The following is a 60948-nucleotide window of genomic DNA, read 5'->3' as shown; positions in this document are numbered from 1 at the left end:
TCTACCCTGCAGATATCACCCTGACCTGGCGGCAGGAAAGGGAGGACCAGATCCAGCACATAGAGCTTGTGGAGACCAGGCCTGCAGGGGATGGGACCTTCCAGAAGTGGGTGGTGGTGGTGGTGTCCCCTGGAGAGGAACAGAGATATATGTGCCATGTGCAGCATGGGGGACTTCCCGAGCTCCTGACCCTGAGATAGGGTGAGGAAGAGAATTGGACACAGAGTCTCTTCTCAGGGAGGCAGGGCCTCTCTAGGACTTCACCAGGGTCGAGCCTGGGACCTGGGGGTCAGGGCCCTCACCTTCCATTCCCTTTCCAGAGCTGCCTCCTCAGACCACTACCATCATCATGGGCATTGTTGTTGACCTGGTCCTGCTTGGAGCTCTGGCGGCTGGAGCTGTGATGTAGGGAAGGAGGTGCTCAGGTAGGGGAGGGGTAGGGTCTGAGTTTTCTTGTCCCATAGGGGAGTTTCAAGCTATAGGAAAAAAATTTTCCAATCTCTTGCCTTTATGCTTAGAGGCACCATCCATACATTTGTGCATGAGGTCCTTTTTGCCAACACTCCTTTGAAAAGCACATATGAAAGAGAAAAATTTATCACCTTGATTAATCTGGTGATTCATCATCCTGTGAATCCCAGCAGGTCAGAGTGGGAGGTCCCTGCTGAGTACAGACCCCCAGGAGGGCAGTTGGTCTGGTCCCCGCACGTGTACTTTTCTCAGGTTTCCTGATCCTGCCCTGGGTCTGTAGTCCGAGTTCTGGAAACTTCTTCTCTGGGGCCCAGCACTAGGGCTTCCTTCAGGACCTCATGGCCCTGCCCCCTTCCTTGTCTCTTACAGGATGCTTTCTTCCTGGAGGTGGAAAGGAGGGAGCTATGCTCAGGCTGCCAGTGAGTATGGAGAGGGGACCCCTGAGACCCTGTGTCAGTGCAAACCCATGGGGGACCTCACCCCTCACAGTTCCTTCTTTAGTCTCCTCTCCTGGGCCTCGACCATGTCCTGTTTTGTGCCACCCCAGGCAGTGACAGTGCCCAGGGCTTTGATGTGTCTCCTCTCAGAGCTTGTAAAGGTGAGATGCTGACACTGGGAGGGGTTGGGGTGGAGGTGACAGGACTGGGCAATGAGGATTCTCTGGGTTTGGATATTTGGAGTTACTGAAGGGTTGCTCAGAATGTCACCACTTACAGTGACTGACCTGAATTTGTTCTTGATTATTTTCTTTCCCACTGTGAGACAGTTGCCTTATATGGGACTGATACAAGGTTTGTTCATGCCCCCAATTTGTGACTTCAGGATCTCCTGATTTCCCTTCTTCAAAGAGCATCTCATGTCTGGGTTCCTATCAGCATAACGTGAGGACTGTGGGAGACTGGGCCCCCACTGCCCGCCATGACCTGCCCCTGACCCCCATACCATCATACACATTATACATATTAAATACATGCAGTTTTTTTGTATATCAGTGATACCTCAATAAAGTTGTTTAAAAATAGTTTTATTTTAAAAAATATGTTTTGAAAGTTGCTAACTGGTTCCTAATTTAAGCGTTACCATTTGAGATCATAAATAAATGGACAAAATCCTTGTAATTTTTATGTATTTTATTTTTTAAAGTAAGCAATTCACTCTACTTTCTGATAAAATATCATGTTAAAATGTTAGTGTGAGCAGTTCAACACTCAATTAATTATGTGCAACTCTGTCTGACAGAAGCCGTGTGTGTACAATGAATCTTAGAGAGTATCAAGAAAAAGTAAATGTCAATCATGGGTTCCTAAATAACAAACTAAAAGGAAATTGTATAAACCATAAAAATCTTCTAGTCCTTTTATGCTAAACTAGCTTGTGGTAGAATGAATGACATCTGTGTGCAAATTTGTGTGAAAGTTAAGTTTTCTACTCCCCTGGGCAAATAGCAAGGAGCAAAACAGCTGGATGGAAAGGTAGGAGTGTGCTTCGTTCTTCGAGAAACTACTATGCCGTCCTCCATGGTGGCTGCACCACTTTGCACTCCCCCCAGCAGTGACTGAGAGTGAGAGTGCCTGCTGCTCCACATCCTCCTGGCACTCAGTGTTTCAGTGTTCTGGGTTTTGGCCACTCTGATAGGTGTGCAGTGGCATTAAAATAACATTTCATTGTTATTTTAATTTGCATTTCTCTGATGACATTATGAGGTGGAGTATCTTGTTTGCCATCTGTATATCATCTTTGGTGAGGTGTCTCTTAAGGTTTTTGGCCCATTTTAAATCACTTTTTCTCTTATTGTTGAGTTTTTAAATTCTATGTTTATTTTGGATAACAATCCTTTATCAGTTTTGTGTTTTGCAAATATTTTCTCTCAGTCTATGTCTTACCTTTTTATCTGCTTGAGCATTGCTAGATTTAAAATTTTAGATTATGTAAATAATTTTTAAAATATAGTAGCCTAAAAAGCTATTTATAAAATAACTCTTTAATAGAAAACTATATGTAGAATAAGTTTGCCACTTTTTTTATAGCAAATCTGTAAATGGAAAAGGACTTTGTTTCACATACAAATAAAAATTTGGTACTCTTTTTCTGTACCCAAGAGAAGAGTGATAAATAGTGTCCTTTGTATAGTTCAGATATTTGATTAGCTGATGAATTTAAGAAAATCTTACTTCTCAAGTATGTTTAAGTTACATTTTTTTTTCATTGAAATGGGGTATGTTCCAAAGGTAGTAACAAAGCTATTATTGGGTGGATGGACTGCATTTTTAAAACACTATAGCAGACACTTTATTTCATTTTTCTAATGCTGCCCTGTCACATGCGACCATTTAAGTTTAAAGCAATAAAATAAAATTTGACATTCAGTCTTTCCATTATACTAGCTGTATTTAAAGTGCTGCAAAGTTACAGTGACAGAGGCTGCCATGATGTGCAGATACAGAACATTCTGTCATAGTGGGAGGGACTTTGGGCAGCGGTATTCCAGTGGATTCCTCTGTCATAGACAGAATTGATGATAACCCAGAGTTTCAGTTCTTATTCATGATCTCTTCTGATGGGTGAAGTTGTCCATCTCTTTCGTGAGAAAAGTTTGGTTATTCCAATTAGACATAAAGAGTTAATATTACTGTTAATACTTTTATACCATAAACCACAATCATTAAGAGGTGCATGAATTGTTTGCATTTTAACAAAAGTGTGTAAAGGTAAATCCATGTGACGAGTCAGGGAAAAAATTTATAACCGAGAAATTTCCTTACCATATTCCATAGCAGTAACAATCCCTTTGGTCATATTTAGGCTTTTCTTTAGAGTTTCCACTCCCATGTATGTATTTTATTTTATTTTATTTTATTTTATTTTATTTTATTTTCTAAAAGATTTTATTTATTCATTTCTAGAGGGAGGGGAAGGGAGGGTGAAAGAGAGGGAGAGAAACATCAATCAGTCGCCTCTCGTACATCCCCAACCAGGGACCTGGCCCATAACCCAGGCAGATGCCCTGACCAGGAATTGAAGTGACAATCTTTCAGTTCACAGGCTGGTACTCAACCCACCACCCACACCAGCCAGGGCCTACATATGCATCTTTAAACACTATGGATTATTTTGAACTTTAGAATTTTCATACAAATAAAATTGTGCTATTTGTTTTCTTTTGAGACCTCATTTTATTTCCTTTAAATAATTTTTAAAAGTTTTTATTGATTATACTATTACAGTTTTCCCAATTTTTCTCCCTTTATCCCCCTTCCACCCTGCACCCTCCAACCCTTTAGCATTCCCCACCTCCCCACTTAGTTCATGTCCAGGGTTGTACATATAAATTCTTTGAGTTCTTTGTTTCCTATATCATTTTTGGGCTCTCCCCATATGCCTACCAATTTTGCTTCTTCTTCCCTGTACCTCCCCCCCATTCCTGCCTTCTCCCACTGAAATTTCTCCATGTGATATATGTTTCCCTGATTCTGTTCCTGTTCTGGTTGTTTGCTTAGTTTTTGTTTTTGTTGTTTTTCTTTTCTTTTCAGTTCATTTGTTGCTAGTTGTGGGTTTTTTGTCATTTTATTGTTCATATTTTTAATCTTCTTTTTCCCAGATAAGTGCCTTTAACATTTCATATAATAAGAGCTTGGTGATGATGAACTCCTTCAATTTCACCTTATCTGAGAAGCACTTTATCTGCCCTTCCATTCTAAATGAAAGCTTTGCTAGATAGAGCAGTCTTGGATGTAGGTCCTTGCCTTTCATGACTTCAAGTACTTCTTTCTAGCCCCTTCTTGCCTGTAAGGTCTCTTTTGAGAAATCATCTGATAGTCTAATGGGAACTCCCTTGTACGTAACTGTCTCTTTTTCTCTTGCTGCTTTTAGGATTCTCTCTGTATCTTTACTCTTGGGTAACTTAATGATGATGTGCCTTGGTGTGTTCCTATTTGGGTCCAACTTCTTTAGGACACTCTGGGCTTCTTGGAAGTCTATTTTCTTCACCAGATTGGGGAAGTTTTCCTTCATTATTTGTTCAAATAAGTTTTCAATTTCTTGCTGTTGTTCTTCTCCTTCTGGGACCCCTATGATTCAGGTATTGGAATGTTTCAGGCTGTCCCAGAGATTCATTAGTCTCTCTTCACTTTTTTGAATTCTAATTTTTTCATTCTGTTCAGGCTGGATGTTTATTTTTCCCTTTTGTTCCAAATTGTTGCTGTGAGTCCTGTTTTTTTTCCTGTTACTGTTGGTTCCCTGAATATTTTCTTTATTTCATTTTGGATATCTTTCATTTGTTTTTTCATTTTTTGACCAAGCTAAATCAGTTCTGTGAACATTTTGATTACCAGGGCTTCAAATTCTGGAGAACACCAGATAGGTTGGCTATCTGCTCATTGCTTAGCTCTCTTTCTGAAATTTTGCTGTGTTCTTTCATTTGGGCCATATACATTTTTCTTGTTATAACAGTCTGGTTGTTCTGGTTGACTTTTTCTTTAATTTCTTGGTTGTTGGAGTTCATGCAGTTTGATTTTCTGGCACTTCTGGTTGTTATTGATTTTAGATTGGTTGTTATCCTGCTTTTGGGTATGCAAGGAAGTGAAGGGTTTCTATTTATGCCTCCATCTTGGGCAGAACCTCAATCAATTTTAAATAAAACATAGTTTTCAATAGCAGGTAGCATGAAACATAGCATCACTCCTCATTTGAATCAAAATCTCAAACTTTTGGATTATTTATTTCTTCAAGCTTTAGGTTGTTTATTGTCAAATTCATAATCCTGTGATGTTTATAAAACAGATGAAATTTGCTTCCTTCCTCTAGGGAAATGCCAGACTAGTGATATCTAAGAAGTATGACTCAATTAGTTTAATTACTTCATGTCAACTTGATAAGTCACTGCTCTTTAATGCAAAAACTGCCACTTGTAATTAATGCCTATTTATATTGTGTGATCAAATGTCTAATACATATAAAACATTGAAAGAAGTTCTGTATATCTTACAGCATTCGGTGGAGAAGTCTTGTCCCAGGGGTATGTAAATCTGAAGTACAAGAAACCTCTGGATCAGTCCAAGGATCTGCTTATTCTCCTTTGGTAACTGAATTTTGTTTGTTTGACTGCTGCCAGGACAAACACAAAACTTTTAACTTCTTTATCAAGTTCTTTCGAAATCACAGATGTACTGCCAAGAATCTTCCATTTCGCTCCAGGATTTTCCCCCTGAGCACTAAAGATTTCAACAAATGCACCCCCTTGGTACTCATTTTTGAACATTCCCGCAGGGGGGCCAGGGCTTGGGAGGCACAAAGTTCTGGGCTTCCAGCAAGTAAGATGGCTGGAAAACGACGGGTGGGAACCCCACAACCCTCAACCACTTGGTGGTTGGCCCTGACTCGCTCAGGCTCTTCTCAGCCTCTGGTGAGCTCCACCTTGGGCCCCAACAGGCACCAGCGCTGTCACCTCCGCAGGAGTGCCCGGGTGAGCGAGGGTGCAGCTGCCAAGGTGGACCCTGGAGAGGGATTGTGTGCGTAACCTGCATGATGGGGCACCCAGCCATGGAGCTACCTCATTTTATTTCAATAGCCTATTTGCTAAGTTGTTACAGATGTCTGTAAGAGTGTTTACTTTTCCTGTTTGTTTATGGCGTTCCAGTGAATAAGTAAATCACAGTTTAAGTTAAGTGTTCTGTTTGTAAGATTTGATTTCTTTTTTGTTTTTTTTTTTCAAAATAATGAACAATGTTGCTATATATCTTGTATGTGTATGCTGGCACTCCTGAGCAGATATTGCTCAAAATTATATGCTTAGGAGTGAAATTATTAATGTATATGTGTGATATCCAAATGAAATAGTTGACAGACTAAGCAAACAAGAAGAGCAGAGACAGAATCATGGATACAAAGAACATTTTGATGGTTGCCAGATAGGAGGGGTGTGTAGGAGAATGGGTGAAGAGGTGAGGTGTAGGAGTCTCTGTTGGGCAGAGTCCCCCCCAGCCGTCTTGGATGAAATGAGACTTCTAAGACAAGATGTGGTTGGGGAGAAAAGGCTGGCTAATCTCTCAGAGGAGAAGAGCCTTGAGCACCCTTTGCCTGGGTATTTATTTGCCTGCATACTATGTATCCCTGTGTTCAGCTCACATGGAGATACATAGTATGCACATAAAGCTCATCAATCAATGTCTAAAAAGTTATAGTCATGAAAAACTGACATCATCTACAGATAATAATTGAAGAAATACAGGGATTGTCTCTGGTCAGGGTCAGTGAGATATGCTGAACCCAAAGGTTGTTGAAGTATGTATGGTGAAGTAGGGAGTTTTACTCCCTATGCTTTGAGCTCAAACATCAGGTTCATACCAACAGGGTTATTGCTAGGCAGAGCAAGCCTCGGCGGCAACAGTGTACATTCTTTATCAGGCCTGATTACCCTTGGGAGCCATCAGTTCCAGTACAAGGCTGCAGCTGCCTCTGGCATTGTTTTCAGAGTGAGTAAGGTGAGGGGAAGAAAGCAGTCAAGAAATTAGGAGACTTCTTACAGATAGAATGAGGACTCAGGCTAGGATAAAGGGTGAAGGTCTTACTGCCCCTTCTCTATAGTAGTCCCATAAATCCTTCCCTGATGGACCTTTTGTGGCTGTGCCTAGCTTAGGTTGTCCCTCCCTCAAGGGATCTTACCTGTCATTGACTAACCGGCCATCTTTTGGGGCCAAGCAGGGTGAAGTGAGGGAAGCAGAGGGAGGATAGGTTCTGTCTCCTTAGTGGCTCATGGCCCCAAGGCCTTTTCACTCAGTCCTTGTTGTGGGACTCTTGTCTGTTAATGAAGCTACAGTCCCTGAAACCAGGCAGGATGGCTCCCAACAGTGAGGGGATTCATAAGTACAAATACCCCTGGCTGGTGTACTTCACTGGATTGGGCGCGGGCTTTGAACCAAAGTGTCACCAGTTCCATTCCCTGTCAGGGCACATGCCTGGGTTGCAGGCCAGGTCCCCAGTAGGGGGTGAGTGAGAGGCAACCACACATTGATAACTCTATCTCCTTCCCTTCCCTGTTCTCTAAAAAGGAATAAATAAAATATTTTTTTTAAAAAAGAAGTACAAACAGGGATGTAAAGTACAGTGTAGTGCATGGAGTAGCAAAGAACTTAAACACATACCCATGGACATGAATAATGGTGGGGGGATTGTCTGAGGGGTAAGGTGCTGGGTGGAGTGGGTAAAGGGGGGAAAATTGGGACAACTGTAATAGCATAATCAATAAAATATAATTTTAAAAAGAAATAATTGACAGACACACTGCTTTACCAATGGGGCTGTCCCAGTTTATACTACGGTGAGCAGTGTATGGCAGATCCTGACACTCCATATCCTCACCAATATTTATCATAGTCAATCGTTTTTTCATTTCCCTTTTTTCTGTTCTTAAAATTTTTACTTTTGTAAAATATACATAACATAAAATTTATAATTTAGCCATTTTAAGTGCTTAGTTAGTGGCATTATGTACATTTACATTTTTGCGCAGCCATCAATGCCATCCATCCTCAGAACTTATTTTGCAAAACTGAAACTCTGTATCCTTCAAACAATAACTCTCTTGTACATCCCTCCCCCAGCTCTCGGCAACCACTATTCCACTCTGTCCCTGTGTATTTGAATACTGTCAGTACCTGATATGAGTAGAATCATGCAATATTTATCTTTTTGTGTCTGGCTTATTTCACTTAGCATAATTGGCTTCCAGGTTTATCCATGTCACGGCATGTGTTGGCATTTCCACCCTTTTTAAAGGCTGAACGGTATTTCATTATAGGTATATTCTATATTTACTTATCTGTTCATCTGGTGATGGACAATTGTGGCTTTTTTCCTTTTTTAAAAAATTTTATTTATTTATGTTTGGAGAGGGAAGGGAGGGAGATAGAGAGAGAGAGAGAAACATCAATGTGCGGTTGCTGGGGGTTATGGCCTGCAACCCAGGAATGTACCGTGGCTGGGAATCGAACCTGCAACACTTTGGTTCGCAAGCCCGCGCTCAATCCACTGAGCTACGCCAGCCAGGGCCTTTTTCCTTTTATTGGCTATTGTGAATAATGCTGCAGTGAACATAGGTTTATACACATCTATTCTTATCCCTGCTTTCAATTATTTTGGATATATTCCCACAGATAAAATTGCTGGATCATATGGTTACTCTACGTTTAACTTTTTGAGAAAGTGCCAAATTATTTTCCATAATTGCTGCACCATTTTTCATGTCCACCAATAGTGTACAAGGTTGCCTACCAAAGGTAACACTTTTTAATTTCTCTTTGTTTTTTATTTTGTAATAGTTATCCTAATGGGTGTGAAATAGTATCTCCTTATGGCTTTGATTTGCATTTCCCTAATGATTAGTGATGTTGAGCATCTTTTCATATGCTTATTGGCCACTGTATAACTTCTTTGGAGAAATATCTATTCAAGTCCTCTGCCCATTTTAAAATCAGGTTGTTTGTGTTTTGTTGTTGAGTTTAGTTGACTATGTGTTCTGGATTTTAATCTCTTATCAGATACATGGTTTGAAAATATTTTCTCCCATTCACTGGCTTGCCTTTTCACTATTTTGACAGTGCCTTTTGGTATACAATTTGTCCATTTTTTTCTTTTGTTGCTTGTGCTTTTGGTGTCCAGTGAGCCAAGAAACCATTGTTAAATTTAACGTCATGAAGCTTTCCCTCTAAGTTTTCTCCTAAGAGCTTTATGGTTTTAGTTCCTTTTACCCATTTTAAGTTTATATTTTTGTATATGGTGTTAGGCAAGGGCCCAGCTGCATTCTTTTGCATGTGGATATCAGTTTTCTCAGCACAGTTTGTTGAAAAAACAGTTCTTTCTCCATTGAATGAATGGTCTTATCACATTTGTCGAAAAAACCATTTGACCATGTACAAAAAGGTTTATTTCTAGGCTGGAATTGTTGGGTCATAAGGCAATTCCATTTTTAATTTTTTGAGGATCCTCCATACTGTTTTCCATAGTGGCTGCACCAATTTGCATTCCCAGTGCACCAACAGTGCAATAGGGTCCCCTTTTCTCTACATCCTTGTCAGCACTTGTTTTTGTTGATTTATTGATGCTAGCCATATCTCATTGTGGTTTTAATTTGTATTTCTCTGATGATTAGTAACACTGAGCACCTATTCATATGTCTATCAGCCACCTGTATGTCCTCTTTGGAGAAGTGTCTATCTAGATCTCTGCCCATTTTTTAATTGGATTTTTTGTGTTTATTTTGGTGTTGAGTTATATGTGCTCTTTTTTTTTTAAAGATTTTATTTATTTATTTTTAGACAGAGGGGAAGGGAAGGAGAAAAAGAGGGAGAGAACCATCACTGTATGGTTGCCTCTTCCATGCCCTCTACTGAGAGCCTGGCCTGCAACCCAGGTGTGTGCCCTGACTGGGATTTGGAACCAGTGACCCACTGATTTGCAGGTGGGCACTCAACCACTGACCCACAGCAGCCAGGGCTTTTTTTTTTAATTAAAATTTTTTTTTTTATTATTGTTCAGTTACAGCTGTCTCCATTTTCCTCCCATTCCTCTCCCCTGCCCTGTCCACACACCACGCACATTCAATCCTCCCCCATGTTGTCCTTGTCCATGGGTTCTTTGTACATATTCATTGACTTGACCCTTCCTCCCCTTTTTTCCCCTGTTATCTCCTTCCCATTCCCCTCTGGTCACTGTCAGTTTGTTCTTCATTTCTCTGTCTCTGGTTCTATTTTGTTTGCTTGTTTGTGTTGTTGATTAGGCTCCACTTATAGGTGAAACCATATAGTATTTGCCCTTCACCGCCTGGCTTATTTCACTTAGCTAATACTCTCTAGTTCCATCCATGCTGTCATGAAGGGTAGGAGCTCCTTTTTTTCTTTCTGCTGTGTAGTATTCCTTTGTGTAAATGTACTACAGTTTTTTGATACACTCATTTACTGATGGGCACTTAGGCTGTTTCCAGCACTTGTCTGTCATAAATAATGTTGCCATGAACATTGAGGTACCTAGGTTCTTTTGAATCAATGTTTCAGGATTCTTAGGGTATAATCCCAGCAGTGGAATTGCTGGGTCAAATGGCAGTTCCAACTTTAGTTTTTTGAGGAAACTCCACACTGTTTTCCCAGTGGCTGCACCAGTCTGTGTTCCCACCAACAGTGTACTATGGTTCAGCTTTCTCTACATCCTGACCAGCACTGCTTGTTGATAAGTTTATGATTGCTGTTCTGACCCATGTGAAGGGGTATCTCATTGTGGTTTTAATTTGCATCTCTCTGATAGCTAGTGATGTTGAGCATCATTTCATGTCTCTGGGCCCTCTGTATGTCCTCCTTGGAGAAGTGTCTGTTTAGGTCCTTTGCCCATTTTTTAATTGGATTGTTTGTCTTCCTGGAGTGGAGTTGTGTGAGTTCTTTATATATTTTGAAGATCAAACCTTTTCTGAGGTATCATTGGCAAATATGTATTCCCATATGGTTGGTTCTGTTTTCATTTTGCTGATTTTTTAAGCTATGCAGAAGCTTTTTAATTTGATGAGATCCCATTTGTTTATTCTTTCCTTTATGTCCCTTGCTCTATGGGACATATTGGTGAAAATATTGCTGCGTGAAATATCTGAAATTTTCCTGCCTATGTTTTCCTCTAGGACTTTTATTGTGTCATGACTTATATTTAAGATTTTTTCATCCATCTTGAGTTTATTTTTGTGTATGATGTAAGTTGGTGATTGAATTCATTTTTTTGCATGTAGCTGTCTAGATCTCCCAACACCATTTTTTGAAGAGGCTATTTTTACTTTATTTTATGTTTCTGCCCCCTTTGTTGAATATTAGTTGACCATAAAGACATGCATTTATTTCTGGGCTCTCTATTCTGTTCCATTGGTGTATGTGTCTGTTCTTATGCCAGTACCAGACTGTTTTGATTACAGTGCCCTTGTAATATAGTTTGATATCAGGTATTGTGATCCCTCCTACTTTGTTCCTCTTTCTCAAAATTGCTGCAGCTATTCGGGGTTGTTTATGGTTCTGTATACATTTTTGAAATGTTTGTTTTATAGCTGTGAATTATGTCATTGGTATTTTGATAGGAATCACATTGAATCTATAAATTGCTTTGGGTAGTATGGACGTTTTGATGATGTTAATTCTTACAATCCATGAACATGGTATATGCTTCCATTTATTTGGTCTTCCTTAGTTTCTTTCTTTAGCCACATGTAGTTTTCTGAGTACAGGTCTTTTACCTCCTTGATTAGGTTTATTCCTAGGTACTTTATTTTTTTGTTGTTGTTGTTGCCATAGCAAATGGGAATTTTTCCTAATTGCTGTCTCTGATATTTCATTTTTGATGTAGAAACATGTCTTCAATTTCTGAAAATCCCACTTTGTATCCCACTGCTTTGCCAAATTCATTTATTAGCTCAAGTAGTTTTTTGGTGGAGTCTATAGGGTTTTCTATGTACACTGTCATGTCATCTGCAAACAATGACAGTTTTAATTCCTCCTTTCCAGTTTGGGTGTCTTTTATTTCTTTTTCTTGTCTGATCACTGTAGCTAGGACTTTCAATACTATGTTGAATGGAAGTGTTGAAAGCAGACACTTGTCTTGTTCCTGATCTTAGTGGGAAGGCTATTTTAGTTTTTGCCTGTTGAGTATGATGTTGGCTGTCAATTTCTCATAGGTGGCCTTTATCATGTTGAGGTATGCTCCATCTACTCCCATTTTGCTGAGTGTTTTTGTCATAAATGGGTGCTGTGCCTTATCAAATGCTTTTTGTGCATCTGTGGATATGATTATGTGATCTTTGTCTTCCCTGTTATTTATGTGATGTCTTATGTTTATTGATTTGCAAATATTGTACCATCCTTGCATCCTTGGGATGAATCCCACTTGATCATGGTGTATGATCATTTTAATGTGTTGTTGGATGCAGTTTGCCAGTATTTTGTTGAGGATTATAGCATCTATGTTCATCAGTGATATTGGCTTTCTCTTTCTTTGTTTTGTCTTTATCTGGTTCGGGGATAAGTATGATAGTGGCCTCATAAAAAGAGGTTGGGAGTCTTCCATCTTCTTGGAACTTTTGGAATAGTTTGAAATCATATCAAGCAGAAATGAGTGTCTTGTTTCTGATCTTAGAGCTCTCCAGAAATGCTTGATATGGTTTCAATTTTCTTGAACTTTTTGAGGCTTGTTTTGTGTCCTATCATGTGGTCTATCTTTGAAAATGTTCCATGTGCATTTGAAAAGCTCATGTAGTTTGCTTCTTTGGCATGAAACAGTCTATATTTATTAATGAAGTCCATTTGATCTAGCGTGTCATTCAATGCCATGATATTCTTGTTGATTCTTTGTTTGTAAGACCTATCCGTTATTGACAGTGGGGTTTAAAAATCCCCTACTATAAGTTTATTGTTGTCTATATTTTTCTTGAAGTCCCCCAGGATTTTCCTTATATATTTGAGTGCTCCTACATTGGGTGCATATATGTTTACAATGGTTATGTCTTCTTGATGGATTATATCCTTGAGTATTATGAAATGTCCATCTTTGTCTCTTTTTATGGCATTTGTTTTGAAATCTATTTTGTCTGGTATGTATTGCTACCTTGGCTTTTTTTTCCCTGTCCATTTCCTTGGAATATTTTTTTTTCCAATTCTTTACTTTCAGGCTGTGTAGGTCTTTTGTTCTGAGGTGGGTTTCTTGTAGACAGCATATGTGCAGGTCATGTTTTCTTATCCATTCAGCTACCCTATGTCTTTTGATTGGAGCATTTAATCCATTTATATTTAAGGTTATTATTAGTAGCTACTTATTCATTGCCACTTCTCCTCTTTGTACCTGTGTTCCTCTTTCTGTTACTCTGTTTCTTCATGTTCTTAAAGCAGTCCCTTTAGCATCTCTTACACAGCTGGTTTGGTGGAGGTGTATTCTTTGAGGCTTCTTGTCTGGGAAACTCCTTATTTCACCTTCCATTTTAATTGAGAGCCTTTCTGGGTAGAGTAGTCTTGGTTGCAGACCTTTGTTTTTCATTACTTAGAATATGTCTTGCCATTTCCTGGCATGTAGTGTTTCTGTTGAGAAATCAGTTGCTAGCCTTATCAGAGCTCTCATGTATGTTACTTTCTGTTTCTGCCTTTAAGATTCTCTTTGTCTTTGAATTTTGCCATTTTAATTATGATGTGTTTTGGAGTGGGCCTCTTTGGACTCCTCTAACTGGGACCGTCTGTGCTTCCTGTTTTTGTGTGACTTTTTCTCTCATCAAATTAGATAATTTTTCCATCATTACTTTTTCAAACAGGTTTCCCATCCCTTGCCTCTCTTCTTCTCCTTCTGGTATCCTTATTATACAGATATTATCATGTTTTATGTTATCCTTCAGCCCTCTAACCCATCTCCATTCTCTTTGACTCTTGTTTTCTTTTCTTGCTCCTTCTGGGATTTTTTTTCTAGCTTGTCCTCCAGCTTGCTGATTCGATCCTCTGCTTCATCTAGCCTGCTTTTAATTCCTCCTCCTGTGCTCTTCAATTCAGAAATTGTGTTCTTCATTTCCTCCTGGCTCTTATTGATATTTTCTATGTCTTTTTTTCATGCCGATGTAGTTCACAGTACGTTCCTTGTGGCTTCTCTGTAGTTCTTTGTAATTCTCACTGAGCTCATTGGGCTTCCTTAAAATCATTTTGAACACGGTGTCTGATAGTTTCATTAACACTCTTTTGGTGGATTCCTCCTTTCCTTTTGATTCAGGGTTGTTTCTTTGTCTCCCCATTTTAGAGGAGACTCTTCTTGTTCCTTTCTGCTTCTTAAATTGATCTGCTTTGACTCTCTGTCTTTGTGGTGTAAACTTCTATGGTAGGAGACCTGTGAGATTCAGTAGGGCATCCTCCTTGATCTCCTGAACTTGATGTTCTTGTGATGTGCTTTATGGCCTTTATCTTGGCTCTCTGGATGCAATTGGGTTTTGATTGTTGTTGGGTTGTTCTTTGGTTGGTCCTTCCCTCCAGCTGGCTGACTGAGGGTCACTTCACCTACCTTGTCTTATATGCTGTTGTGCAGATGCTGCCAGAACAAAACCACACAGCCCAAGAAACAAACCCACACCTGCAAAAATAACTTCCTCCCACAATCTCACTATCAACAGTAAATGAACCAGTGTTAATAAGGGCATAAAGAGATTAAGACTATTATAAGAAAGGAGAAATGAGTATGAGATGACTAACTGAAGGAAAAATGATTTTGAGAAGGTAGAGGTAGGAGCACTAGTAAGAGTAGGGAATTGGAGCAATGCAAGAGAGAAAGTAAAATTTACATCATAAATAAAAAAAGGAATGAGGAAGGCAGAATGAAGTAGAAGATGAGAAGTGTATAGTATTATGTTCAAACAGAAATTTAAGAAAATATTACTTTGTTCTAATATATTTTAAAAAGACAAATATTTATAATGTTTCAGTACCATAAATCCTATTTGATTTTGAAAACGTTTTGAATTCCTTCTTTAATTAGGCGAATATCATCTGAAGACTAATTTTACATATATTTTATTGATTATGCTAAAAAAGAAATTAAAAAATAAAGTGAGAGAGAGAAATAAAAAGGAAAATAAAAGTAAATAAATGATGATTTTGAGATGATAGAGGGAGAAGGAATACTAAGAGTGAGGAACAAAAACCAGGCTAAGACAGGGAAAAATTAAAATCTGAGATGAAAAAAAGAAAGGGCAGGATGAAAGAAAAAAATAGAAAAGAGGAAAAAACAGGCTAAGATGGAAAATTTAAAATTGAGACAAGAAAAGGACAGACAGCATGAAGACAGAATGGAGGAGGAGAGGGGAAGGGTAAAATTTGAGATTTGAAATAGAAGAATAGTGTAGATCTAGAGATAAAATTGAAATAAAAAAGCAACAAAAACTACCCTATCCACAACCAATGAGCAAAGATTGCTAAAAGTGAAGAGAGAATGTGGGTATTTAGAGAGCAGGAAAAGGAATGTGAGATGACCATTGACAAGAAACTTGATTTTGAGAGGCTGGACAGGGGAGAAATAGTAAGAGTGTGGAATGGAAACAAGTTGTAGCAAGAAAGAAAACAAAATTTACAATGATTATAAGAGGAAAGTAGGTACAATGGGGTAAGAGAAGGGAGGAGCAAAGTATAAGAATTGAAATAAACTATAATATAAACTCTAGTGACTTAATATGCACAAACTTGAAAGACAAGAAATGAATGTTAAAAAGAACTATGCAGGAAAGAAAACATCACAAATCATGGAGAAGACCATGGTGGATTTCATCTCAGTAGCATCTAGTATTTGCCATTGTTTTTTCTTTCTGGATCCACCTTTGGTGATGTCAGATGGTGACCCTTAAGATGTCAGATGTCTGACCTTAGACAGCCTGTTCGAGACTAGTGGAGATCAGCTGTCTGTGGCTGATTCCTTCTGTTGTTAATCTAGTCACTCTGCACTCAGCAGTTGGCTTGAGTAGGGCAGAGTTACTCCTGGTGGCAGGGCTATTGTTTCCCCTTAGGCTGATGCCACTAGAAGTGAGGTGGTCAGCCTGAGCAAGACGACTCCTGCAGTATGGGGCATGACTCAGCACCAGGATCCTGGTGGTTGCTCTCTCAGTTTTCTCACCAAAGACACTGTCCCCAGTCTCTTCTCAAGTGTCTCTAGTCCACTCTGCCCTCCCACTTTGCCAGAGCCCAGGGTAAGTGGCCATGTATGAAAATTTATGCATTGGCTTTTTACACACCTCTCTGCATCTCCAGCCTTCTGTCTCTGGCAGAGAGAAACCCTGCCACTTTTCACAGCTAGATGTTATCTGTGTACTTTTCAGGCTCTGGTGCTGTAGGCTGGGGAGCCCAGCTTGGGGATTAGACCCCACACATCTTAAGGGGATTTGCTTCTCCCCCAAGCTGCTGAAATATCCCTCTGGCACTATAGGTGTTGCCTGTGGGCACCCCGCCAGCCCTCTTGCATCTCCTCTGCACTCCCTATCAGTCATGTTGTGTTGAAGCTGTTTCTTCTGTTTGTCCATCGTTATAAGGCTTCTCTCCCACTATTATTCAGTTGTTTATTCCAGATGATTTCTCTACAATTTAGTTGTAATACCAGATTGGTCCTGGGAGGAAGTTATTGTAACTTCTATTCACTCCTCCACCATCTTGGATCCAGGAGTGGTATGTGTATATGTGTTTTAAGATTTTATTTATTTTTAGATAGAGGAGAAGAGCAAAAGAAAGAGAGGGAGAGAAAGATCAATGTGTGGTTGTCTCTCGTGCACCCTGCACTGGGGACCTGGCCTGCAACCCAGGCATATGCCCTGACTGGGAATTGAAGCGGTGACCCTTTGGTTCACAGGCTGGTGCTCAATCCATGGAGCCACACCAGCCTGAGCTGTATGTGCCCTTTATAAATTTTGGATATTAACCACTCATCAGATGCATCATTGGCAAATATCTTCTTCCAGTCATTAGGCTGTCTTTTTGTTTTATGGTTTCCTTTGCTGTGCAAAACTTTTTTTTTGATGTAGATCCATTTGTTTATTTTTTCTTTTTTTTCCCTTGCATGAGGAGATATATCAGAAAAGAAAAATATTTCTAAGAGATATGTCCAAGATTTTACTGCCTGTGTTTTCTTCGAGGAGTTTTATGGTTTCCAGTCATACATTTAAATCATTAATCCATTTTGAGTTTTGTCTTGTATATGTTGTAAGAAGGTAGTCTAGTTTTTTCCTTTTTTCCCCTATATCTGTCCAATTTTCCCAACACTATTAAATAGACAGTCTTTACCCCATTGTATTCTTGCCTCCTTTGTGAAGTATTAATTTACCATATTCACATGGGTTTATTTCTGGGATCTCTATTCTGTTCCATTGATCTTTATGTCTGTTTTGTTGACAGTATCATGCTTTTTTGATTACGGCCTTGCAGTATAGTTTGATATCAGGTAGTACAATGCATTCAACCTTGTTTTATCCTCAAGATTGTTGTGGTTATTTGAGGTCTTTTGTGGTTACATACAATTTTTTGAATTATTTGTTCTATTTCTGTGAAACACACCATTGGTATTTTGATAGGAATTGCACTGAATCTATAGATTGCTTTGGGCAGTATGATGTTAATTCTTCTTGTTTATGGCCATGGTATATGCTTCCATTTATTTGTATCTTCTTTTTTAATTTCTTTCTTCAGTATCTTGTAATTTCTGAGTATATGTCTTTTACCTTCTTAGTTACATTTATTCCTAGGTATTTTATTTGTTTGTTTGTTTGTTTTTTTATTTGATACACTGTAAATGAGATTGTTTTCTTAGTTTCCCTTTCTGATACTTCCTTATTAGTATATAAAAATGCAACCAATTTCTGAATATTTATTCTATATCTTGCTACTTTACTGAATATATTTATCAGCTCTCATAATGTTTTGGTGGGATCTTTAAGGTTCATTAAATACAATGTCATGTAATCTGCAAATAATGATAGTTTTATGTCTTTGCTTTCAATTTAAATGTTTTATTTTTCCTCTTGTCTGATTGTTGTGGTTTGGACTTCCAGTACTATCTTGAATAAGAGTGGTAAAAATGGATATCCTGTCCTGTTCCTGATCTTAAGGGAAACGTTTTTAGTTTTTCCCCGTTGAGTATGATGTTGGCCGTAGGTTTGTCATATATGGCCTTCATTACACTGAAATATCTTCCTTCTATTCCCACTTTTTTGTTTTTATCATAAATGGGAGCTGGATTTTTTCAAATGCTTTTTCTACATCTACTGATATAATCACATAATTTTTATGTTTCATTTTGTTTATGTGGTATATGATGATAATTTGCAGATATTGTACCAAACTTGTATCCCAGGAAAAAAATTCCACTTTATCATGATGTATGATATTTTAATGTATTGCTGAATTTGTTATGCTAACATTTTGTTGAGAATTTTTATATCTATGTTCATAAGAGATATTGGCCTATAATTTTCTTTCCTTGTAGTGTCTTTATTTGGTTTTGGAATTAGCATAATGTTGGCCTCAGAAATTGAGCTTGGTACTTTTTTCTCCTTTTGAACTTTTTGGAATAGTTTGAGAAGAATAGGTGTTATTTCTTTGAATGTTCAGTAAAATTCACCTGTGAAGCCATCTGCTCTGGGAGTTTTGTTTGTTGGGAGTTTTTTTTGTTTGTTTTGTTTGTTTTTGAGGAAAAAATTAAACTTTATTTATTTTTAAAACCTGACCACTAGGAAAATATTTCAGAGTCCTGAAACAGCAAACAGACAGCCTATATTATCATTTCAAGTAATACGTTGGTAAAAGGACAACAATGTCCTTATCTAGATGGTAAGAAGCCATGGCTGGGACAGGAATACTGCATGTTGCCAAGGCACCTGGCAACGTGGTGTTTGCTAATGGGGAGCTACCCCCCTTTTGGGCTAAAGGAGCCACAGCTCACCCAAGTTACTTACTTTTTCTTTTTTGATCTTCCTGTTGCCAAGGGATTGGCTCAGTAGGGCTCTGTTATTTCAGGGGGCTAAGTAAGCAATACTGGGTTTAGGTTTTATTCCTGAAAAGCAGGTTTTTTCCAAATATGGTACTTCATAACTCTCTCAATTATGCAAGTAACAGTTCCTCTTTCACTGTTTATTCCTGGATATTGATATATATAACACAATCAAAACCCCATTTCCCTTCAAGGGAGAGTGCCACAGCAAGGTTGTTTTGTCAAGAGTGACAAAACACAGCAGAGCTACAGACAGCCTCGGGTCCCATTACAGCAGTGAGAAGGAAGGTCTGCTTCCCCTCCCAGTGTGACATCTCCTGTCATGTTTTTGGTGGTCTTCAGGATGAAAGATGTAATGTGTGAGAGTTTTAAGAAATGCACATCCACATCTTCATGGCCAGGAATGAATATCCAAAAGAACCTTTCAAAGTTTGTACTCAAATTACTTCTTCCCAACTCTACACCTTAAATCAACTTCAAGCCCTTGTATATAAAACAAAACCAAGCAAAACAAATATCCAGAAACATTTTTATTCTTCTACAGTAGTGACCTCATGGACTTTTTTTCATAGGTTATAGAAAGTGGTGTGATGAGGCTTCTGGTAAGCAGGAAGTTGGCAACAAGCAGAAAAATCTTTCTTCACATTCCATCAGGTCATTGGCAGGTTAGAGGAACCTGTTAGCCTGTTGGTACCACAGAGGGCTCTGGCTTGGATTGAGGGAGATGCCTGTTGTCAAGATAAGCACTTGCCACATAAGATTTAGGCTCTTTAAATGTCTTTGACCCAAATTTTAGCACCATTATTTTTCCATTTCACTTTCCAGGATTAAAACAGATAGGAACCAGTGTTCAAAGGCAAGTAACACATGCCTTAAACTGGCTGCCATCCTCAATTTCTTCATTCATAAACTTTGCTTAAAAGACAAAAATTCATATTTTTTCCAAAAAAGTAGATTCCTGCTTTCAGTCCCAATAGCTGATCACAAAGACTTCTATTTCTGAATGAAAGAGAGACTCCTTCATCTTCTTGGTCATAGTTGGAATGAGGTTCATGTGGTCATCCACACACTTGGTCACACAACTCTCCAGCTGCCACTCACCTGAACCTATTTACTTCCCACATTTATTGATTCTTTGGCTTTGTCATTGTAATGTATGGTGCATCAGGCCAGATGGTTCTGGAACTTCCCCAGCTTGCTGGTTACCAGAGGCTGGTCTCCAGCCAGAGGTATGTGATGTCATTCAAAGTATTGGTGCTCCTGCTGCACTGATGTTTATCCCCACAATAATCGGCACTGCATGGGAACACGAGGACCTGCATCTTTCAGATTCTTCTCTCTCCAGACCCTTCACCATGGAGTCAACTGCCTTCTGCACCAGAGCTGCTGCAGGTCCACCATGGTGACTCTACGCTGCACTGTACCACACTGCTGCCCATTTGTTAGAAGTGTTTTGATTACTGCTTTCTGCTTTCATTTCATTAATTGTAATCAGTCTGTTCAGATTTTCCGTATTTTCTTGGTTCAGTTTTGGAAAATTGCATGTTTCTAGGAATTTATCAATTTCTTCCAATTTTTGGCATATAGTTGTTCATAGTATATATATTATTTTATCCCCACCAAAGACAATTTTCATTGCTTTTTTAGAGAAAGGAAAAGAGGGAAAGAACTGTCAATATGAGAGAAGCATTGGTTGGTTGCCTCTTGTACACACTGGGAACAGGAATCAAACCCACAACTTAGGTATGTACCCTGACTGGGAATTGAATCCGCATAACCTTTTGGTTACAGGATGATGCTCAAATCAGCTGAGCCACACTGACCAGGGCCATATTTTCTCAGAATGCTTTGTGTTTCTGTGGTTCAGTTGTTACTTGTCTTTTATTTCTGTTTTCATTCATTTGTTTTTTTTCTATTATTTTTCTTGATGTGACTGTTTAAATGTTTATCAATCTTGTTTATATTTATAAAGAACCAGCTCTTGGTTTCATTGAGCTTTAAAAAAAATTTTTAAGACTCTGTTTATTTCTGCTGTGATCTTTATTATTTTCTTTTTTAAAATTTTATTGATTATGCTATTACAGTTGCCCCATTTCCCCCCTTCAGTCCCCTCCACCGTGCACACCCTCTCCCACCCACATTCCCTCCCTTTAGTTCATATCCATGTGCCATACTTGTAAGTTCTTTAGCTTCTACATTTCCCAAAGTATTCTTGCCCTCCCCCTGTCTATTTTCTACCTACCATCTATGCTACTTATTCTGTATACCTTTTTCCCCTCTCTGCTCCTCCCACTGCCCTGTTGCTAACTCTCCATGTGATCTCTATTTCTGTGGTTCTGTTCCTGTTCTAGTTGTTTGCTTAGTTTGTGTTTGTTTTTGTTTTAGGTGTGGTTGTTAATAATTGTGAGTTTGCTGTCCTTTTACTATACATGTTTTTTATCTTCTTTTTCTTAGATAAGTCCCTTTAACATTTCATAAAATAAGGGCTTGGTGATGATGAACTCCTTTAACTTGACCTTATCTGAGAAGCACCTTATCTGCCCTTCCATTCTAAATGAAAGCTCTGCTGGATAGAGCAATCTTGGATATAGGTCCTTGCCTTTCATGAGTTGAAATATTTCTTTCCAGCCTCTTCTTGCCTGCAAGATCTCCTTTGAGAAATAGGCTGACAGTCGGATGGGAACTCCTTTGTAGGTAACTGTATCTCCTTATCTCTTGCTGCTTCTAGGATTCTCTCCTTATCTTTAATCCTAGCTAATGTAATTATAATGTGCCTCGGTGTGTTCCTCCTTGGGTCCAACTTCTTTGGGACTCTCTGAGCTTCCTGGACTTCCTGGAAGTCTATTTCCTTTGCCAGAATGGGGAAGTTCTCCTTTATTGTTTGTTCAAATAACTTTTCCACTTGTTGCTCTTCCTCTTCTCTTTCTGGTACCCCTATGATTTGGATGTTGGAACATTTAAAGATGTCCTGGAGGTTCCTAATCCTCTCCTTTTTTTTTTTTTGAATTCTTGTTTCTTCATTCTTTTCTGTTTGATTGTTTCTTTCATCCTTCTGGTCCTGCCCAGCTTTGTTTTTGCTTCTGCATGCATAAAATATCTTTTCCATCCCTTCACTTTCAGCCTGTGTGTATCTTTAGTTCTGAAATGGGTCTTTTGTTTTGTTTCAAACTTTTAAGCATTACTTTCAAGACTGAAATTTAATGCACTAAAGAAAAATAATCAGATAAAAGAAGCATTTGATTTACAAAATCCAGAAACAATAATTGTAATTTAAGAAAAAATATTTTATTTATGTATTTTTAGACAGAGGGGAAGGGATAGAGAGAGAGAGAAGGAGAGAAACATCTATGTTTGGTTGCCTCTCATGCATCCCCTACTGGAAACCTGGCCCACAACCCAGGTATGTGCCCTGACTGGGAATCAAACTGGTGACCCTTTGGCTTGCAGGCCAACACTCAATCCACTGAGCCACACCAGCCAGGACTAATTTTGGTTTTTATATATATGCAAATTCTTTGATACTCTTCCCTTTCAGAGATGGAGTAATTTTCTCCTCCTGAGAGTAGGCTGGATTTACTCACTTCTAACTGATGAGTAAGGCTGATGTAATGGTATGTGACACTCAGTCTAGGATACAAGATTCATTGCAGCTTCTATCTTGGTTGCTCTCTCTTTGAACACTTGCTCTGGGGGAAGAAGTTACCTAGTCATTCAATGCCTTGTGGAAATGTCCACATGGTTAGGAACTGAGGTCTCCTGGGACTATCCAGGAAGGAAACCAGGCCTCTTCCAATAGCTACGTGGGTAGGCCATGTTTCATGTAAGTCCTCCAGCCCAGTCAGCCTTCTAAGGTGTAGCCCTGACTGACAACTTGACTGCAACCTTGAGAGAGGCCCTGATCTAGAAGCACTTAGGTAAACATCTCTGGGATTTTTGACCCTGGAAGATCAGAAACATTTTGTTGTTGTGACCTGCTAAGTTTTGGTAATTTGTTATGCTACAATACATAATAGTGTCCAAAGAAAGGATGAATTATTGCACTTTAGTTTTCATTTCCTTTAAATTAATTATAAGATATTAAACATGTCATTTGATTTTAAGATTTAAGAATTTCCATGGTTAATAGGCAGGATGCATTTTATTGTCATTCATAACACTCTATTTCTTTGAACTTCAATTTTTAACCATGACCCAAATAAACACTAAAGGAAGAATAGGTTGTGCAAGGTTGATTCTATGATGGCCCATAATAATCACTCTGGTTATTCACCTTCCCAAGTTATTCAAACACTAATGTAGGTGCTCCTTGCAAGTGATTTTGCAGCTATAACTAAGGTCTCAAACCAGTTGACCTGTTTAAGACAAGAGACTACCCAGGGTGGGACTGTCCTAAGCAGGTGAGTCATGATTGGGGTTCCGCCTAAGCAAAGAGATTCCAAGGCTGAGAGTAATTCAGTGTGTTATTTTGTCTACTGAGGGCTTTAAAGACAGAGGACTTCATGGGAAAGAGACTGCTGGTGGGCACTAGGTCTTGGGAGTAGCTCTCCCTCAAACAGGGACCTCAGAACTACAAGTGGAAAAACTAAATTCTGCTAACAATCTCTACATAAGTTTAAAGAAGGATCCTGAACTCAGGATGAAGACACAGCTTTGTGACACCCTGACCAGAGAACCCCTCCACACCATGCCTAGGTTTCTCACTAAGGAACTGTGAGCAAATAAATGGGGGTTGTTTTTCAGCCACTAAGTTGTGGTGATTTTTATATAGTAATAGAAACTAATACATAGGCTCAACTGTGTAGCAAACACACAGCATCTTTTCCACTGGAATAAATTTGTGGAGCAACATGTACAGTAGTTACATGTAATAAAATATTTCCTAACATTTTTAGTGTTTTAATTTTATGTTTTTTATACAATGTAATTAAATTTTAATGCAATCATCATTCATTCATTCAACAATAATTAGTACCTAGAATGTACCAGGAATAGCTTCATGTGCTGGGATATGACTTTGACCTAGACAGCCCAAAGCCCCTATGCTCATGTGTCTTTCATTTTAGATGCTTTATATGAGTGACATGGGAGACACTGGAGTTTTATAAGAAATGACACATCCTGACTCCTCACCAGGATCTCCATTCCCTGTGGGGAGAATCTCCATAGATGGCAGGCGAGGGGGTGACACTAATCAACAATCAAGAGAGGGCAATGGAGACAAAGGGGAGAAAAGGCCTGAGGGGTGAGAGAGACAGAATGGCTGGAGAAGCAGAAAGTGAGTAAAAAAAGTGGAGGTGGAGATTCAAAAGCAGTGGAACTCTCAGATTTAAATATGTTGGTTTGGACTTCCGGCAAGATGGAGGAATAGGTGGATGCACCGTACCTCCTCGCACAACCAAGAATAGAACAACAATAATTTACAGACATAATATCACTCAGAACTGTCAGAGGATTTATCTGAATGGAAGTCGGACAGCCAAGAAGTTGAAGTAGACCCGTACATCCAGACTGTTGGGGACAATGAGCTGGGTGGGCGCGGAGCTGGCGTGGGTCGGCGGCGGCGGCGCGCGGAGGTAGGGGAAAATTTGGCGCAAAATCGGCGCGACAGCCATCTGGAGCGCAAGAACGCAGCGGTGATCCCTGAGTATGCAAGCAGCGGCTGGGGAAACCAGTGGGGCAGCGATTGTGGACCAGGGCAGAGCTCGCAGCCCAGGATCCCAGGGAAGTGTCTGAGCCCAGGAGAACAGAACTGCCGCCATTGTTCCTTCCCGTCCCCACTCCCGCCCCCGCCCCCACATATAACGTCACAATCTAGTGACTGGGGTGCCCAGCCCCGGTGAACACCTAAGGCTCCACCCCCCACCGTAACAAGAGCGACCAGACTGGGGGAAAAAAAAAAAAAGAAGGAGAGACAGGGAAAGGCATAAGACATGTTTCCAGCAGAACAGATTAGTCCCCCAGGACTCATCCTTTTGAGCGACCAAGAAATAGCCAATCTATCAGATGCACAGTTCAAAACACTGGTGATCAGAAAGCTCACGGAATTGGTTGACTTTGGGCGCAATTTAGATGAAAGGATGCAGGTTACCATAAAAGAAATGCAGGAAGATACGCGGAGGAGAGCCAATAGTGAAAGGAAGGAATCTGAGTCTCAAAACAATACAGTGGACCAGAAGGAAGATAGAATCAACCAAGCAGGAAAGCACGATGAAATAAGAATTCAAAAAATCAAGGAAAAGCTTAAGAGCATCCAGGACACCTTTAAACGTTCCAACATCCAAATTATAGGGGTACCAGAAGGGGAGGAGCAACAAGTGGAAAAGTTATTTGAACAAATAATAAAGGAGAACTTCCCCAATCTGGCAAAGGGAACAGTCTTCCAAGAAATCCAAGAAGCTCAGAGAGCCCCAAAGAAGTTGGACCCAAGAAGAAACACACCAAGGCACATCATAATTACATTAGCCAAGGTAAAAACCAAGGAGAGAATCCTAGAAGCAGCAAGAGATAAGGGGACAGTCACCTACAAAGGAGTTCCCATCAGACTGTCAGCTGATTTCTCCAAAGAGACCTTACAGGCAAGAAGGGGCTGGAAAGAAATATTCCAAGTCATGAAAGACAAGGACCTACATCCCAGATTGCTCTATCCAGCAAAGCTCTCATTTAGAATGGAAGGGAAGATAAAGTGCTTTTCAGATAAGGTCAAATTAAAGGAGTTCATCATCACCAAGCCCTTATTTTACGAAATGCTAAAGGGACTTACGTAAGAAAAGAAGATAAAGAAAAGACATGTATAGTAAAAGGACAGCAAACTCACAATTATTAACAACCACACCTAAAGCAAAACCAAAAGAAACTAAGTAAACAATTAGAACAGGAACAGAACCACAGAAATGGAGGGCACATGGAGGGCTAGCAGCAGGGGGGTGGGAGGAGCAGAGAGGGGGAAAAGGTATAGAGAATAAGTAGCATAGAATGTAGGTTGAAAATAGATAGGGGGAGGGCAAGAATAGTATGGGAAATGTAGAAGCTAAAGAACTCACAAGTATGACACATGGACATGAACTAAAGGGGGGGAACGTGGGTGGGAGAGGGGGTACAGGGTGGAGGGGAGTGAAGGGGGAAATGAGACAACTGTAATAGCATAATCAATAAAATATATTTTAAAAAATAAATAAATATGTTGGTTTACAAAGACACTGAAATAAAGGACAGGCTGACAGTGACCACAGAGGAGAGAAGAGGGAATTTCAGGGGACATTGGGAAGGGTTCACAGGAACAAACTTAAAGGACACATGGACAAAAACTAGGGGGAGGGTGGTAATGGGAGGGAAGTGGGGAGGGTTGGGAGTGGGGCTGGATTGGGAGTAAAAGGGAGAAAACTGTATTTGAACAATGATTAAAATAAAATTTAAAAAATTAAGTATGTTGGTTTATAGATCTTTAATAAACGTATCTACAGAGCCTAGCAGGATATTCTTTGCATTTGGTGTTGTGAACCCTGAGAAAGAAGATGCCTGCTAAGATGGCCTCCTGATGGCTAACTGGGCTAAAATTTCAAACAAACAAAACAAAACAAACCCCAGAACAGAGCCTAGCAGCCATTTCTACCCAGGGGCCTCTCAAGCAAACTGCATTTCCGGGAGAGAGGGCTGTTTGAATGGCCTGTCTCTGCACTGATCTCTAAACCAACAGCTGTGGCTCTATTCAGACCAATCAGGACAGTGACTTTTGGACAAATCAACTTGCCAAGTTTGGTGCCTTCATTTGCATGTTGAGGAAACAGTCATCAGGGACCAGAAGCAGGGACTTCTGTCCAAATAAGCCACTTCCCCTGGGCTTTGAGTCTCGTTCTGGCCGGTGCAGCTCAGTTGATTGGAGTGTCCTCACAGTCCTCTGAAAGGTCGCCTTGTTTCATCCCTTTTCAGGGCACATACTCAGGTTGTGCTTTGGATCCCCATTTGGGGTGCACAAGGAAACTAGTTGACGTTTCTCTCTCTCTTCCTCCCTTCCTCTCTCTTTGCACAATGAAAAATTGTCCTCGGGTGAGGATTAAAAAAAAAAAAAAAAAAAAAAAAAAGACTGAGTCTTCCGGGGTGAATTTCACTAGAGCAGAAACCAGCAAACCAGTGTAGACTGGTTTGAAGAGACTGGTCACAGCTGAGCTGTTTTTGCACGCAATCAAGTTTCCTTCACCAGCACCCGAAACAAGGGATTCCTGTTGTCGCTGCAATTGCCGCCAATGCCCACCTGGAAGAGAAGAAAAAAGGGGCTGAACCCAGCCTAGGGTTTCTCGGGCTGGCTTTCTCAGACAGACCCTAGGGCACAACTCCGGGATACAGTGCGATGAAGACTCCCGGAGCAGCGGGAGGAGTCAGGGCAAAGACCCAGGTCCCCGAGCCTGGCTCTCCGGGTCTCAGCCTGCAGGACGAGTCTGGGCGGGGAAGCGCAGTTGTTGGGCAGCACCCAGCTCTCAGCGGTTTCATTTCTGCCTCACAACCTGTGGCGCGTCCTCCGTCCTGGATACTCCTGACGCGGCGCCAAGAGTCGCTCAGAATGGTGTCTGGCTTCCGGAGAACCAATCAGCGTCACCGTCGTCACTGTACCACGCTTCCGCGAACCCAGCAGAACTGGAGAAGCCCCGGACCTCCAGGATGCCGGGCGTGAGGCCCCCAACCGTCCTGCTGCTCTTCGAGGCCCTGGCGCTGACCGGGACCTGGGCTGGTGCGTGCGGAGTCGGGAGGGAAGGGCCTCTGCGGGGGAGGAGCGAGGGGACCCGGAGGCTGGGGCGTTTCCGATGTCCCCAGCCCGGATACCAGACCCCATCCTACTCACGCCCCTCGCGACCCTGACCCCTCTACTTCAGACCCGAGGGTTTCGCGGGCGGGGGGCCGGCGCCGCGAGGAGGGTCACGGGTCTCAGCCCCTCCCCGCCCGCAGGTCTGCACTCCCTGAGGTATTTCTACACCGCCATGTCCCGGCCCGGCCGCGGGGTGCCCCGCTTCGTCGCTGTCGGCTACGTGGACGGCACGCAGTTCGTGCGGTTCGACAGCGACGCCGCGAACCCCAGGATGGAGCCGCGGGCGCCGTGGATGGAGGGGCCGTGGGTGGAGCAGGAGGACCCGCAGTACTGGGACACGGAGACGGGGAATGTTAAGGAAACCGCACAGAATTTCCGAGTGAACCTGAACAAACTGCGCTCTCACTACAACCAGAGCGAGGAAGGTGAGCACGCGGGTCCGAGTCCGGTGACAACCCCCCATCCCCACGGACGGGCCACGATCGCCCCGACCTTTACTCCAAGGCTGCGGGACTTGCCCGGCCCCCGCCCGGGAGGAGCCCGAGGGGACTTGGACCGGGTTTCATTTTCAGTTCAGGTTTGATCCCCGCGGGACCGGGCAGGGGCGGGGCTGACCTCGGGGCGGGGCCAAGCCTGTAAGACTAACCTCGGGGGGCGGGGCCAGAGCCTCACACGTTCCAGTGGACCTACGGCTGCGAGGTGCGGTCAGACGGCACCTTCCACCGCGGTATTGACCAGTTCGCGTACGACGGCGCTGACTATATCGCTTTGAACGAGGACCTGAGCTCTTGGACCGCGGCTGACATGTCGGCTCAGATCTCCCGGCGCATATATGAAGCTGTGCATGAGGCGGAGATCCAGAGGAACTATCTGGAGAGGGAGTGCGTAAAGTGGCTCCTCAGATACTTAGAAAAAGGGAAGGAGACTCTGGAGCGCTCAGGTACCTGGGGCAGAGGGCCTCTCTCCTCTCCCCTGGGGCTGGGCGTCTACTAAGAGGAGAGAGGAAATGGGATCATACTAGAATAAGACCCTCCTGTGGGTGGGGAGACTGAAGATCCAGTACCAGAGAGTGACTCCCACCCCTTTCTCAGGGACAGTTAGGGGTACAGTACAGTCTCTGGGGATGGAGGGGGAGACCAACCCTGCAATAACCGATCAGCGCATACCTTAGACCAGGGGTGTCAAACTCATTTTCGTCGGGGTGGGTGGGGGGTGGGTACCACATCAGCCTCCAAGTTGCCTTCAAAGGGCTGAATGTAATTTTAGAACTGTATAAATGAAACTGCTCCTTAATTAGGGGCAGGGAACCTGGCGCTGCCGCAGGGTAGAAACAAGGTGCCGGACAGGATAAAACAAGATGGAGGGCCGGATTCTGCCTGGGAGCCTTGTGTTTGCCACCTGTGCCTTAAACCCTGGCAGTGGGTGTGGGGCCCATGGAGAACTAACTTTCTCTCAGACCTTGTTTGCTGCCTCACGCCCACTCTGTCTGAGGTGTGACCCTGGATTTTCTGAGTCCTTTGGTCTCCACGGAGGTCTGAACCAGAAATCAATGACCTCCCCTCAGAGGCCTGCCTCTTACCCTCGGCTGTGTCATTCTGATTCTAGAACTTTCCAAACACTAGGGGATCATCCTAGATGCCTTATGTCCAGGCTGGTGTCTGGGTTTTGTGTTCCCTCCCCTCACTCCAGTTGTCGTGTCCATTCTCAGGATAGTCACATGAGTGCTGCTGGAGTAGCCCATGATGGGTGAAAAATTCCTGAATTTTCTGACCCTTCTCCTCAGACCCTCCAGAGGCACAAGTGACCCGCCACCCCACTTCTGAGCAGGAGGCCACCCTGAGGTGCTGGGCGCAGGGCTTCTACCCTGAGGACATCACCCTGACCTGGCGGCGGGACGGGGAGGACCTGACCCAGGACACGGAGCTGGTGGAGACCAGGCCCGCGGGGGACGGGACTTTCCAGACGTGGGCGGCAGTGGTGGTGCCGCATGGGGAGGAGCGGAGATACACGTGCCATGTGCGGCACGAGGGGCTGCGGGAGCCCTTGATACTGCGATGGGGTGAGGAGGGGCCTCCGGAGACTTCAGCGGGGTTGGGGTGGGACCTGGGGGGCAAGGCCCTCACCTTCCTGTCCCTTTGCAGAGCCGCCTCTTCAGACCACCACCATCATCATCATCATGGGCATCGTCAGTGGTCTGGTCTCGCTTGGAGCTGTGGCCGCTGCAGCTGTGATGTGGGGGAGGAGGTGCTCAGGTAGGGGCAGGTGGGGTCTGAGTTTCTAATCCCACTGCAGGTATTAAGCCCAGGTAGAAGTGTGTCCCACTTCATTAATGAGAAGCACCATCTACATACGTGTACTTGCCCAGTCTGGGGCCCTATTTGCTAACATATACTGTTTAGTCAGGCACGTGTGAAAATGAAAGACAAATTTATCATCTTAATGAATCCGGTGATGGGGACCTGGTTCCCAGCAGTCACAGGTCAGAAGGGAGGTCCCTGCTGAGGACAGACCTGCAGGAGGTCAGTTGGTCCCATTCCTGCACATGAACTTCCCTCAGGTTTCCCGATTCTGCCCTGGGTCTGTAGTCAGAGTTCTGGAAACTTCCCCAGGGTCCAGGACTAGGGCTCCTGTAGGACCTCAGGGCCCTGCCTCCTCCCTGGTGTCTCACAGGATGTTTTCTTCCCACAGGTGGAAAAGGAAAGAGCTGTGCTCAGGCTGCCAGTGAGTATGAAAGGGGGACCCCTGAGACCCTGTGTAAGCGCAGACTGGAGCCCATGGGGGGCCTCCCTCTCCCCCAGTAGTTTCTCCTTTAGTCTCCTCTCCTGGGGCTCTGACCGCATCCTGTTTTGTGCCACCCCAGGCAGTGACAGTGACCAGGGCTCAGATGTGTCTCTCACAGCTTGGAAAGGTGAGTCCCTGATGTAGGGAGGGGTTGGGGAAGAGGGGTGGAACTGGGTAATGGGGATTCTCTGGGACATTTTGCGCATGAGGTAGACATTTGAAAATGTTACCACTTAAAGCAACTGACTTAAATTTGTTCATGGTTATTTTTTTCTATAGCATGAGACAGCTGCCCTGTCGGGGAATGAGTGATGGAAGGTTCCTCACAAGCATATACCCGCCAGCCCCTCTTTGTGACTTCAGGGACATCTCACTTCTCTTTCTCCAAAGAGCATCTGAACGTCTGTGCTCCCATCAGCATCATGTGAGGAGACATTCACAGTCACGTCCTACAGGCCCTGCACAGCCTGGTCCAAATGACACTAAGTGTCATGTGTGCTGAGAGAAGGGGCATTGGCTAAAGGAGTGCCCTAATTGAAATCAGCCACTTCAAATGCCCTGTTTCAAATGAAAGACTATGGGCCATCAGGCAGTCCTTTGTGTTGCGTGGGTCACCGGCCCACAGTGATCACGGAACGCTGTGGATGGCTCGCTGAAAAACGAGTGAGAAAAAACACATGCACAGAGACAAACTAGTTTCTGTGGGGAAGTAGGGACGAAATGGCCACCCCCCCTAGTGGGGAGCACGCCGATTTACCATCCATACCTGCTTCTATTGGGCTCATTTTGCATAATAATTCAGGTAAAGTACAGGACTCATTAGGGGGAAGTAAGGAACTATAGAAAACAAGGAACTGCTGGTCTATTTTGAGTCGGGGTTAAAGAGCTGTAAGACTTTGAGGAACAAACTAACTTCCTCCTTGGACCCCTCTCATTCAACTGAGAGCATTCTAAACAAAGAAGGTTTCACAGTAATTTACATATTCTTTCTTAGGCCTGATCACCCAGGGAATCCGCTCTTTTCAGCACAGAGCTGCACCACCCTGTCATTGTTTCAGGCTTAGGTGGAGCAAGGGAACTAAGGCAACCAAGAGGTAAGGAGATTTTCTCCCAGACAGGAGAACTCAGGCTATGTCAAAGCCGAGGAGTGAGGGTCCATCACCCCCTTTTGCTGCAGCCCCCCAAGTCCTTTTTTGGGGGGCCTCCCAAAGTAATCATGCCCGTCTTAGGTCGTTCCCCCCATGGGGAATCTTACCCGTCTTTGGCTAACCGACCAAGGTTTTTGGGGTTCAGTTATGAATAAAGCAGCAGAAGCAGCATTCCTGCCAGGGAGATAAGCTTTTGTCTCCTTGCTGGCTTACGATTCCAAGGGCGTTCCCTTAGCCTTAGCCTAGGTGGGCATTTCAGCTTCTGATACCAGTCAGGGCAGTTCCCAACACCTTTGTGCCTGGGATCCTAGGGTCCCTGGGCCTGAGGCCATGGCCACCTTCCAGATGGAAACTCAGGACTGAAGCTGCCCGGCCCAGTCGGCCCCATCTCAAAAGGTCACCAGTACTGGACTGGAACCCAGGATATGCTTGGATATGGCATGTAGGACAGTAACTTTTTAACTATACAAAAGGGCCACCTACTCCATACTTCCTTCCTTCTCCAGACCCCCTTTTCTCCCAAACTTGCACTGTCCTGGGAGTACTAGGAAAGACCACCAATAGGAACTTCACCCTTCCTTTGAGTTGCCTCTGAGGCAGGTAACTTCACTCACTCTTTTCTCATAAGCCCCAGAGTGCCTGACCCCTCTACCCAGAAGAGGTTTCCTTCAATTAAAGTGAATGTATGTAGTGTTTGCCAGTAGAGAAACCTATGTTTGTAAAGGTCATGAAAAAGGTCATTCATAAAAGTCAACCAAAGGAATGCTGGTTGCTTGTGTTTTGTCTATCATTGGAAGTTGAGGTGTGTAAGGATTGACAGTGCAAATTCAGTTGCTAACAATAAGGCATGAAAATGCAATTTTGAAGGATTGTGTATATTGCAGAGGGTCTGTGGGCAACAAATTTAAAATGTTACAAAAAGCAAATTCCTATGTTAATTGCATTATATTCTAATCTATAACCATATCATTTTAAGTGTTTCTTCATTTAAGGGCACTGTTACTAATGCATTTGCAAAATGTTACATCCTCTGACTTATTCTAAAGGTAAAGCTTCAAATCATACCTTTAAACATGACAAGGATTTATAGGACTCTAAGGAGTAACTACCTGAATTGGTGTTCCATCCAGTGTCTCACATCCTGGCACTGGAAGCCTCATAATGGGCCATTAGCTGTACTGACAGGAACCACAACCCGAGACCTACACTGGTGAACCCATCAGGGACCTCAAACTCCTCTTTAAGAAATAAAAACCTGTTACAGAGAAGTGACATAATAACTGAACCTTAATGCAGTCATCTTTCCCATTTTTCTAACACTCTTTCTACCAATCTGTTAGCATGCTCGGCCTGCTCCCAAGAAAGGGAATTCACTGTCCCCATTGGATTTAACCCTTATCAAATAAAATACCAAGTCCTCCATCCCACTAATCTTGCCAAATTTGTCACCTCTAGGATGTAGCAATCATTATCGATGCCTAGGACCTCAGGCTCTGGATACTAATCATGGGCTGGTGGATGGACGCTTCCCTCCACTGCCTCCAACCAAAAGTTAGCAAGCAGACAGAACCCAAAGAACTCTCAATGTTCCTTTTACAACAGGAAGCAACCAGAGCAGTTGTCACCCCCAGATCCCTAAAGATTTCAGTTCTCAATGCTTGAGTAGGGAATGTTAGGTAGCATAGACAGCAAACAAAGGTGGCCAGGAGGAGGACGGATATACATTCCACACACTGACTCAGCAGTCCTTGGAATTCTATGATATTCTATTATCTGGGAAAGAAAGCCTTTGAGACTGTGCTTTCATGCCAAGGCCCAAAAGGCCCAAATACCTTTGGGTAAACACACCCCTATCCTGGAAAGCTAGCACCACCTTTACCAGTCAATCAATATGTAACTTCTTCACCCTCCCCCATCCCACCAACTATGTAAGTCCTCAGAACAAAGTCTCTTGCTCTTGCCACCCCTGTCCTTGCCTTTCTCCCCTACCTCAGCAAGGCCCTTGCCTGTTCTCTTCCATGAGAACATATCACCAATAAACCCTGTTTGCATGATAATAGACTTGCTACTTTGTAATTCTTTATCGGTGAGAAAAATCGAGTTTCTGGGAGTTTCTCCTTTAACATTTTGATTGTAATGTATAAAATAAGGCACAAAACTGCCATTTTCTGGAGCATTTTCTCAACATGTTGAAATTTTTGTTAGAAATGCATGAGAGATAGAGACAGGAGGAGCCGGATGATCTGATCCAAGTGCATTTATTTAATGCTATGCTTATAGGCAGGCTAAGTCTGCACAGACTGCAGCCCTAGGGGGAGGCCACAATGTTTTTTATTTTTTAAGATTTTATTTATTTTTAGAGAGAGGAGAAGGGAGGGAGAAAGAGAGGGAAACATGAATGTGTGGTTGCCTCTTGCGTGCCCCTTATTGGGGACCTGGCTTGCAACCCAAGCATGTGCTCTGACTGGGAATTGAGCTGGTGACTCCTTGGTTCACAGGCCAGTGCTCAGTCCACTGAGTCACACCAGTCAGGGCAAGAATGAATTTTTTAAATGAAAAAGTCAGGGATTGTGGGGTCATTGGGGAGGGGTTAATCCTGTTGTTTTGGGCGGTTGCCTCAGGGTTTCAGGATGTGTGTTGGGACAATGAGTTAGGTAGAGGGCTGGGTTGTTCCCAGGTACAGGAAGGTCAGTCTGACCACCAGCCATTATGGCTGGCTCAGATGTCTGTTCTGGGAGGCGGGAAAGAGTTTTGCTTAAGCCACAGGCTATCGAGTGAGTCGGGATAGCTGAGTCATGCGCAGTCCAGGGGGTTGGAAAACTGGCCTCACTGAGTCATGAGCAGCCTGGCAGGTTGGGAAACTGGACTGCCCTTTTCACTTTTCTTCCTGGCAATTGTCAGTTTGGCTCAAATCAACTCATAAAATTACTTACAGGTTTGTATGTTTCTTATGCTGACACTCCACATGGACTCTTGAGAGTGCTGTAGTGTTTTGTGTTAAGCTTATTCTTTGGTGTACTCAGTGGTAACCAACACGCCTGGTTTTGATGGGGGAACTCAAGAGTAGGAAAATTTTGGTTTTAGATAATAACTAATAAGCTTAGTAATCAATGCATGTAAAAGCTATTGTTCCAGGAACTGAAAGTGTTACCCACTCTGACTCCAGACCACAAGCAGTTCCACCTTTGTGCCCCAGGACTGCAAACAATCAAGATGGTATCTGAGCCATCGTCCTCCAAGGTGAGATGTCTATCACCCAGGACACAGGTAAAGAATCACCAGTCAACAGATGAAAGAATGCTGCAGCTTTTTATCTAATTAACCTTTTCCCTGAATTATAGACCTCTTACTTACACTTTTCTTCTCTTATAAAAGTGGTCAGTCTGAAATGGAATGTAAGATGGTCTGTGAGGGTACAAACCCTCCATCTTCTCAGATCGCCGGCCATCTGAATAAAGCGCCGATAAAGATTCAATCCCTGTCTCTGCTTATTGGTTCTGGTGGTGACAGGCAGCACGAATGCCAACTTTTCTGGTTTTGTGAGGACTCCTCTGAGGCTGGGCTGAACGGCCAACAATGTGGAGCAGCGGTGGGTTTTCCCTGGGTCCATCAGCTTTGGAAGTAGTATTACTGGAAGCTCAGTTCTTCTTGCTGATGCATAAAGAGAGGGAGAAACATCAATGTGCAAGAGATAACATTGATTGGTTACCTCATGCATGCTTGTAACTGGGGACCTGGCCTGCAACCCAGGCATGTGCCCTGACTGCAAATCGAACTGGTGACCTGTCTGTTTGCAGGCTGGCACTCAATCCACTGAGTCACCCCAGCCATGGCAAGTTTTGAGACTTTTATCTCTTTCTTGCAGGTGGGAATCTTAGGAGAAGTCTCAGGGGAGGGTTTCAGCAGCATATTCATCAGTTCTCCAGCTGTGCCCTTTCAGGGTCGTGGTCTCTTCTAATTGGTCAGCACCAGGGCAGAGGGACTTTAGTCATAGCAGTTGGTTCTGGTGTCGCCCACCTGGTTTTGCTGCTTTTCTGGGACTGGAACTGAAACGCTTGAGGTGTAGATATTGTCTCTGGGGAGGTGACCTGTGTGGGTGTCAGGTGCATGGCCATTGTGCTCAGCCGTCTATCTCAGTTTCACTATTCCACTTGCCAAGGAGTTTCCCCAGCTTCTTACTGTCTTGTCTCAGGAGTTGTTGGCTGTTTCTGATTTGCAATCTGTTTTACCAGGAATTCCAAGGAAGTTTAATGGTTTGTCTTGCACTCTAAAATAAGAATGATTTTTTTAAAACTTTAAAATTAAAAAATAAAAGATTGCTGGACACTGGGGACAAAAGGATGTGCATTTTATAAGCATGACATAATTGGACTATGTTCAAGCATGTTAAATCTTCCACAGCAGTGCAAACAGGGTGGATAAAAAGCTAATATCTTTTCAGTATAATTTTTTAAAAGATTTTACTTATTTATTCTTAGTTAGAGGGGAAGGGAAGGAGAAAAGTGTTGACCGGTTGCCTCTCACATGAACGCTGACTGGGGACCAGGCCTGCCCTAATGGAGAATTGAACCTGTGACCTTTGGCTTTGTAGGATGATGCCCAACAACTGAGCTACACCAGTCAGGGTCAATTATATCTTTTCTTGAAAGGAAACAACAAAAACAACTTCCTGTGATTTGTTTGGGATCACTCAGGTAATCCAGGATGACCTCCCTATTTTAAGACCCTAAACCCTAATTCATCACCAAAGACCCTTTTGCCATGTAAGGCATCCTCTTCACAGGGTCCAAGGATTTGGGCTGGACATCTTGTTCTGCTCCATTTGTTTTGATGGTCAAAGAGCAATGTGGGTTCACATAGGGAACAGACAGCAAACCAAGGCTTGATATTCTCCACCAGTGGTCTCAACTCTCCTCACATTAGAAGAATCCAGAAGGCTTTTTAAAGAGACTGATATCAGTGCCACCCAGGGATTCTAATTTACTTTTATGTTGAGTGGAAAGCAGGAATTGCAAGTTTTTAGAAGCTTCTAATCCGCTCTACGCTGTATCCCTAACCCTTCTAGGAGTGTTTGGTTCTGGGAGATGTGGGCTTTTTGCCTTTTTAAAATTTATTTACAGTGGACATGTAACATTGTATTCATTTTACATATAAGACATAATGATTTGATATATCATTATATCAAATAACCAGAGTAAGTTTAGTTAATATCTACCACCACACATAGTCGGAATTTTTTCCATGTGATGAGAACTTTTAATATCTATTTTCTTAGTAACTTTCAAATATGCAATACAGTATTATTAATTATAGTCACCCTGCTGTACATCACATCTCCAGGACTTATCTTGTTACTAGAAGTTTGTACTTTTTGACTATCTCCATTCATTCCCCTGACACTGACCTGTGGCAACCACCAGCCTCTTCTCTGTATCTGTGTTTTTTTTAAAGATTCTACATACAAATGAGATTATACAATGTTGCCTTTCACTGCCTGACTTCTTTCTTTCTTCTTCTATAAGTATATTTTATTGATTATGCTATTACAGTTTTCCCATTTTCCCCCTTTATCCCCTTTCTGCCCTGACCCCCCAACCCTCCAGCATTTCCCCCGCCCCACTTAGTTCATATCCATGGGTCGTACATATAAGTTGTTTGAGTTCTCTGTTTCCTGTACAATTTTTGACCTCTCCCCATCTATTTTATGCCTACCAATTATGCTTCTTCTTCCCTGTACCTTTCCCTCCTATTTCTTTCTTCCCCCTCCCCACTGAAAACCCTCCATGTGATCTCCATTTCTCTGATTCAGTTCCTGTTCCAGTTGTTTGCTTAGTTCTTGTTTTCATTGTTTTTCTTCTTTTTTTTTTAGGTTCAGTTATTGATAGTTATTATAAGTTTGTTGTCATTTTACTGTTCATATTTTTTATCTTCTTTTTCTCAGATAAGTGCCTTTAACATTTCATATAATAAGGGCTTGGTGATGATGAACTCCTTTAACTTGACCTTATCTGAGAAGCACTTTATCTGTCCTTCCATTCTACATGATAGCTTTGCTGGATAGAGTAATCTTGGATGTAGGTCCTTGCCTTTCATGACTTCAAATACTTCTTTCCAGCCCCTTCTTGCCTGCAAGATTTCTTTTGAGGAATCAACTGATAGTCTTATGGGAACTCCTTTGTAGGTAACTGTCTCCTTTTCTCTTGCTGCTTTTAAGATTCTCTCTTTGTCTTTAATCTTGGGTATCTAAATGATGATGTGCCTTGGTGTCTTCCTCCTTGGGTCCAACATCTTTGGGACTCTCTGAGCTTCCTGGACTTCCTGGAAGTCTATTTCCTTCACCAGCTTGGGGAAGTTTTCCTTCATTACTTGTTCAAATAAGTTTTCAATTTCTTGCTGTTTTTCTTCTCCTTCTGGCACCCCTATAATTTGGATATTGGAACATTTAAAGTTGTCCCAGAGGTTCCTAAATCTCTCTTCATTTTTTAAAAATCTTATTTCTTCATTCTGTTCCAGTTGGATGTTTATTTCTTCCTTTTGTTCCAAATCATTGCTTTGACTCCTGGTTTCCTTCTTGTCACTGTTGGTTCCCTGAATATTTTGCTTTATTTTATTTTGGGTATCTTTCATTTGTTCTTTCATTTTTCGACCAAGCTCAATCAGTTATGTGAGCATTTTGATTACCAAGGCTTTAAATTCTCCATCAGAAAGGTTGGCTATCTCCTCATCACTTAGCTCTCTTTCTGAAGTTTTGCTCTGTTCTTTCATTTGAACCCTATTTCTTTGTCTTGGCATACCTTTTAAGTTATAAGGGGCAGGTCCTCAGGTATTCGCCCTTGTACTGAAGCTCTTCTTGCTTCCTTCTCGCGCTGCCTGTGGGGGAGGGGCCAGAGAGGGAACAAAGCAGCTCTCCTGTTCGTCTCTAGCCCCACTTTCTGATGTACTCTCGTGCAAGATTGGGAGTTTCTCCCACTGCAGCAACTGCCATAGTCCACAGTCAGCTCTGAGTCTCAGTTTCCTGTTCAGTCAGCCCCACACATGGTCTACCACCTCGCCACAGGTTCTCTCTGTCTTCCACCTGACCAGTCTGGTTGTTCTGTTTGACTATTTCTTTTATTCCTTGATTGTCAGAGTTCCATGCAGTTTGATTTTCTGGCACTCCTGGTTGTTTATTGATTTTAGATTAGTCGTTATCCTCCTTTTGGTTGTGCGAGGAAGTGAAGGATTTCTACCTAGCCTCCATCTTGGTTGGACTATCTAACTTATTTCGCTTAGCATAATGCCCTCAAGGTTCATCGATGTTGATGCAAATGGCAGGATTCCTTTTTTATGGCTGAATAACATTCCATTGTGTGTGTGTGTGTGTGTGCACCATATCTATGTCAATTTATCCATTAATGGACAATTAGGTTGTTTTGATAGCTATTATAAATAATGCTGCAATAAACTCGAAGGTGCATATATCTTTTTTTTTAATCCTTACCCAAGCACATGCTCATTGATTTTAGAAAGAGGGGAAGGGAGGGATTAACAAAGGAGGGCAACATTGATGTGAGAGTTTAGGGGACTGGTTTGTTTCAGTCTGGCAAATGTGACTCAGCTCTGTATGGAAAACCTACAGAAGCGAAGTGGTGAGCAGGAGCCAGAGCTTCAAACTGAGTTTTCCCATGGGAATCAGACTTAGAAAATATGTACAGACTGTTATGGCTTGCTCTTGCTAAAACTCCATCACCCTGGTCTCAAACAACAAATGTGTATTGTCTATCTTCAAGGTAATTTCCAAAGTCTGTGTGAATTCTCCCAAGGACAGAGTTAATCAGCTCACTGCCATTCCCCTCTGCATGTTATTTTAATTTCCTTGAATGTGCCTAAAATGTAGACAATAGTATTCTGTGTAATAGATAATAAATCTTTCTTTGATATAAGACCTGAGAAAAACAATAAAAGCCTGTCTAGGCAAGGGTCAGGGCATTCTCCTCTTGAGGAGTGGCCAAGGCATTCATAGGCACTCTCCCCTTGAGAGAGTAGCTGTGCCGTCCCCTTTTTCTCCACAGGATTGCTGTAGCCTGTGCATTTATTCTCGTCTTCAGTCACAACAGGCGGACTCTGCTGGCTAGAGTCCGCCACATGAGAGAGAAATGTGGATCGGTTGCTTCCTGTACATGCCCGAACCTGTGTGCCTCAATCAGGGACTGAACTTGCAACTCAGGCATGTGCCCTGAAGTGGGGATCAGACCTGCAACCTTTGTCACAGGACCGCGCACCAACCAACTGAGCAACACTGCCCAAGGCTGAAGGTTCATATATTTTTTTGAATTAGTGTTTTTGTTTCCTTCAGATAAATACCCAAACGTGGAATTGCTGGATCATACGGCACTTCTATTTTTAATTCATTCAGGAACCACCATACTGTTCCCCACTGTGGCTGCATGAATTTACATTCCACCCAACAGTACACCAGGATTCCTTTTTCTCTACATCCTTGCCAACTTTGTTGCTCTCTCTTTTTTTTTTTTAATGGTAACCATTCTAACAGGTATGAAGTGAAATTTTGTAGTTTTGCTTTGCATTTCCTTGATGATTAGTGATGTTGAGCATCTTTTTATGTATCTATTGATAATCTGTATTACTTCCTTGGAAATATGTTACTTGGTGCCCCTGCACTTGGCCCACTACCAGAGGAGCACCTACAGCGAGGAGTGCAGGCAGCACACCCTGTGATTGTAAATCAGGAGTTTCACCACAGCACCGTCCCTTTTTCCAGCAGCCCCACCTCCTTCTGCAGAACCGAGCTCAATAGAACTTTGTTGTTTTGCCTTCTACTATGGGGGGAGAGAAGCAGACATCAGTGGAGTTGAGAATAAAATAAAGAATATCAAAAGAAAAATGATTTTCTCAATGCTGAATGTCTCAACTGTAATTGTTGTATTTTGGGAATATATCAACAGCCCAGAAGGCTCCTTCTTGTGAACAGATCACTCAAAAAACCTAGAAGTTGGTGACAACGGTAATCAGAAGGTCTGGTGGTTTCCGAGCTGGTTTAAAATGGGACCTGCAATTACCAAGAGGAAGAAGAAGACAGACAAAAACAAACAAATAAACAAACAAACAAAAACCCCAAAACCAACCAAAACTAACAAAGAAAGGCAGAAAACAAAGATGAGCTTCAGCTAATCAGACTGGTTTAAACCACAGAAATGGCCAGAGGTGACAGTGATAGGATAGAAGTCATTGGTTTTGTGAGAAGGCACATACACTGAGCCATCTTAGAAAATCATTATGGGAAACAGAAGATTATCGTGGGTTTGATGGGTTTTGCTATCAGAAGAAGAGGGAACAAGGCAGTCATGATGCAGATTCACTTGATGCTGGTGTTTCCAAAAAGAACAGAACATTGCCCACCACCCTGATACAGAGAGATCTGATCAGATCACTAGGAAGAAGTAAGAAGGGGCCATAGGAGGAGTTTGTTGAGGCAATGCTAAACAGTCTAGAACAGGATAGGCTGAGAAGCTGAATGCCTCCAGAGTGCATGCAATTATGGGTGAGAAGGTTTGAAATAAAAGAAGAGCTCTTGGGCTTTTGGTGAAGGGGTGGGTGCTGGCTCTCTGTGGCTCTCAGGCTCCCTCCCTCAAGGAAGCCTGGGTGATTGTGCTGTAGCTGCCTGCATTTCCCAATAGACTGTATTTTGGATGGGAAGGAACTCCCAGCACAGTGTAGGACAGGGCTGGCCTGGCAGAGGGTGGCAGGGTTATTCTTTGGGTGTTCTAGAGGGGACAAGCTCTGAGACAGAAGCCTGCCATTCTTCCAACACCATGTACCTTTTGTATCTTATTTTGTTTTAGTTTGTAAACTAACCCTGTAAAAATAAGATAATTGAAAACTAACAAGGAATGATAGGAGAATTCAGGTGTTAAAGAGTTTAGCCTTAATTGATAGGCCTAAGTGACAAATGAATGTGGAAAGCTGTTATTCCAAAATTGTGAAGTTTTTCGATAAAGACTCCTTTCCTTTATTACCAAACTTCTGCCTCTGGAATTTTGCCTAGAGGGTAGCAGTGGGCAGCAGGACCCCGATTGCTGTTGTAGATCCCAATCAGTGTTTGGTAACAATCTCACAATGACTTGAACTAATAGTTGTGTTGACAAAACACCCAAACCTATTAAGAATTTTTATTTAAGATTTTATTTAACCCAAGCTGATGACAATTGCAGGGAAGCAAGACCTCTAAAGGTCTGGAGAATAATAGATTTGCAGTTTCTTTTATGCGTTTGAAATTAGGGGATGTATGGAACATTGCATGGAGGTGGGAGAGAGCAAGGAGGGGACTGGATTACAACAGTTAATATTGTGTGCTTTCTTGAGGGTGGTACTCTTATTTCAAAGGTGTGTTAATCTAGGTGCACAGAAACAATGGACAGGGCTTGCTTAAGGCAAATATAATCCTTTTACTGAAGTATTTGTATGTCTGTGGTGTGACTGCCTACCATGACCTGCCCAGTTAGGAATTTATGAGATCACCTTGTGAGGTTACATTCCGTAGAATCCCACACCTCCCTTTTTTTGTCCACAGCTGCAACTCCACAGAGCTAAAGAGTAAATGGCATATCCTGGTGAAAGCCCTGTGCTCTCTGATCTGAGACAGGAGAAGACTGATTCAGTCCTCTGAATGCAGACTTAAAAAAACGAAAATTACCTGATGATTTTTCTGCTTCTATTGTGATTATGATTTTTATCCTTCATTTTGTATCATGTGATTGGTTTGCAGATGTTAGATCATCCCTGCATCCCACTTGATCATATTGTTAAATTTGGTTTGCTAATATTTTAAGGATTAAAATCAGAGAAGAAAATAATATAGAAAGCAGCAAGAGGAGAAAGAAGACACCTTATAGAAATAATAAGAATGGGATCAGTTTTTACACTGGAAACAATGCAAATTAGATGACCAATGAACAGTGTCTTTAATGCACTGAAAGGAAAATGCTGTCAAAGTAGAATTGTCTTTCCTTCCAAAACATTTTTCTAAAATTAAAGCATTTCTGACATTCAAAGGATGAAAGAATTTAGAGCTGCATTATAAGTAAATGAATGTTTAAGTCCTTCAGGTGAAAAGAAAATGATAATGTATGGAAATATATCATCAAGTAACAGCAATGGTAACTACATGGACAGATATGAAAGATGTTTTTCTTAGTATTCAAATCTCTTTACAGGACAATTGTATGGACTTCATCAGAAGTGGTGGAGTTGAGAACTGCCAAAACCTACCCCCCCAGCAAAGTAACTATTAACTTGAACAAAACTGTCAGGATCAATCTTTTGTGAATTCTAGAATCTAATAAAATAAAACAAGAGGAGTTCTTAACCAAGAAAAAAATATCAGTTTTGTAAGAAAGCACCTTGGCAGTTTTGGTCACTCACCTATGAACACTACCGCCTTCCATCAGCTCTGAGGCAACAAAGGGGATGGTGGCCCACTCTTCCTGATGTAAGAGAAGACAACATGACCATGTTCTTTTAGAATTGTGGTTGTGTTCTTTGTCACATCTGATGGCTCCTCAGGGATCAGCTCAGAGCTTTGCCTTTGTTTCTCATCCCACCCCTGGGAACTTCACCAGGGCTGGAGTGGTTTCATTGCAGTGCTTTGTTTTTTGAAGTATACTAGGCATGGCTGCCTGGGGCAAAGGATAACAAATTTGGCAAGCAGCAGTCAGACTTGTCAAAGTTTAGGAAGGTAGAGGCTGGAGAAGGAATAAAGGCTGCAAATCTCCCTCATAAACAGGAATTTAAATGATCACAGGAATGCCCAAGGCTAAAGATGCTGAAAACAGACCTGAGATGGCTAGCTTTCCACTCTGGCTGATGTTTAGGTCCTGTGTAAGCAGGAAAGGAAAGCTAAGGTGGAGTAAAAAACAACCCAATTAAGCACTGAAGGAGTTCCCTAATTCAAAGCTAATCTGCCACATCTGGAAGAATTTTGTATTTATTTTTTTAACTCCTTCTGTTAAAGGAAACCTCTGTAAAATTTCTAAATGACCACTGAGCTAATGGAATAGAGGTTTTAGTTACTAAGGATGAAAAAGTACACTCTTTAAAAAAATAGCTAAGGACCCCTGGCTGTTGTGGCTCAATGGATTGAACACTGGCCTGTGCAAACCAAAGGGTTGCCAGTTTGATTCCCAGTCAGGGCACATGCTTGGGATGCGAGACAAGTCATGCCCCCATTAGGGGGCATGCAAGAAGCAACCACACATTTATGTTTCTCTCCCTCTCTCCTTCCCTTCCCCTCTCTCTAAAAATAAATAGACAAAATATAGAAAACAAACAAAAAAATAGCTAAGGAAAGTCACTCAGCAAAGAAACACTAACTCACAATGAGCAGCAAGAAGAGACTCTAGGAGAGGAAGGAATATGATTCCCAAAGTTACCACCTTATAATATTCCAAATGTCCAGTTTACAGTGGAAAATTATGAGGTTTACAGAGAAACAAGAAAGCATCCCATTCAAAGGAAAATAAATAAATAAATAGACACTGTCCCTGACAAAGTCAAGTCATTACCTGCATTAGACAAAGACTTTACATTGATAAATATTTCAAAAACCTAAAGAAAGCCAAGAGAAAAATTTCTTACCAAATAGACTATCAATAAATGGATAGAAATTACAATAAGTAACCTGTTAGAAACTTTAGATCTGAAAAGTACAATAAACAAAATTTATAATTTACTAGAAGTGTTCAACATCATATTCAAAGTCAGAAGAAAGAATCAGTTGAACCAGAAGATAGGTCATTTACATTTTCAAGTCTGAGGAGCAAAGAAGAAAAATTTTTTAAGATGTAAACAGAATCACAGGCACTTATAGAACATGATCAAACAGGCCAACCTAGGCAGGATTCAGCAGGGAGAAGAATCAGTAAATCAAAGACAGGTCAATTAAAATGGTTGAATGAGAATACAAAATAAAAAAAATAGAGACAAATAAACAAATCCTATAAAACCTTGGGATACCATCAGATATAATATATGCATAAAAGGAGTCCCAAAAGTAGAGAAGAAATAGAAAAAGTAATAATATTTGAAGAAATAAGAGAGCAAACTTCCAAAATTTGATAAAAGACATGAATCTACACATTGAAGAAGCTCAATAAACTTTAAGAAGGATACACCTAAAGAAATCCATACTCAGATACATAATAATCACACTGTTCAAAGAAACAATTTTGATAGCAACAAGTAAGAAATAACTCATCATCTACATGAGATTTTTCTTAAGATTAGCAGCTGATTTCTTTTCAGAAACCACTGGGGTGGTGAACAAAATTGGTAAAGTGGTCAATGGGCACAAACTTCCAGTTATAAAATAAATAAGTCCTGGGGATATAATGTACAGCACAGTGACTATGGTTAATAATACTGTACTATATATATTTGAAAATTACTAAGCAAGTAGATCTTAAAAGTTCTCATCACAAGAAAAAAATTGAAAAATTGTAACTATGTGATGATGATAATTAGCCTTATTGTGGTGATCATTTTGCAGTATGTACAAATATCAAATCATTGTGTTGTACACCTTAAATTGATGATGTTATATGCAAATTATGTCTCAAAAAAGGAACAACTGACAAGAAAGGAGATAGTACCATTTTTAAAGTATATTTTATTGATTATGCTATTACAGTTGTCTCATTATTTTCTCCCCTTTATGCCCCTCCACACTGCACTCTCCCTCCCTCCAGGATCACCCCCACTAGTTCATGTTCATGGGTCACACATATAAGTTATTTGGCTTCTCCATTTCCTATACTATTCTTAACCTCCCCCTGTCTATTTTGTACCTACCATTTATGCTTCTTATTCTCTGTACCTTTTCTTCCATTCTTCTCCTCTCCCTCCCCCACTGATAACCCTCCATGTGATCTCCATTTCTGTGATTCTGTTCCTGTTCTAGTTGTTTGCTTAACTTGTTTTTATTTTTTTTTTTAGGTTTAGTTTTGATAGTTGTGAGTTTGTTGTCATTTTGCTGTTCATAGTTTTGATCATCCTCTTTTTCTTAGATGAGTCCATTGAACATTTCATATAATAAGGGCTTGGTGATGATGAACTCCTTTAACTTGACCTTATCTGAAAAGCACTTTATCTGTCCTTCCATTCTACATGATAGCTTTGCTGGATAGAGTAATTTTGGATATAGGTCCTTGCCTTTAATGAATTCAAACACTTCTTTCCAGCCCCTTCTTACCTGTAAAATTTCTTTTGAGAAACCAGCTGGTAGTCTTATGGGAACTCTTTTGTAGGAAACTGTCGTCTTTTCTGTTGCTGCTTTTAAGATTCTCTCTTTATCTTTAATCTTGGGTAATGTAATTATGATGTGCCTTGGTGTGTGCTTCCTTGGGTCCAACTTCTTCAGAACTCTGAGTGTCCTGGACTTGCATGTCTAGTTCCTTTGCCAGATCGGGGAAGTTCTCTTTCATTATTTGTTCAAATAAATTTTCCATTTCTTGCTCTTCCTCTTCTCCTTCTGGCACCCCTATGATTCAGTTGTTGGAACATTTAAAGTTGTCCCAGAGGTCCCTCAGCCTTTCCTCATATTTTTGAAGTTTTGCTTCTTCATTCTGTTCCAGTTGAATATTTATTTCTTCTTTCTGTTCCAAATTGTTGATTTGAGTCCAGGTTTCCTTCCTTTCACTGTTGGTTCCCTTTATATTTCCCTTTGTATAGCCCTCATTTCTTTCTTTATTTTGTGACCATGCTGAATTATTTCTGTGAGCATCCTGATTACCAGTGTTTTGAACTCTGTATCTGATAGGTTGTCTGTCTCCTCATCACTTAATTCTTTTTCTAGAGTTGATCTGTTCTTTTATTTGGGCCATATTTCTTTGTCTTGGTACATCTGTTACATTTTAAGGGGCAGAGACATAGGTATTCACTTGGGCCGGTGCCACACCCTCTTCCAACCATGTTTTTTGACAAGGTCTGAACGTGGAAAGAGGGCATTCAAGGAATCCATCTTCCTGGAAGAGAGCGTGGCATACAAAGGGGAGCGGTAATTTTTCTGGGGATTGCTTTTAATAATTTCCTTGCTAATATTAATCATGGTCTTACTTTGTACCCTGATTCCCATAAGAACAGAACATGAGAAGAAAGAGGCTCAAAAAGAGTCAATGACTGATTTTGAGGGAAATTCTGAAGGGACAACTAGTTCTCCCTAGACTATTGAATTATGCCCAAATTGTTTTAAACAAGGAGTTTATAAACCTGAGTAAGAAACTATCCCTGATTGTTCCCATAAAAGAATTCATAGATCAGTTACAATAGGTTGAATTATTGGCGGACTTTCCCATGCCTGTTCCTTACCCATAGCATATTAGATTATTGGCAAATTATGGTATCCCCCAAAAGAAGCTAATGGTCTCCAGAGGGTCCCAGATCTCCCATTGCCTTATACAGGAGCATATAATAAGGGTGGCATTAGAATGGTCAATTAGGATGAAGTCCAAGTGTTTTATAATAGTCTAAATTTCATGGAAAGGCTAGCTTGAAGCAGACCTCCCTGGTGTTTATTAATTAAGAAATAAAAAGAGTTTATTGTAGCTGAATTTCCTGTTTATCTCTTCTTACCTGTTTGTTTTGGAGATTAAAAGGTGGTAGGATTGTTAGATATCTGTATCTCAGGTTTATTGATTTGCATAATTCCAATGAAGTTGTATAAAATAATTTCTTGACCAGAGAATAAAATCCCCTCTAATGAAATAGCCCCTGAATGTCTAAAAGTTGTTGGAGTAACAGCCCCACCTTTACCTTGAATAGGAATATATATCAAGTAGAATTAGACAGGCAAAGAAATAAGAAAAGCTGGTTAACTATTATAAATTAAGCACGTAGAAACAGTTACCAGGGAGTTAGAGTCCATGGTACATAGAGAAATATTTTAGACAGAAAAGGTAAATAGGTAAGTTAGACATTACAAAGTCCTTATAATAAATTTCCTATAACCTCTATTCAATTTAGCGTATCCTTTTGCCCCATGACAAATTCTGAGAATTTTAATAAACAATAAGACATTCAAACTCTGTACGTACAGCTATTTCTAATTGTCTGATTTATGGCTCTCCTGGTTAAAATAATCTTTGTTTAATATAATTGAACCTATGGGAATTTTTGTATTTTTCCTGGTTACCTTTGTATTAATTTTTTTCTGCTTTACCTAATCGCAAATGTCAATCACTGCTAAAAATGAAAGTATAAAAACCTGCTTGTACTTGCAATAAATTGAACAGAGCATCACTGTCCTCTGAGGCATGTTGTCATCTGTCTCCCATTGCCGACACCTTACCCACCTTTCAGGAAACCCTGGACCTAGGTGCGGCTAGACCGCGGCAGGCTGGGCAACCTATTTTGCTGCTTTGTGGTTCTGTATGTGGGGGAATGGTCAGAGTGGGCCTTGCACCACTTTCTCTCACCTCCCACAAGTGGATTGTGCCCTTTCATGTGCTGATTCCCAGGTAGGTGGGCTTGTGTACATTGTAGGATCCCGTGAGCTTCTCCAATGGACTCTCCTGTGAGACTGGGAGTTTCTTCTGCCACCACAATCCCCAAAGATTTTATAGCCAGAGGTTTTGAGACTTTATTTCACCATGCTGGAACCCTGGGTTTCATGGTTTGTTTCACTCCCCAATTGTTCCTCCCAGCTTATCCTCACACGAATGTGGCACTGCCCAGTCTGCCAGTCACTGCCTTGTCATGTGTCCTCTCTGTCCCAGCTGCTAGTCTCTGCCTCTCCAACCAGTCTGGATGAATGTTTCTTCTTTAACTCCTTGGTTGTTGGACTTCCATACAGTTTGATTTCCTGGCAGTTCTGTTTTTGTTTGTTTGTTTGTTTGTTTGTTTTAACATTGGTTGTTATCTTTCTTTTGGTTGTGTGAGGAAATAAAGTGTATCTACCTTTGTCTCTATCTTGAGCGGTATCTGAGATAGTGTCTTTAAATTTCCAAAGGAATAAAACTGTCAACCAAAACTTCTATTTCTGGAAAAAATTATCCATCAAAAAGGAAAAACACATATAGCTTCAGATTTGCAAAATAAAAATAGTTCTGGAAAGAGAATGACATGCAATTTAAAAGGTATAAATTGTTAAGGTTAACAGTCAAGATGGCAGAGTAGGTAGATGTGGGGGAGCTTTGTCTGCAGAGCCCCCCGTCTGCCATGGATGAGAATAAGTCTATCAAGACATGATCTGCTTGGGGAGGAAAGGTGGCCAATCTCTCAAAGGAGAAGGACCAAGAGCCTTTTCCTCAATGGGCTTTTACTGAGTTCGTTTGCACAAGAATACAGGTAAAGCTCATTAATCATTGCCAGGCAGTAAGGATCAAACGATAGATAACAAAGAACTCTGAGGGCCTATTTTGAGTCAGGGTCAGATAGCTAAAGAGCTGTAAAACTTTGAGGAACAAACTTACTTCTTGTTTGGACCCTTATCATTTAATTGGGAGCATTCTAAACAAAGCAGGTTTCACAGCATTTTACATATTCTTTCTTAGGCCTGATCACCCAGGGAACCCGCCCTTTCCAGCACAGGGCTGCGCCACCCTCTGTCATTGTTTCAGGCTTAGGTGGAGCAAGGGAAGTAAGGCAGCCATGAGATTAGGAGGTTTCTTGCAGACAATGAGGACTCAGGTCTGTTAAAGGCGAGGGGCGAGGGTCCATCACCCGCTTTTGCTGTAGCTCCCAAGGTCTCCCACATGATCGTGCCTGTCTTAGGTTGTTCTCTCCTTGGGAAATCTTACCCATCATTGGCTAACTGACCAAGCACTGGGGACCAGTTATGGATGAAGTAAAAGGAGCAGAAGCGATGCTCCTGCCAGGGAGATAAACTTTTGTCTCCTTAGTGGCTTATGTCCAAGGTTGCTCCCTCAGCCTTAGCCTTGGTGGGGGTTACAGCTTCTGAAACCAGGCAGGGTGGTTCTCAACAGGTAGACACTGTGCTTTCCTCTTCCCATGACCACATCAAAATTACAACTGATTTCTCTTCAGAAATTACAACTAAATTAGAGAACAATCAACCTGAAAAACTACCTGAAGATTAGCTGAACAAAATCTCTATAATTAAAGATATAAAGAAGCCACATTGAAACTGGTACCGGAAGCAAAGATGTGAAATGGGCTGGCCCCACACCCAGGTGTGGTGGTTGATTATTGAGAAGGATATCTTAGCAGTAGAGGTTACCCAAGAAGAGCAAGGGGTCTGAGCCCCGCACCAGACTCCCCGGCCCAGAGTACCAGTGCCAGGAAGAGGACACCCCGCAACATCTGGCTGTAAAAATCAGTAAGGATTTTATCTATCTAGATGAGACAAAAGGCTGCTAGAAACCCAGGCATCCTCTTAAAGAGGTCACACAGTTTCACTCATAGGAACTCACCTGTACTCCAATGGAGGGACAGCAGCTCAGGAGGCATCAGAGACATACAGGGAGAAACTGAGTTATGCGGCTTCAGGGCTAGGGCTGAAAGAATGGCCAACATTGTCCCGGTGTTGAGCTTTTCCCACCACAAAGCCAGCAGGTGGGGCCATCTTGCCTGTGTAGAACTCCACCCTCATACAGCTACATCTGAATCTGCGTTTGTGTGGTCAACTCCACTGGCTGCACCCTGATGACTCCCTGAGGCCCTCCCACACCAACAAGCACACTGCTAGGGGCTCTTTTGGTGACAGGAAGTTGGTCCTGGCCCATGCTACAGCCTTTTTTAAAATGCTCTCAAGGTCTGCAGGCCCCAGGCAGGTAGTGGCTGGCCTCACTGTGCCCCATGCCTTTTGCTGAATGGCCCCAAACTCAGCACTGGTATCAAATCTGCATCTGCATTAACCAGGTGAATACCACTCATCCCACCTTGGTGGTTCCTAGATACAGAACCTCACACAACTCGCACATGCTGCCTGAGCCTTATAGGCAGCTGGCAGGTGGCAGTAGGCTTTGGAGTGCCCAGTGCCTTTTTTGAGCTGCTCTAGGCCCAGTACTGGTGATAGCCAGCCTCAATTACAGTGTGGCCTCTCCCACATGTGGGCCAGCACAGACAGCTATCAACCATGGATTTCTATGCAGCTTCTACCAAGTGGCCCAGCTTCAGACCACATTAGAGAACCACCTGACTAGTTCCACAAGTGGCACACCAAAAGGGTGGTCTTGGCAACCACTAGAACTCACGGGGAAAATCCAACTCCATGGGATCAACTCTCACAAAGTAGCTTGTGTGCTATGGTTGTGGCCAATTTTCACTCAGCAGTCAAACCGAGGGTCAGCTCCACCCACTGATGTGCCAACAGCAATCAAGGCTCAACTACAACAGGAGGGTACACACAACTCATACAAGGGATACTTCTACAGCAGCCAGCTCAGGTAATCAAAAAGACTGAGTCAGTGGGCCCCACCAAACACCTACAACATAAGGAGATCCTACCAAGACAGGGAGATGTAGCAGACCCACCTAACATACAGAAACAGATACACAGAGTCAGCCAAAATGGGAAAAACCAAAACAAAACAAGTGTCCCAAGTTAAAGAACAAAAGAAATCTCCAGAAAAGGAACTAAATAAAATGGAAGCAAGCAATTTATCAGATACAGAGTTCAAAATACTGGTGTGGCAGATGGAGACAGGATCCAGGCTCTTTGTGGTCATGAAGAAAGAGTTGAATGGACTACACAAGCAAAGATAAGTGAAGAAATGAAGCAAGAGAGATTTATTAAGCCCAAGATATGGGAGCGGCTATTTCTGACCAGAGAATGGACCCCTTCTATTGAAAAGTTAGAGGCTTTATAGAGTTTATACTTAAGCTTCTGCTCATGCTACTTCCTACCATCCTCCTTGATTGTTCATTCAGGGAGGAAACTGAACTGCTAATTTATTAATGAGGCAAAGGTGCAACTGAAGCTCTGGTGTGCAAGCATGGTTCCTTGTCAGGTGTCACAAGGCAATTCTCAGAAATTAGGATGCTGACTGATGACAGCTGTGGTGTCTCAGGACTTCCTTATTCCTGTTCCACCTCCTGCCTCACTGGTTATAAGGATGTCCAAAGCACTTAGTGAAAATATCAACAAAGAGAAAGTAAGCTTGAAATAGGACATAAAAACCATAGAAAAGAATCAGTCAGATTAAAGAATATAAAAACTGAAATGAAGAATACACTGGAAGAACTTAATTAGATAAAGCATAAAACTGAATCAGTAATTTGGAAGACAAGGTAGCAAAAGACACTTGATTGAAACAGAAAAAAAGAAGAAGAAGAAAAGAATCTTAAAAATGAGGGTTGTTTAAGGGACCTCTGGAACAGCATCAAGTGTAACAACATTTGTACCACAGGGATACCAGAAGAAGAAGAGAGAGAGCAAGGGGCTGTGAATCTATGAGAAGAAATAATGACTGAAAAATTTTACTATGGAAAATAAAATAGACATATAAGCACAGAAAGCACAGAGAGGCCCAAATAAGGTGAACCCAAAGAGGACCACACCATGACACATTATAATTAAAATGGAAAAGATTAAAGACAAAGAGAGAATCTTAAAAGCAGTAAGAAAAAGACAGTTTCCTACAGGGAGTTTCCACAAGACTGTCAAATGATTTCTCAATAAAAACTTTACAGACTAGAAGGGATTGTCACAAAATATTCAGTGGTGAAAAACAAGGACCTACAACCAAGACTACTCTACAAAAATAAGGCAATTATTTGAAAATAAAGGACAGATGGCCCTGGCTGGTGTGAATCAATGGATTGAGTACCAACCTGCAAACCAAAGGGTTGCTGGTTCAATCCCTGGTTGGTGCACATGTCTGGGTCGCAGGCCAGGTCCCCAGTAGGCAGTGTGCGAGAGGCAACCACACATTGATGTTTCTCTCTCTTTCTCCCTCCTTTCCCCTCTTTCTAAAAATAAATAAATAAAATCTTTAAAAAATAAAAATAAAGGACAGATAAAGAGCTTCCCAGACAAGAAAAAGCTAAAGGAGTTCATCACCAAACCAGTATTACAAGAAATGTTAAATGGTCTTCTTTAAGAAGAAAGGGGGGACATAAATATGAATAATAAAATGGCAATGACTACATATCTATAGATAATAATTTAAATATAAATGGATTGGTAATGGAAAAAATATAATAAAGATTACAGTTTAAATATTAGCCAGAAGAAAAAGACAAATGGATTAAATACTCCAATCAAAAGACATAGGGTAGCTGGCATGGCTCAACTGGGTGTCACCCCATGAAGCAAAAGGTCACTGGTTTGATTGCCAACCAGGGCACAGGCCTGGGTAGCAAGCCTGGTGTAGGAGGCAAATGATTGATGTTTTTCTTCCTCTCTTTCTATTTATCTTTCTCTCTAAATAAATAAATAAATAAATAAAGTCTTAAGGAAAAGACATAGGATAGCTAAATGGATAAGAAAACAAGACCCATGCATATGCTGCCTACAAAAGAACACTTCAGATTGAAAGACACACACAAACTGAAAATAAAGGTGTGGAAAAAGATATTTTGTGCAAATGGAAACAAATAAACAAAAAGCTGAGGTAGCAATACTTCTATTAGACAAAATAGACTTTAAAACAAAGGCTATAATAAGAAACAAAAGGACATTTTCTAATGACAAAGGGATCAACAAACAAGAGGCTATAACTGTTGTAAACATTTATGCACCCAACACAGGAGCACCTAAACATATAAAGAAAATATTGACAGACAAAAAGAGAGACATCGACAGTAATGCAGTGTTAGTAAGGTATTTTAACATGTCACTGTCATCAGTGGATAGATCTTCCATAAAAAATATCAACAATGAAATACCGACCTTAAATGACACCTTCACCCACATTCATTTAATTGACATTTTCAGAGCATTTTACCCCAAAGCAGAAGAATATACATTCCTTTCAAGTGCATGTGGAACATTTTCCAGGATAGACCATATGTTAGAGCAAGAAACAAGTCTCCATGTATATAAGAAGATTGAAATCATATTAACTATATTTTCTCACCACAAACACATGGAGGCTAAATACATGCTACTAAACAATGAATGAGCTAACAGTGAGACCAAGGAAGAAATCAGAAAATACCTTGAAACAACTGACAATGAAAACACAATGACTCAAAATCTATGGGACACAGCAAAAGCAGTCCTAAAAGAGAAATTTATAGCTGTATAGGCCTACCTCAAAAAAAATGAGAAAAATATTAAATAAACAATCTAACTTTACATCCAAAGGAATTAAAACAACAATAAACAAAACCCAAAGTGAGTAGATAGAAGAAAATAATAAACATCAGAATGGAAAGAAAACCTAAATAGAGTCTAAAAAACACTATAAATGATCAATAAAACCAAGAGCTCATCCTCTGAAAAGATAAACAACATTGATAAACCTTTACCAGACTCATCAAGAAAGAAAGAGCAACAACCCAAATAAATAAAATCAGAAAAAAGAGCATAAGTGACAACACCACAGAAATACAAAGAATCATAAGAAAATACTACAATTATATGTCAACAATTTAAATAATCTGAAAAGCTGATAGATTCCTGGAAAGATACAATCATCCAAGACTAAATAATTATGAAACAGAAAATCTAACCAGATTGATTACTGCCAATAAAATTGACACAGTAATCAAAAAACCCCAACAAACAAAAGTCCTGAACCATCTGGCTTCTCAAGTGAATTTTACCTAACATTCAAAGAATTTACACTTATCCTTCTCAACTATTCCAAAAATATCAAGAGGAGGGTAGACTCCCAAGATTTTGTGGGACCACAATTACCCTGATTCCAAAATCAGATAAAGATACTAAAAAGAAAGAAAAATTTGAGCCAATATTCCTGGTCAACATTAATGTAAAAATCCTCAATAAAATATTAGGAAGCCAAATTCAACAATATATTAAAAAGATCATACACCATGATCAAGTGGGATTTATTCCTGAGATGCAAGTTCGGTTCAACATACACAAATCAATTAACATGATATACCCCATAAACAAAATGAAGAATAAAAATCTTGATATGATCATACCAAGAAATAAAACACTTAACAAAAATCTTTCAAGAGTAGGTTGCAGAAAGGATGAAAGTTAAAGAAAAAATACCATATAAACATTGATGAAAAACCACATGGAGAACCCTGTATAGAAACTGCAGAATCTTCTTAGACATAGAACAGATTTAGACAGGTTATAACATCTTTAATATAGTTAGTTTGCTCTGATGTGATCCTTGAGACAACATAATCCCACATATTTGACATAGTGGTGAGCAATAAGTATGTGTTGAATGAAGGAATAAACTGCCCAGTAATTGAAGTATTGTTCACATTCCTATTTTAAAGATAAGGAGCAGCATCTTGGACAAGTAAGGGAACATATGTTCAGTTAGGCACCTGGACTTCAGACTCAGGAACACATGCCCTGGCTTAAGAGGATCAGAACTCTACTCAGATAATACCACTCACGATACACGTTAGATACGCTAATTACCAGAAGTGAATCTGACACGTTCCAGAATACACCACATGAAAGGTGAGGAAGGAGTAAGTGAATACAGAGATGTGGGAAAACTGATTTGTTTTAAAGATGGATACAAGTTTTAAGGACAAAAGAATTGAGGGAAAGAGACCTTATTTGGAACAAAGTAAAAGGTGAGCTCACAAGTCCAGGTGTGAGAATGCCAGACCTCATCCTGCCTGAGCTCCAGACTCACCCCAAGTGAGCAGAACTCCTGGCCTGGCCACACCTCCGTGGGTCTCAACCCAGGGAGATTGTTGGCCCTAGGAGATATTTGAGATGTCCAGGTCATTTTGGATGTCATACTTGGGGAGGGAGGTAAGCAGGGAGCTCCTGGCATCTAGCCAGCAGAGGCCAGGAACACCGTTTGACACCCCACAGGGAGCAGCTCCCACAGCAAGGACTGCTGGCCCAGAATGCTGGTGGTGCTGATGTTGAGACCCCTGTCTATCGGTAAGTGCTGCAATGTTCTTGTGTTTCACAGATGAAGAAACTGAGGCAGCAGGAGGTAAAGTTCTAGTAAGACCAGAGGGGTGAGTTCAGTCCAGGCCTCCTGGCTGCGGATTTGGTGCCCTTTCCCCCCAAATCAGTGGACTGGGAAGCCCACCAAGAAGCCTGGAGCTCAGCTCGTGGCACCACCTGGTGCTGGCACTGGGCTTGTAGCTTCGCAAGTTCTGGGGAAGAAGGTTAAAAAAAAAAATGACCAACAAAAATTAGAAAGGCTTACAATACCAAGTACTGGTGAAGACAAGGAGTGATGGGAAGCCATCTGCTGTTGGTGAGAGAAGTACAAATTAGCACAACCACTTTATGAAGTAATATAGCATTATCTAGTAAAGCTGAAGACATATAACTTACTAGCCACCCATGTGGTTTTCATGTACATTTGTCTAATGGCTAGTAAAGATTAGCAGCCTTTCACAAAAGAAAAAGGAAGAAAGAAATCAACAGATATGAATTAATCAGACATACTCCCTTGTCAGGCTCCCAGATCTCAGGCCTTGACTTAAGCTCAGGAAAAATAATGTCCCACCTAGGTTCTCACTCTTACCCTACTTTTCCAACCCTTGCTGGTCTCCCCACACAACTCCACCATCATCACCTGCCCCTGCTTCCAACCCCCATCATGCAAGGGAGTGAAAATATCCCAGAACTGAAGGACAAGATCCAGGAGTGGACACCCAATGTCCTTCTCACTGTGCCCTGACCCCTCTCCTGATAGGGTGGGAGGCCTCCCTGAGGGGTAAGGGCCCCTTGCCCCCTTGCTCCCCCAGGCCTGGGAGTGATCTCCTCCACACATGTCCTTCTCTCCTCAGTTCTCAGCCCTGCTCACCTGCACAAGCACCACTCACCAGAACCACTGTCTGCTTTACAGGCCTTGCTCAGCTATAGGCCCTGACCTCCTCCTGAAGACCCTGTGGCGGCCAGGTTTTCCTACACCTGCTGGTTATCAGAGCTTCCCGATGGGCTTCCCAGTTAGGAAATTACACTCAAGGATGGATCTTAAGGAACTTATGCTGTATGAAAAAGCCAGTCTTCAAAGGTTCCATACATATTGCATGATTCCATTTATTTAACATTGTCCAAATGACAAAATTATAAAGCTGGAGGACAAATTATAGTTTGCCAGGATTGGGGGTGGCTATCCCTATAAATGGGCAGCATGTGCATCCTCATCATGAAGCTGTTCTGTGTCTTGACTGTGTTGGTGGTCCCATCATCAACACATGAAATAAGATTGCACAGAACAAAACACACACATGTGCCAATAAAGCCAGCGAGTAGGATGAATTGTACCTGGATCTGTGATGCTGTACTAAAGTTAGGCAAGTTGTTACTATTAGGGTAAATGAGGTAAAGTATGTACAGAATTTCTGTGTTATTTCTAAAAAGTACCTGTGAATCTATAATTGTTTCAAAAAATTCTTTATCTCAAAATTTGAAGTGGCCATAAGATTTGAATAGACACTTTACTCAAGGAGATATACACATAATAAGCATCCAAAAAGATGATCACATCATAGTCATTAGGGAAATGTGAATTAAAACCATGAAATCCCATTTACACCCACCAGAATGGCTGGAACAACAAAGAGAGACAGAAACAAGTGTTGCCGAGTACATGGAGAAGTTGGGACCCTCACACCTTGCTGGTGAACACATAAAATAAAACAGTCATTCTGGCAAGGATTTGTCAGACTCCTAAAGATTTAACATAAGCATATCAGAGAACACAGCAATTCCACCTTGATATCTACCCAAGAGAAATGAAAGCATACGTCCACGCAAAATCCTGTACATGGAGCTTCATAGTGGCATTATTGTTTATAGGCAAAAATACAGGAAAAAATCCAAATGTACATGAACTAAGGCAGGGAGCAAACCGAACATGGCATCTCTGTGCATCGAGACACCATTTGCCAATGAATGGAGAGGAACTATGTATGCACTTTACAATGTGAAGGAACCTCGGAAACATTAAACCAGAAGCAAAATAAGAGTGCCTATTGCATAGTTCCATTCACATGAAGTGTTCACAAAAGGCAAATCTAGGGAGACACATAACAAATTAGTGTTTGTGTGGGGCTGGAGTGGGCAGAGGCTGAGGAACTCTGTGAGGTGCTGGAAGGTTCTCATACTGGATTGTGGAGATGATCTGTGAGGCACTAAAAATTACACTGGGAGAATTTTGTGGTGCATAAGTCATACCTCCACAAAGCTGCTAACAAAAGGAAAGAGAAGATGCAGGGGAGAAGTGATGGCCAAAGGAAGGTCTCAGGGACACAGACAACAGAACAAGTAAATTAAGAACAAAGGAGCCCTGGCTGGTGTGGCTCAGTGAATTGAATGCCAGTCTGTGAATCAAAAGGTTGCCTGTTTGTTTCCCAGTCAGAGCACATGCCTGGGCTGCAGGCCAGGTCCCTGGTTGGGGGCACATGAGAGGCAACCATACATTGATATTTCTCTTCCTCCCTTCCCTCTCTAAAAATAAGTAAATAAAATATTTTTTTAAATAAAAAAGACAATAGGAGAGTGACCCTGGGCCCTTGAGAACAAGCCAACCAGTGCCAAGTGGGCTGTCAGCTTCACTGAGCACTGTGACTTTTCTGATGTCCACTCCCCTGTAAAACACACAGGGGAGGTGCATTTATCCTGGTTAACAGGTGGTGAAAGGGGACTTACCTCTCTAAGGTCACACTCAGGTGGTGCAGACACAGAAAGGCCTGGATCTCCTGATGCCTCACTTAGTCCCTGTGCCAGGCTCACCCTCCCCCCAACCCCATGAGGTACAGCATTGCTTTATTAGTTACTGAAGAACAAATCTTCTATCTCCCTTTTTCCTCTTCTTTCAAGCAATCAAGTTGTGGGGGCAAAAATAATTTTTTTGTCGCCCCTCACTGCAAAGTCCCTCACACTAACCACTGTTGGAAATGGGAATTAACAGGAAAGGCTGCACAAGGGCACAGAATGCTGACCAGGTGCCTCTGTGAATGCTCCTGGGACATTGCCCCATGAGGTGAGGGACGACAGCAGGACTGAAGGTCCACAGAGAATGGATAGGGTCCCTAAAATGGTCAGGGCATATCTGCTGTCCCAGGTTCTCTGAAGGGAAGCATGAGAATCCACTATGGGCAGCCTAAAAGGAGTAACTCAGCAGGTCCCAGAATCTGGTTCTCCCAGGGAGAATCTGGGGTCCACGTAATGGAGAGAAAACCAATATCTCTGCCCCCATGCGTACTTCATGGACAGAAGGCTACTCATTGGGTGTGACACTGTACTTGGACATCATGGGGCATTGTCATGTGTACGTACGGTGGCAAGAGAAATGAGGGGAAACAAGGAGAAAGGGAGGCAGACAGGAGTAGCCCAGGTACATTTCATCACACTCCACATTCCTATCTCCTATGTCCTAATTACTCCCAGGAGATCCCAGACTCCCATCATTTGATTCCCTGGACCCCAAGTTCACTTCGGGCATCGCCAATAAATGCATCCTCTGCAACACAGTCCATCAAGATAAGCCCTGTTGAGCCTGGGAAGAGAGCATTGAGATCAGAGCACAGGTGGGAGCCACTAGCCCTCCCCACTGTCAACTGAGCACCCTTTGTTCCTGTAGCATGGAGGCTCAGAATGGAAATCCAAGATCCTTGGCTCAGGCTTTGGCCATGTGCACAGTTAAGTGACATTTGTAGAGTTATTGCCGCCAGTTCCTCTCATATGTGCTCCAAACTGCATGTCCTGTTACACTAAGGGAGCAGGGGGAAGCTTATACCTGTGCAGAAGGAGGAGAGAAGCATCTCCACACCTCAGCACAGCCCCTCCCAACACTTCCCACTGCCAAGGAATCTTACCTGGGCTCTTCTTGCACAACAACGGGCACAAACAATAATAATACAACAGCAGCAACACCCAGAATGGTTGGCATCCACTGAATGCACAGGGGCCTTTCCTGAGAATGACTGGGGCACCCCAGAGCCACAGGCCTGCTCTCCCCTCCCCTGCCCTGGCCTTTTGCCCTACCAGGGTCCAAAACCCCTCCAGGCTCATCCGGGTTCACCCGGGGGCACAGGGTGTGCATTGTGATTCACACTGTGGTCCATGTAGCATGGGACCCTCTGCTCCTCTTCTTAGAGAAACCTACGGACACCCAGATCTGGTAGGGCCTAGTCCCATCAGGCAGGATTCCTCCTAGAATGCTGGGGCCCTGGCTCTGGGGTTCTTCAGGCCAGTGACATGTTCTGGGAAGAGAAGCTGAAAGCCCAGCATGTCAGGGTAACTGTGCCTTCCAAGGCCTGACTGAGGGTCACGTTCACAGCTGGGAGTTCTGGGGAGGACATGGCAGAGCCAGTGAGGCTTGGGGCCAAACCCTTCTCCTTCTAAGGAGATGGGAAAACAGAGTGCTCCTTCCACCATCCCAGCTCTGGCTGACCCCTCACTGGCCCCCACCTTCCCTGAGTCTGTTCTGTATCCTGGAGCCCAGTTCTTATAGACTGGAAGGAGGGTGGGCAGGGACAGAGCCTCACTCTCCTGGATCCTTGTGTTGATGCTGAGGAGGGGGTGTGAAAGGTAGAATCTGGGGGTGGCCTTCTGTGACAGGCTGGGAGCCCGGGGGGCTAGTCCCCAGGCTAAGGGCTTCCTCTGCTGCCTGACACCCTTCTTCCCTAGGTCAAAGTTCTGTCTGTCAGAGGGCCCACTGTATCCCTGGATTATTGTCACTGGGACAGTTCAGTTCCCTCCCCACCCACCTGTCTATCCAGTGGCATTCACAGGACAGGCCAATTACAATACAACATGCCAACAGAACATGTATGCATCCCCCAGCACAGGAAGGGTTTGCTGGGGCAGAGTGGGGGGACCTCAGGGATCTGCAGAAGAGAAAGGCCCCTGCCCAGGGTTACACCTGTTCTCTGTGAAGCCCAACCTGGATTCCAGATATCTGCGCACTCTTCCATAAAGCCCTCCCTGCACATGGCCCAGGCACCCCTGCTGTGAGAGCCATCTGTGTCCCAGGACATCTTGGATTCCATAGCCAAGGTCTGAGCCGAGGACCAGGCACTGTCCATCCACATTTTTGGTGACAGGAGAGGAAGGGCTGCCATTGCAGCAGAAATGCCTGCAGCCCCTGCACTGTTGTCTTGCTTGATGTCCCAGACTCAAATCTGGACGGAATGTAAGCCTGACCCACCCCCAGC

At 42.1% G+C, this 60948-nt stretch overlaps 2 protein-coding genes, 1 long non-coding RNA gene and 2 pseudogenes across 3 annotated transcripts; 3 read left to right on the top strand and 2 right to left on the bottom strand.

Moving 5' to 3' along the window:
* Window positions 1-318: 318 nt before the first annotated feature.
* On the top strand, window positions 319-1099 carry LOC114494907. The gene is made up of 3 exons (XR_004902691.1): window positions 319-425; window positions 859-890; window positions 1019-1099. It is a non-coding gene; the product is annotated as an uncharacterized LOC114494907 (long non-coding RNA).
* Window positions 1100-19884: 18785 nt separating this feature from the next.
* On the bottom strand, window positions 19885-20376 carry LOC114494905 (annotated as a pseudogene).
* Window positions 20377-27549: 7173 nt separating this feature from the next.
* On the top strand, window positions 27550-30879 carry LOC114493871 (patr class I histocompatibility antigen, A-126 alpha chain-like). The gene is made up of 8 exons (XM_028508615.2): window positions 27550-27697; window positions 27913-28197; window positions 28437-28712; window positions 29556-29831; window positions 29914-30024; window positions 30461-30493; window positions 30633-30680; window positions 30833-30879. The coding sequence occupies exons 1-8, from the start codon at window positions 27628-27630 to the stop codon at window positions 30835-30837; spliced, it is 1104 nt and encodes a 367-aa protein (XP_028364416.1). The 5' UTR covers window positions 27550-27627; the 3' UTR covers window positions 30838-30879.
* Window positions 30880-40425: 9546 nt separating this feature from the next.
* On the top strand, window positions 40426-40778 carry GGTA1 (glycoprotein alpha-galactosyltransferase 1 (inactive); the record flags this gene model as incomplete). Its single annotated transcript, XM_036022581.1, is given in 2 exon segments — window positions 40426-40738; window positions 40741-40778. Coding segments are annotated over 2 exon segments (351 nt in total), but the record flags the coding sequence as incomplete, so codon positions are not given.
* Window positions 40779-59799: 19021 nt separating this feature from the next.
* Window positions 59800-60948, bottom strand: part of LOC114494904 — a 3339-nt pseudogene continuing 2190 nt past the window's right edge.

This window comes from Phyllostomus discolor, chromosome 4 (genome assembly GCF_004126475.2).
Source record: "Phyllostomus discolor isolate MPI-MPIP mPhyDis1 chromosome 4, mPhyDis1.pri.v3, whole genome shotgun sequence".
NCBI lineage: Eukaryota > Metazoa > Chordata > Mammalia > Chiroptera > Phyllostomidae > Phyllostomus > Phyllostomus discolor.
This window is presented reverse-complemented; position numbering and strand designations above follow the sequence as displayed.

Bases quoted from the DNA above. Each gene is read 5' to 3' on its own strand.
- LOC114493871 (XM_028508615.2), top strand. From the start codon at position 27,628: ATGCCGGGCGTGAGGCCCCCAACCGTCCTGCTGCTCTTCGAGGCCCTG. The intron at 28,198-28,436 runs GTGAGCACGCGG...GGGCGGGGCCAG, and splicing joins CTACAACCAGAGCGAGGAAG to AGCCTCACACGTTCCAGTGG. The intron at 29,832-29,913 runs GTGAGGAGGGGC...GTCCCTTTGCAG, and splicing joins GCCCTTGATACTGCGATGGG to AGCCGCCTCTTCAGACCACC.